Below are 72,089 nucleotides of genomic sequence, written 5' to 3' on the forward strand. Positions count from 1 at the left end.
GCCTCCTTTACAGAAATTCTAGGATCTCTGTGGCCTAGCAGAGTAACGATATACACAGTAGTTTATTTTTACTTTAAAAAATTTTTTTAAGTTTATTTATTTTAATATTTTTATTTATTTTTGAGAGAGAGAGGGAGAGAGTGAGCGGGGGAGGAGCAGAGAGAGGGAGACACAGAATCCAAAGCAGGCTCCAGGCTCTGAGCTGTCAGCACAGAGCCCGATACAGGGCTCCCACCCACAAATTGTGAGCTCATGACCTGAGCTGAATTCCGACGCTTAACTGTGAGCTCATGACCTGAACTGAAGTCCGATGCTTAACTGATGCCCCTATTTATTTATTTATTTTAGAGAGAGAGTATAAGCGGGGGAGGGGTAGAGAGAGAAGGGGACAGAAGATTCAAAGTAAGCTCTGTGTGGACATTACAGAGCCCAGTGCGGGGCTCGAACTCACGAACCATGAGATCATGACCTAAGCCTAAGTTGGACACTTAACCAACTGAGCCACACAGGTGCCCCTACACAGTAATTTAAATATATGTGTGAAATCAAATTAGGTTTCACTGGTTCTCCCATCTCATTTCTTTGTCATCTGTCATTTATTTCTAGTATGCAGTGAGAGTTGCTAGGCACTCAGAAAAAATCTGTCCCAATGCCCATAATATAGCAGCTTCTGTTTCTCTGACTTGATATTCACAGGAATGTCAGAACAGGAAACGCATCTTTAACTGAGTCCCAATAATTAAGGACTTAGCGAGCTCTTTATGTTTTACCAACTCTTAAGTCACAGTCTACTACTCATTCATCAGCACATTTTCTATGGGGTGTTAATTGCTGCTCTTCCCACAGTTACGTTTTTCTAGGAAAAAAAAAGTTCAATATCGGATAACTTTAATCAGGCAAAGAATACCTCACTCCCTTAACCCTATTTACTCCAAGGAAAGCTGCAAATTAGCAGAACAATAATGTTATTGTATAAAAATTAAGCCAATTATACCATCCCCCCCTCCCACCACCAAAAGGAATAGTATCCCATCATATATAGAGGCATTAGTGGGTAGTGATTAAGGTCCTGGAGTCAGACGGATCTGGGTAGGGCACCCTGCTTTGAACCAGTAACTACTCATGGGAACTTGACCAAGTGACTTGACTCCTCCACAGGGCATTGTACAACATACGTTGAATAAGACAACATGGCACAGTGTTTATATGAGACATAGTGCTCAGTCACTTAAAACAAAGTTATTTTGATGGTCATGATTACAGCTAACACTGATATGGGCAGCCAAGCTGCAGATATTTACAGGCTAACAGGGATTCACACAGCTACACTTTAAGAATTTCTGCTGTAGGGAAAGATAAAAATATTAGCTCCCATCACAAAAGACCATATATTGTATGATTCCATTTATATGAACTGTCCAGAACATAGAGACAGAAAGTAGATTAGTGGTTGCCTAGGGCTGGGTAGTGCGTAATGGGGGGTTATAGGGGGTGACGGCTAACAGATACAGAGTTTCTTTTAGAGTGATAAAAATTTTCTAAAATTAATTGTGGTGATGAATATACTAAAACCCACTGATTGTAGAATTGAAGTGGGTGAATTGTATAGGATGTGAATTATATCTCAATAAACATGCTATAAAAATATATTAACTCTCGTTGTTCAGTTAATCCTTATAATAGCCCATGGTTTTTAGTTCCCACAGTCAAGAAAAATGGGATTAAGATAATGGTAATGGTAAGCAACATCTGGCTTATACAATGCATGCGATGGGCCCAGGATTTCCTCTTTTTTGATTGATTGATGAGATCTTAGGTTCACATAATTGGATTAATCATAATCATTGGTTCATTATCCCCACTTGTCCCTTGAAGGCCATCTTTTAATTTACCTTATTTATGTATTATGCACACTAAATAATATAATAAACACTTCTGGACCGACTGCCCAAACCAAGGCTAGAATATTACCAATAACATATAGTTCCTATTCTGTTTCCTCCCAGAGACAAGCACTACCCTGAACATTGTGCTTAGCATTTCCTTATTTCCTTGCCTCTTTTTAAAAGTTTCTTTCTTTCTTTCTTTCTTTCTTTCTTTTCTTTCTTTCTTCTCTTTCTTCTCTTTCTTTCTTCTCTTTCTTTCTTTCTTTCTTTCTTCTTTCTTTCTTCCTCTTTCTTTCTTTTCACAGCAGTATATGTGCCTAAATGGTATATTATTTAGCTTGGCTTAGTTTCATTTTAATTTTGAATAGTTTTCAAACTTTGTAACAGTCTGTTATGTTGGATGTGATCTTCTGGGACTTGCATTTTTTTGATTCAACATGATGCTGGAAAGAGTACCCCTGCGGCTTGTTGGTTTTCAGGCTGCAGAACATTCCATTTTATAAGTATACCACAATTTATCTATGCACTCTCCTTTCAAGGAGTATTTAGGTTGTTTCCAGTTTTTTGCTATTTTGATAAGTTCAACTGTGGTAATTTTTATATACGTGTCTCGTGGTGTACATGAGCCGAATTGTCTCGAGTATATACTTATAGAAATTGGATACATACGTAATAGATTTGCTGGTATGCAAGCATCCAACTTCACAAGATAACGCTAAATGGTTTTCTGATTTCCCTCCCACCAGCAATGTGTATGAAACCCTGTTGATATCCAACACTTGGTATTGTTAGACTTCTTAGATTTGTTAATCAAATGGGTGTAAACTGGCATTTCATGGTAATGAATTGTAATCCACCTCTTCCTGAAGATTGATGAGGTAACTCTGTATTACTTTACATGCTTCTTTAAAAAAAATATGAGACTCCACTTTTGCTTAAAATTTGAAGCAAATCAAAATATTCCTTTATTTTAGGGGCGCCTGGGTGGCGCAGTCGGTTAAGCGTCCGACTTCAGCCAGGTCACGATCTCGCGGTCCGTGAGTTCGAGCCCCGCGTCAGGCTCTGGGCTGATGGCTCGGAGCCTGGAGCCTGTTTCCGATTCTGTGTCTCCCTCTCTCTCTGCCCCTCCCCCGTTCATGCTCTGTCTCTCTCTCTCTGTCCCAAAAATAAATAAAAAACGTTGAAAAAAAAAAATTAAAAAAAAAAAAAATATTCCTTTATTTTAATCTCATTAAGTCCTCCATAGACACAGCCTGCACTGACTGGTTCCATATATGTTTCTTACTTTGTGAAATCCTTCCTTGTGGTTTTTGCCCATTTTTAAATTGAGTTGAGTTTTTTCTTACTTGTAGGAGTGAAAATAATCTTTCGTTGGCTTTGTGTATCTCCAATATTGTCTTCACATTTGTAGCTTATATTTTGAGCTATTGGAGACTTTGTCTGCAAACAGAAATTCTTAGTTTTAATATAGTCATGTTTAAGTATCTTGTCGTTCATAATTAGCAATGTTTGTGTCCAGTTGAAGAAATCAGTACCTATCCCAAAGTCATAAAGATATTCGTTTATGAATGTCTTCTGAAAATTTTCCAGTTTTGCTTTGACATTTGTATTCTTAATCCATTTGGTGTTGATTTATAATGGTGTGAGACAGGGATCCATTTTCAATTATTTCCAAGTAAAAGCACCACCTTTTTCTAGTGAGGGGAGGATAATTGAAACCTAGATCTATCCAACTTGAAAGCCTGTGCTTTCAATTACTATTGTTGCTTGCTGTTTTAAGGAAATAATAGCATGGCATTGGGCTGCTTAATAAACACATGCTAGGGGCACCTGGCAGTTGGTTGAATGTTCAAACTTTGGCTCAGGTCGTGATCTCATGGTTTGTGAGTTCAAGCCCCGCATGGGCTCTATGCAGACAGCACAGAGCTTTCTTGGGATTCTCTCTCTGTACCTCCCCCACTTATGCTCCTTCTATCAAAATAAATAAACTTAAAAAAATCTTACTAACGAACACACTAGAAACCGAGTGAGAAGAGGAATATGGCAGTTTCTAGCCTCTGTCTACTGCACATTATTGGGAACTGAGGGCCGTATTGGGTCCTTGTTTTCAAACGATCTCTTCCCCTTCTAAGTTTCGTGATAATATATTCTGGTTTCTCTTTTGCTATTGGCAGGTCCACAAAGGGGTCCCCATGATGAGCTCTGGGTTCTACTTCTTTATTGCAGGTTTCTTTCATTTCCTGGAGTTTATAGTGACATTGTACAGAAGAATATAGGCTTAGAGCCAGACAGATCTGGTATTAGGCCTCTGTTCTACCATATAGCAACCTTGGGGAAATTAAACCCTTCCCAAACCTCACTTTCTTCCCTCTGTGTCCCCACTCAAAATGCAGGTCCTCAGTAGAAAAGGGACTTAGTAGCTCACTCATTCATTCCTATTAGAAGTCGGGGCACAGGAGACTATGGTGGCCAGCCCTACCAGGACCACTGGCGTTGTGGAAGGGTAGCTCCCCAAAGAGCTGACAAAAATGACAGATGTCCTCTACAGCCTCCTAGGATATGATACTGTCTTGTCTTCTTTTCCCCTCTACTTGGCTGGAGGATTCTTGTCACTTTAGCTGGCCTGTGAGCTCCTGGTGGGCAGCTGTCGTGCCTCAACAGCGCTGTGTACAAAGCAGAACCTTAATCGGTGATTTTTGAATGACTGGGTGAGAGAAAGAGTCCCTGTTCTCAGGGTCTTGTACTTAAGAACTAGCCTTTTGGTTTTGTTTGAATTTGGTTTCCCAGTAAAAACAAAAACAAAAACCAAAAGCCAGCCATCAAAACAGAGAGGAGAGAAAGGCCTTTCTCCACATGCTTTCCCAGGTGCCTAGAGCTGGCTTTGAGAAGCTTGGGTGTGACAGACAAACTCCCACTCCGTCCCTAATTGATCACCACCACCTGGCGGGAATGTTTACTGCTTGAGCCTCTTATCCCTGGGCAGAAGGGTTCTCTAGGTCAGCAAACACAGCAGGAGGAAAAGGGAAAAACTACCTTCACAGCACACAGCACCACCTTTAACTCTACAACCGATGCAACTCTATATATAGCCTCATAATTAATCAACAAACGAGGAGGTATAAGAACATCCCTGGGTCCTGTAGCTGCCCAGGGCACTTTGTATTGTCACCGCGTACATTTTTCATCCAAGCTAAATAGAGCACTGGGCGGGGTGCTGTTTCTTGCACTATTTACAGGCCCCTGGGATTTTTCCTTATCCCAAAGGACTGAAGGGAACAGGCTGACTTCAGCAATTTCTGTGGTGAGGTCATAGGTGCTAGCAGGGTTACTGGAGCCTGGGAGGCTGCACCCAAGGCCACTGAGCTTTAAAGACAGGGCTGGGGTTAGAGAGAAAGAGAGGCAGGAAGGGGGAATTTGTTTCGACAAATTCTAGAAGTCATTAAAAAATGTTTTTGCTAAGTTTCCAATGATGTTTCTCAACAGAGCACATTTTTACAGTCTTCCAAATGTTGGAAAGACGCAACAAATGAAAACCATCAGGTGACATCTACAGTCAAAAACAAGCCGAAATTGATCTTAATTATTGAACTACCTCAGGCTAACGAGTTTGAATGATCTGCATATGCTAGAATCTAAATCAACCTTCCTCTCTCTTTCATAGAAAAGTCCAGAACTTGACGATCGGGGAACCGTGCTAACATCCCAGATGCACCACCTGCTATTTATGTGGTCCTGGGCCAGTAGCTTAAGCTGTCAGTGCCTGACTGTGGTCATCTGTAAAATGGGGGCCACCAGGCCTGGCTCTCTCACAGGTTTGTGCAGAGATTCAAAATGAGTTCATGTGAATTAGTGCTCCCTGAGAAGCAGGGATGGCCCTGGACATTCACACCTCACAGTGGGGTCCAGGGGACTCCAATGCACACAACCATTCACATCTTTACTCTTCCAGTCCTTTATTTTTACTCCTTCTTCAAATGTCTTGCTCTTCACTTCTCACCATGTGTGTCTTTTTCAGATTCCTTTCTCTCATTCTCGACCTTGATGAGGATTTCCCAAAGATGTTTCATGGACCACTAGTTCCCCAAAAGGCCCACAACCGAAGGAGGTTCTAAGGACCTTTTGATTTCTCATAATCAACTTGAGAAATAATGAACACTAAAACCTCCTTTCAGAAAGTCACAAATTCTCACTAGAACTTTGACAAGTCTTGCAGGAAGGGAGCTTGTCTGCCTTTGCTGTCTAATTAGTTAGCGATTTCCTAATCAGCTTGACCACAAACCCATTTTTCAACTGCCGATTAATAACCTGCTCCCCCACAAATGCAGCGTGGGAAACGCCCTGGATGATTCTGATGCTATAATGATGATGCCCATGGATTGAATGCGTACTACATGTCAGGCTTGGTAGTCGTTGTCTATAAATTCTTAACTCCCAAACGCTCCAATGAGATGGGTGCCTTACACATAGCTAGAAAGTGAGACTGACCAAAACATCAACCTGCCTATTTCTGTTTTACAAATAAGAACAAGACTCACAAGGAGGGTGAGTGTCTTACCCAAAGATGTAGAGCTAGTAAGTGGTGGAGTTGGCCATGACCTAGGCCTTACACCCAGATCTAACTTGAAAGGCCCTACCTAATCACTGCACGTGTGGGCCTGTGGTCTGTGGGCCTGACCTGATGTAGGGAATTTGGACCAGAGAGGCTACTGAGGCATGGCCTCTGATCCAGAGTCCACGTGGCAGAAGATGGAATTGGGTCAGTGGGCAGCCAACCCAGTGGATGGCCCATAGCAACCCTGGAACCCATGAAATGGGACAGCCACACCCTCTCACTGGACAGATAGGAAACCTCGACTCAAGAGGTAGAGTGGCTTTGACCAGTGTGGTTTGGCCAGATGGCAGCCATGTTGAAGCCTGGAATGCTCCAGAATCTGTCCTTGAGACAGGTCTAACCTCACCCTCCTCTCTCTGGAGCTGTCCTCCATATTCATGGTACTCAGAGCTGCTTAGGTTGCCTGGCTGCTTCTCGCTAATTGAAACCTCAGGGTGCTGTTGTGGTGCCTGTTGCTATAAACACTTTGCTAATTTGCATAAGTATGTGACATTATAAAAGTTCCTCAAAGATCTTATCCACATTGCTGGTGTGCAGCCCAAATGAAAAGTCAGGTAGAAAGACAATGTGTGTGTTATTTAAAAAAAAAAAAAAAAAAAAAAAGGAAAGATGTTTTCTTGTTTTTTGTTCCCTGTGCAGAAGGGCAAGAAATGGAAAGTGTATCCAATCCAGAGGCAGTGCCTGTAGCTTGCTTTGTTTTGTTTTGAAATTGGTTGAGAAGTATTTTTCTTGTACCTCCTAAATGGCCTGTCAAATTTGAAAAGCCAGAATGGGACTGTTAAGATTATATAAATGAATTTATGTTTTGGAACACCAGGTTCTTCGCAGGGAGGAAAGGAACGTCAGAGATCGCCAGGTCAAGCCGTGTTATTTCACAGGGCCCGGGACCTGGACAAGATAGTCCCCGGCCAGCAGCCCACGGAGCCCCGCACCCCTGACTTCCACCCCAGGGTTCCCTCACCTTCCCAAAACACTCCAGAGTGGACCTCCAAAGGCTCACCCTCGTTTTCAACAGAATGAAACTGGATTAGATGCAACAAGACAGCATCCGTCCCAAGCTTCAGAGCCTAGACTGAGCGAGCTCCCCTCAGCCCTAAAGACCTCTGTGACCTCTCCCACTGATAGTGCCAGCCAGTCCTGAGGCACCAGCCCCCCCGCCAGGAGGGTTCCTCACTGTACGATCTCTGAACCTCTAGGACTCCTCTCTCAGATGGGCACTGTTACCCTGCTTTTCAGCTGTGGGAATGAAGGCTGAGATTTTAATGTCCCTCAGCCACACAGCTAGGAAGTGAGACTGATGAATGCGTGAGCTGGCCAACCGGGCCCTCCAAGTTTCCTGGGCTTCGTGGAGTTGCTGGGAAGATTAAGCGGGACAACATAAACAAAGGGCTCATACGGCACCTTGCACACAGTGGGTGCTTCCAAAATGTTACATCCCATCCCTACTGTCTTTTCGAGCCCCTTTTCACCTTCATTTACATCCAGTAGAAACAGAGTCTATAGTACGCAGCTTTAACTCCTAATTCACCTCAAATGGCCTTTTCTTCAGAGGGACTTTATAACCCAATTAATTTACTTCAGTAGCCACCAAACACTCGCTTCCAGATGTGCTCAAACTCACACTTGAGGGGTTGGAAGATGGTGCTTTGCCACCAAGAGGCCACGAAGCTGTGTTAAATCATCTGAACATTTAAAATTTCCAGGAAGGAATGTTCACCTTATCCCATCTCTTAGCCAGGAATGAAAATGTGCATCTTATCTCTCCATCTCAGGCAACCTCACTTGAACAAAGTGCTCGTTATAGCTGCCTGGCTCCCACCAACTGGGCTCCCTAGACATACTTTCAGAGGCCTCTTATTGAGCAGTTAAGCAGCGCAACTCAGAGTGTAAGGCTGGCTGAACACAGCGGGGTGGAGAGGGAGCAAGGAACGAAGAGACGGAACAGGCCAAGGGCTTGGGCCAGGAAGAGGTTGCTCCACGAGAGGGGGGGCCTGTGTCTCTCCACTGGTTCTGATGGGCTTCCGACATCTCACGCCAAGCAGGAGAGCAGATTTGTTCTGCTGCTCATGGTGCTAACGTCACCAGAGCCAAATGACAATGGTGCCAATCTATCAGGAAAACCAGATTCCTGCTCCTCCATCCTGAGGTCCGCCCCACAGTCACCTCCAGGGCAGGACACCACAGTCTGGAAGACCGGTGTCCAGAGGTGAAGGGGAGGACACCCGGCGGGGATGGGGAACAGTTGCAGCCATAGGACCACAGAGGTGGTGTCAAGGCTCCTGGAAGGAAGGAGACAGGGAGGGGAGGAAACCAGTGTTTATTGAACACATACTATGTGCCAAGAACTTGACACATACAATCTTATTTAATCCCCACAGAAATCCTGTAGGGTAGGAATTATTATCTGCTTTGTACCAGTGAGGAAGCAGAGGATCAGCAAGGTTAGGTAACTTGCCTGGGGTCACATGACTACTGGGGTGGAGCCAGAATTTGAATGCACGTCCTTTGGATTCTAAACCCTATGTTCTTTCCACTAGCGCTAGCACCCTACGCGATCAGTTGCAAAGTGTTGACTCTGCCATTTGTCAATGTTACCTTGTGAACTTGAGCAGCTCCTTCATTTCTCAGCCTGCTGACCTGCCAAACGGGGATAAGTCCAGTACCTACCTCACAGAGTGGTTGTAAGGATGAAGTGAGGTCTGTATATAAAGTGCTTAGAACAACGCTCGGCGTGTCATTAGAGCTCTATTCAAGTCAGTCAGCCATTGCATTTACTTTTGCTACCGATACTGCTGTTCCTACTATCTTGGCAAAGTCACCCTTCCACTCTGTGCCTCGGTTTTCTCATCTGTGAAATGAGTCGGTTGGACTGGATGATGCCTCATCTTTCCAATAAAAATAAATGAAAATTTATTTCCAGCAATAAAATTCCATTACTGTGCTTGCCATTTAGTTTTCCCCGTTGGCTAGTCCAAGTTGATCTACCCAACCCACCTCCCTGTCGGAAGTCCCTGGTGGGTGCTCAGTTCTCACCACCATGCTGGCGCCCCGCTTGTTTTTGTCGCTGCCAAACTCCTCCGAGCCTTCACCCCTACCCTTCACCCCTCCTTGATCACCCTTGTGTTTCCTCTGCCAATTTAAATTCTATCCTTCTTTCAAGGCCCAGATTAAAACTCATCTCTTCCATGAAACCATCTCTGGCAAACCGCACCCTGTGATGACTTTCCCTTCACTTAAAATTCCCTCAGCTATTATGTCCATAATCTGAGTCACACTGATCCCAAATGGTTTATATTGTCTCATTTAAGTCTGTTTGATTTACCCAATTCCCTCAAAGTAAACTCCCCTAGGGCAAGTTTGCTTTCTACTTTGGTGTAGCCTCAGTCGTGCTGGCACAGTCCTGGGTGCGTGGTTGGTGAAGGAAGGGGCCCACTGATGTGTGGGTCATTCCTTCCTCCACCAGTGGGTGAGCTCCGCTGCGGGAGAGGGGAGTTCTGCAGGACCCTCAGGACTGGAGGCAGGGAGGTAGCCCCTCTACCTGTAGAGGAAGGGGAGGCTTCTGAAGGAGAGGAGCTCCTGGATGAGCGAGAGTTCCCCAAGAGAGCAAGAAGGCCTAGTATCCTCTGGTTTGTTCAGATGGATTAAAGGGCATATTTCAGAGGAGAGAAACAGATCGGGGACAGTGGTAGGAACTGAAGTTGGAAATGTAGTTTTCAGTTATCCTGCGGCATCAGATATTTATTCCCAAGTGCTAAGGACCATGTCAAAACAAGGATATGAAAAGCTATATAAAGAGGTTTTTTTTATTTGGTACTAAAATACCTTCTTTTGGGTGGCTCAGTCAGTTAAGCGTCCAACTTCGGCTCAGGTCATGAGCTAACAGCCTGTGAGTTGGAACCCCGTGTTGGGCTCTGTGCTGACAGCTCAGAGCCTGGAGCCTGCTTTGGATTCTCTGCCCCTTCCCTGCTCGCACTGTGTGTGTGTCTTTCTAAAAAATAAATAAACATTAAAAAAAAAATACCTTCTTTTAAGGGGCACCTGCGTGGCTTAGTCAGTTAAGCGTCCGACTTCAGCTCAGGTCGTGATCTCATGGTTTGTGGGTTCAGGCCCCTCATCAGATCCTCTGTCCCCTTCTCTCTCTGCCCCTCCTCCGCTTGTTTTCTCTCTTTCTCTCTCAAATTAAAAAAATCAAAATCAAAAAAATCAAAAACTTAAAGTACCTTTCAAAAAAAGAAATTCTAGTGATGATAATTGCTTGTTTTTCATTTCCTTTAGTTTTGTGTTAGCATCTTTACTTGGCAAAATAAAGATTTGCCAATACTATGCCAGAAGGAAAGCTTTCCAGTCCAAATTCTTGGACCTACTGCTGGAGAATCGTTGACACATACGGACTCAAAGAGCAAGTACAATGTTGACGTAACTCAGGAGGACAAGCAACGATCTAGAACTTTTAAATGATTTCTGCCAATGACTAGCAGATATGGCCTATGCTTACAATGCAGACGCTAGGGAAGAAGAAGAGGAGAGGAGTTTGATTTGTTTTGATGGCTTTAATCCCTGTTCCCTTTTGTCAGAGGTGTGAACTCTTGGAAAGGCCTCCTCTGTGTCTCCTCTTTGTGCTTCTTCCTACTGCGGGCAGTTTACATCTGCTGCCCCTCCCTGCCAGGGAGGGAATGGAATGTGTCCTTTCTCTGCGTGCAACTCTGACTTTATCACCAATCTTCCTGTCTTTCAAAGCCACAGCTGTCAACTGTGATTTCTCATCTCCAGGTGCGAAGGAAATTGCCCCTTGTAAGTGTTTGCACGTCTCAGTCCCCCACCCCCCCAGGGTTACCTCCAGTGCCTGTCAGGTGAATTTGCACTAATGAGATTAAAGTAGGTGTGTTGGAACTTTCAAACGTTTTTTGCCCAGATCACTCCAAAATTCCTGAGGTAAGAACTTGCCCAAATCGACGGTAGTAATTTCAAATCTTGAACTGTCCCTTGCAGGGTAGTTCAGTCACAGTGTGGCAATAGGAGCGCAGTTGAGGGGGTCCTAGGAGCAAAGGGGTGTGGAGAGGGTGGGGCTGTGGCTGGGGCTGGTCTCTCAGGTGGAAAAGGTATTTCAACTCCTCTATGGCAACTTCCAGTTTGTTCAATAGGTGCTTATTCTAGTTGGGATTTACTCCACAGATGGTTTGCCCCAGGACCCACGGCTGTTTGGGTTGAAAAAATAAGCGATTGTAACAGAAGGAAGAGGGGTTTCCAGAGGGCAAGGGAGAAGGCCTAACCAGGAGACAGGGGGAGTGATCAGGAATGATGACAGAGGAGAGGGCCTCAAGGCTGCTTCAGGAGATGTGGGCAGGGGTACTGAGTGGGCCTAGAGCCTGGGAAGGATGGGGAGAATGAGAATTCACTGTTGCTGAAGCCATCATCACAACTTAGAAGAAGAAACTAAGGCTTGGGGAACCAGCGGAGACCTGAATTCGTGTCTTTGCTCCACTGTGTGACTTTGGGCAAGTTATGCCACACTCCTGGGCCTCAGTTTCCTCAGAGTAAAGGGAGCGCATGGCACCATGGAGGTTCCTTCCAGCTCTGAGGTCTTATTCTGAGACTCTAAGCAAAAATGCTTTCCATGTTTGCTCCTTCCTGTGATGTGGGCTCCCTGGCCTGGGCTTGAGGTAGGGAAAGGTGGCAGGAGGACTGAGTCCCCTGGAGGCAGCAGTGACCCTGCTGTAAACACATTGATGATGGCCCACCAGAAAACTAAGCACAGCCCGAGGTGACAGATGACATTCTGCAAACCAGTGCTTTAGAACACGGGTGCTACCTACCCAGAGGTAGCCCCACATGCTTGACATTTGAGCAGGTGGAATTCAGGCAGCTGAGTTAGCTAGACAAGGGTCTTTCCCATCATACACATATATATGCACACCAGCTTTATGCCCACCTCTGGGTCTTTGTTCTAGTCTCCTATTTATGGACTCCTTCCATTTCTCCTTCAACCTTTCCCAATTACACTCATAGACAAAGGCTCTAACTCCTCCAGGATCCAGTTTCTTGTGTTGATTGCCATTGCTAATGGAGCAGAGATAAATTGTAGGCCTCCCTATATCGTTTCCTGTGCCACAGAATGACCTTGTTTAGGTAAATGACCATTCATTGTCTTCTAGAGTGGCAAGACATTGGGTAAAAATCAGAAGGAAATTCTGACACATGCTACCATATGGATAAAACTTGAAGACATTAAGCTAAGTGAAATAAGCCAGTCAGAAAAAGACAAATATTGTATGATTTCCCTCATATTAAGTACCTATAGTAGTCAATTCATAGAGACAGAAAGTATAATTGAGCTTTCTAGAACCTGGGGTGGGGGGGCGGATGGGGCGTTCGTGTTCCATGGGTACAAAATATCAGTTTGGGAAGATGAAAAATTTCTGGAGATGGATGATGGTGGTAGTTGCAAACAATGTGAATATATTTAATGCCACAGAACTGTAGGCTTTAAAATGTTTACAATGGTGATTTTTTTCATATGTGTATTTCACCCCCCCCCCCCCCCCCCACACACATACACGCACACACAAAAGTAGAGGACTAAATCCCTGCTCAATGGAACCTGGTTTTGTCCTCCACTGGGCTTCTTCAGCCAGGCTCTCAAGTTCTAGAAGCCTACTAACCTTTTGTTTATTGAAGTATCACCAGGTCTGGTGAGTTTCTATTTGCATAGTTAATAGGATATGTTGACACTTGACTTGATTTTGAATTTTTGATTCTTTTTTGTATGTTGGCCATCACTCAGTTCTTGATATCTATCATCCCACACCACAGTGCCTTGCTCATCAGCATATAAAGGAGGTAAGTGACTCAGTGATTAAGAAACTCAAATTAAGAGCAGGTGGATCCGGAGGGTGAAGGAAGAGGACAGAGATAGTTGGAGTTGATAGGAATGCAAAGCTGTGCTCTAATGGCTACGAAAGGGAAAGAGAATGGTGGGGGAAATGATACAATAATAGGAGTTCAGTTTTCCTATGTCAGTGGGGGAGCACAGCTCGTCAGAGGCTGTCCGTTCTAAATATGAATGCCTCATATGAGCCATCCACAACACTGAAATTCTGTCAAAACCAAAGTTCACCGAGACCCCTGGAAAATGAAGTTATCTTATCTCTTCTACTCCCTGTCTCTGGTTTCTGTCAATCTCTGTCACTTCTCCTCATCCCTTTCCACTGGCACCAGAAGCTTGAGTGCCAGGGGCACCCTGCTAATTAGTTACCCTTGGCCTGTGAGCACAGGTGTGTCTTTGTCAAGATTTCCATGCCTGGGGGAAAAAATCAGTTTTTGGCTCTGATGACATCCCTGTTGGTTCAGGTTCCAAAAGTCTCTCTACCTCGGACTTTTCTGGAGCATCACAAAATGCTGCCACTATTTCGTTTAACATTTATTAGACACCTACCTTGGAGCAAGAAGTGACCTTGGAAGTCATCTAATCCAGTGCTTCCTCAAACGTCCAAGTGCATGTGAACCATAAGGTGATCATGTTAAGAGGAAGCTTCTGACTCAGTAGGTCTTTGGCCAGGCGGGGTCCCGATTCTGAATTTCTAACATATTTTCTCGGGTGATGCTGATGCTGCAAATCCCTGAGCCATATTTGAAGTAACAAGAATCTGGTCCACTGATTCTCGGCCCTTACTATACATTAGTATCACCTGTGAGCTTTTGAAAACTATGACAGCCTGGTCTTCATTCCCAGATATTATCATTTAATATTGGTCTGAGGACAGCCAGTCTTTATTTGTCTAGAAAGGAGAATCACGTGAAGAATAGCAACTACTGAAAACTATAGCTCTTTTCAAATACCTTGATTTTATATCTTTCCTATGGAAACTATCGGCAACAAATCCCACCTTCACTGCCCTACCCATCCCTCCGGTTGACCTGGGATTTAATTTCCTGTTGTGAGATTATTAACTGTTATAATATAACAATGAAAAATAACATTGAATATGTACTATATGATACACATCATTGTAAGTACTTTATATTTAAATTACACAATACCCTATGAGGTAGATACTATCATTATCACCCTCATCTTTTTTATAAAGGCGAAAGAAAACGAAGCACAGAGAGGTAAAGCAACTTGCTATAAGCCACAGGGCCAGTGAGTGATACAGCCAGAGTTGGAACTCTGGTTCCAATTGGAAGTCTGTTTCCAGAGCCAACTCTCTTAACCGTCACATCATTTAGCCTCCCCCTGCAATGCCATGGATAGGAGCAATGCTGGGCAAAGGTGAAGGAAATATGCTGTTTTTGATTAAAAACTTTTTTTACATTTATTTATTTACTTTTGAGAGAGAGAGAGAGAGAGACAGAGCACAAGTGGGGGATGGGCAGAGAGAGAAGACACAGAATCTGAAGAAGGTTCCAGGCTCTGAGCTGTCAGCACAGAGCCGAAAGCAGGGCTCAAACTCACAAGCCGCGAGATCGTGACCTGAGCCAAAGCCGGACGCACAACCGACTGAGCCACCCAGGCACCCCTGATTAAAAACTTTTTTATTGATATGCTGTTTTTTTCAGTCTGAGTTTTTGTTGCTTTTATGGATCAAGTTCATGTCACTTTGAAAAATCAACGGTGAGGGGCACCTGGATGGCTCCGTTAGTTAAGAATCCAACTCTTGATTTTAGCTCAGGTCATGATCTCACGGTTTGTGAGATGGAGCCCCGCGTGGGGATCTGTGCTGACAGGGCAGAGCCTGCTGGGGATTCTCTCTCTCTCTCTCTCTCTCTCTCTCTCTCTCTCTCTCTCTCTCCCCCTGCCCCTCCCCCACCCACCTTCTCCCTCTCAAAATAAATAAATAAATAAACATTTAAAAAAATCAATATGATACAAAGCTGTATGTGTATCTTTCCTATTTTCCATGCCGTCTCTCCACTCAGCAGCCCTTTGCACGGGGCGCAGTAGGAATATTTACTCTTCACGAATGGGGCCTGACCCAGGTGCAGGATGACATTCTGACAAGAATTTCAAGCTGCATCTTCCCCTCTTATGGGGTTTGAAGAATCCCACAGGTTTCGATCTAACAAGGCTTATTTCTTGAGTGGTCGCCAACATAATCAGGCTCATTCACGCCAATGATCCTTTAGCATATACCTCTCCAAACAGAGACATTCCCCTTTGATTATAAAACAGCCCAGCACAGACCCATCTCAGATTCAGAGTTGGATGGTTTAGTTGCTAGAAATGCCAGAAGGTCTTGCTATTAATGGATAGTCTGCTCTTGTAACACCATTACACAATGTGGGATCCAATAGAGTAAGAAAAATCTCCAAACTATTTTTAGTCTAAACAAAGCATCATGAGATGCCCCCAAATCCAACATACTGTAAGATCAAACCCAATCAGTTTGGCAACTTGCTATTGGTTAGGATGTTATGTATTATTATGGTTCTCCTTTGGTGCAAATGACCAAGAACTGACTGGACTAGTCTCAAGCCAATGAGATCTAACTGGCCAGAGAGAGGAATAGTGGCAGATTTACAGGGTTCAAGCCAAATAGTTTCAGAGAATTCAGAGTTAGAAGTTTTGTGAGACCTTATCAGGCCCTCTTTCAAATGTCTGACCGGTCTTTAGATCATCCCCCTATAAACAGGTGTCCAAACTCTGCTTAAGCACCTCTGGTGTCAGAGAACTCATTACCTTACAAGGTGGTCAATTCTGTTGTCAGAGAGTTCATATTGTTAAAGTTCTTCCTTAGAATAAGTTCAAACCATGTCAATGTGACTTCTGCAAATGGGTCCTAGTTCTGCTCTTCAGAGTCACACAAACACACAAAAGCTGGTTCATCTTCTATTTAACAGCTTTGCTCTAAGCAATTTCAAAGTTATTACATCCTCCTCTACCTTCTTTTCCTCCAAGTGAAGTATTATTTCTTAAGGTCCCCATGACCATGACAAGCCTTTCACCACGTGGCCTCTCTCCTCTGAGCACCCACCATGCTGCTGAGGTCAGTTAAAAGCCCAGTTCCCTCCATTGTGGCATGTGATGGACTGCTACCTCATTTTCCCTGGACACCCACTTTCTATTCATGATATATATCCAAGAGCATGCAAACCAAGGACACTGAGCTTGTGGTCAGCCCTAGCAACCCAAGCCCACAGCTTCCTTCTGGGCCTCCTGACATTCCCAAGCAGAGAAGGGAAGGGGACAAACTGGTGTGTATTCATTTAAAAAAAAAATTTTTTTTTAATGTTTATTTCTGAGACAGAAAGAGACAGAGCATGAGTGGGGGAGGGGCAGAGAGAGAGGGAGACAGAGAATCAGAAGCAGGCTTCAGGCTCTGAGCTGTCAGCCCAGAGCCCGATGCGGGTCTCAAGCTCACAAACTGCGAGATCATGACCTGAGCCGAAGTTGGTCGCTCAACCGACTGAGCCACCCAGGCGCCCCTATTCTTTACCTCCTCCCATAGCTGGTCTTGGCTGGGATGCAACACTGACGGATGACATCCGATAGACTTGGTGACTGGCACTTTTTCTGTGTAGCCTCATCATGGGGCTCTGAGTCAGTAGCTGGACCTCTTTACCAGCAGAGCCCTCAGGAGACCCAGCAAATGTCCAGGCATTCAGAAGCCTCTTTGCTCTGCTCCCTGACACCGATGAGACAGAATCGGTTCTCTGGTCCACCCCTTTCTCTTTTTCCAACAAAGCCCAGGTCAGACAGACTAATGGCTCCTGCCAGAATCTCCCAGGGGGCCACCTTTTTGTTACTTATTTGTCTTCATCAAAATTTCAAAGATCTGTGTGGTTCTATATGTTATCTGTCTCATACTTAAGGAGACAGGCAGATTCCTTTGGAAGCATCTGAGCAAATAGCTGGGCTCAGAATGAGCCATAGCTTCTTTCAAAATCTTTCTACCACCTTCCATGCTGGGTCTTCTTGCTGTGCTATGGCTACCAGGACCTGTTCCGGGCATATCATACTATATCTCTGTGCTCAGGGTGGCTAATTGCACAAGAGGGGCAGTGGGCATTGGTCACTGGGCTTGGATGCCCATGCCTCAAGGCAAGAGTGGCCCGTCAACTACTCTGAGTTGCTCACGGCTCTTCATTGCCCCAAAGCCCTTGAATTAAGTGAAGGGGATAGATAATAAATACATGAAAAAAAATGTCCAGTATCATTAGGTATTAGGGAAATGTAAATCATAACCAAAATGATATACCACTTCACACCCACTGGTATGACTATTGGTGATGACAAATGTTAGAATGTGGAGGAATTGGAGCTCCCATGCATTGCTGAGAACGTAAAAATAGTGAATGTAAAATAATGCAGCTACTTTGGAAAACAGTCTGGCAGGTATAGGTTGTCTATGTTAGGTATAGAGTTGCCATATGGCCCAGCAAGTCAATCCTAAGTGTATACCCAAGAAAAAGGAAGATATATGTCTACACAAAAACATGTGCAAAAATACTCATAGCAATATTATTCAGAATAGCTGCAAGTGAAAACAACCCAAACATCCAAACGTTTGGAAAAGTAAAAAGTGCTATATCTATACAATGGAATAGTATTGGGCAATAAAAAGGAATGAGGTAAAGAAAGACATCTCATCTTTGTAGATCGGAAGACTAATATTATCAGGTGGCAATAATCCCCTAAGTGGTCTGTAAATTCAACAAAATCCCTATCAAAATTCCAGCTGGTGCATTTATAGAAATTGGAGTATTAATTAGCCATAAAAAAGAATGAACTCTTGCTGCTTGCAGTGACATGGGTGGAGGTAGGGAGTATAATGCTAAGTGAAATAAACCAGTCAGAGAAAGATAAATACCATATGATCTCACTCATTTGTGAAATTTGTGAAATTTAAGAGACAAAACAAATAAGCAAAGGAGAAAAGAGAGAGATGAATCAAGAAACAGACTCTTTTTTTTTTATTTAAAAATTTTTTTTTAACCTTTATTTATTTTTGAGACAGAGAGAGATAGAGCATGAACGGGGTGGGTCAGAGAGAGAGGGAGACACAGAATCTGAAACAGGCTCCAGGCTCTGAGCTGTCAGCACAGAGCCCGATGCGGGGCTCAAACCCATGAACTGCGAGATCGTGACCTGAGCTGAAGTCGGACGCTTAGCCGACTGAGCCACCCAGGCGCCCCAAGAAACAGACTCTTAACTATAAAGAATGAACTGATGGTTACTGAGGGGGATGAGGGAAATAGGGGATGGGAGTTAAAGAGTACATTTCTCATGATGAATAAAATAAAATAAAATGATTTTTAAAAGGAAAGAAATGATGCTGGTTATTCATATGCAAAAGAAGGAAGTTGGGCGTCTACCTCTTTGTGACCTTGGATTAGTCAATGCTTCCTTAGATCTGACACCAAAAGCACAAGCAACAAAAGAAAAAAAATAGACAAACTGGGCTTCACCAAAATTAAAAGCTTTTGTGCTTCAGAGAATACCATCAAGAAAGTGAAAAGACAACCCACACAATGGGAGGAAATATTTATATATCATATATCTCATAAGGGACTTCTATATGGATTATATAAAGAATTCATACATATCAGTCATAGACAACCAAATTTAAAATTGGGCAAAGGATCTGAGCAGGCATTTCTCCAAGACAAATATACAAATAAGCACATGAAAAGATGTTCCACATTAAGGAAATGGAAACCAAAACTATAAGGAGATACCGTTTCACACTCACAAGGATGGCTAAAATTAAAAAAGCAAATGATAGCAAGTGTTGGAGAGAATGTGGAGAAATTAAACCCTTATACATTGTTAGTGGAAATGTAAAGGGATACAGCTGCTTTGGAAAACAATCTGGCAGTTGTTCAAAATGTGAAACAGAGTTACCATCTGATCTAGTAATTCCACTCTTAGGCATACACCCAAGGAAATAAAAATGCCTGTTTGCACAAACATGTGTACGTGAAAGTTTACAGCAGCATCATTCATAATAGCCAAAAGGTGGGAACAACCCAAATGTTCATAGATTAATGAGTCGATGAGTAAAACGCAGTATGATCATCCAATGGAATATTATTTGTGCATAAAAGGGATGAAGTACTGATACATGGCTCTCAACATGGATGAACCTTAAGAACATTCTGTGAGGTGAACACACCCAGTCACAAAAGACAACAGATTAAACGATTACATTCCCATGAAATGTCCAGAATAGGAAAATCTACAGAGACAGAAAGTAGGTTTGTGGTTGCTTGCAGCTGGAGGGTATGAGACAAATAGGGAGGTGACAGAGAAAGGGTTCGGGGCTTTCTTTTTGAGATGACTGATGCCTGTGTCTGTGACTCTATCAAAAGGCATTGACTTGTATCCTATCAGAGGAGGGATTATGTGGTATGTGACATAGATCACACATATATCAATAAAGCTGTTCAAAACAAAACATATAACAAATTATTATAAGACTTAAAACGAGTAAATAATCATTGAGGTAACAATTTGCTGGCTCTGCTTGAGGCTGGCTTTGTGACACTGAGCTGGATGACTTCTGCTCCCTTTCATTCCTCTGCCTCCAGTCTCTCTTCCCTTGGCTGTTCTAACTTGCACACATGTTCACTGACGTTTTCCTAAGGCATGAGTCTGATCATACCACTTCCGTGTCTCAAACCATCAGTGGCTCCCTGCTACCGAATAAAAGACAACATCTGCTCCTACCTTTTGTCCCCATGCAACCCCCCTGTTGGGCTCACCGTCTTCCTAGCAGCCACTTTCCAGAGGACAAACGAGGCTACTCACCTTTCTCCACACCGAAGGACAGCATCCCTGCCTCCAGGTCTGATCTCACATGGGTCTCAGGGACTGTCAGAATCTACCCACCCTCCACAGTCCTGCTGGGTGCCCAGGACCAGCACTTAGCCTCTCTGGTCTTGCTTCCCTTTGCCAGTAAAATCATGGGATTGAACTATCCACATTTTCCGAGGAAACAGAATTCCTTGGGATGCTCATCAGGGTTTTTCAAAAGAGGATGGCATGGTCAAGTGAGTTCAGGAAACCCTGGATTGAACAGACTTCCTTCCCGCAGGACTTTTCAGAGCCTTTAATTTGCTAATGGGCATTGTGGATCACCAAAAGTGGGATATGATTTGCAACCTTTCCCAGGATTTTAAAACTATGCACATACACACATATACTCCCTACACACATACACACACACACACACAAACACACCCATCCACCCACCCACCCACACACACCCATCCACACACACACACACACACACACACACACCCATTCACCCCCCCCACACACACACACTTTAAAGGAATATCTTGCCCTATACAGAGCACCCAGGAAATGCTGAACTAGTCTTTCAGGCTCCTTCTGGATCCAAAAAATAAGAATGAAACAAAAGTTACTATCTAAAAATTGCCACCTCACATGAGACCTTTCCTAACCCCTCTGCTTTAAAGCCATCTGACCCTGCTCTGTATTCCCATGACACCTTACATATCTCTAATGGAATACTCACCTCATTATACTTATGAAGTGAAAAAAATCCCTTTGGATCTGTGGTCAGCATGCTGTAGTGAAATAAAAATACAGGCCATGAAACTACACAAAGAAAGTAGGTTTCTGCCTGCTACAGCTTTGGGCAAGTTAAAACCTCAGTTTCCTCATCCTAAATATGGGACTACTAATACCTTACCTGGAGAGTTGGGGGGCAGGAGGGAAGCCAAAAGACACAAAACCCTCAGCACCTGGCACCTGGGGGACATGCACTAACTGGAAACTGTCATCATTATTATTACCTTTGAGTGGATTTGTTTTCTGACTCATATGACTCCTTGAGGGGCTCCGCACCCCAGGCACCTGTGTCCCCTCCCAGTGTCTATGCATTTCCTAACACAGAGTGTGATTTTTAGGAACATTGAATGAAATTAATTTTATTGAAGTGAATTAACTGTGGGCTTCTTCACGAAGAAAAGCAGAATTTCTGCCTTCCACCCAGGCTGCTGGATTTAGGGTCCTGGTGCTTTTCTGTTGAGTAATCTCATGCAGGCCTGTGCAGCACCCACATTTGCTTTTTATTGGGGGTTAGAATTCCTTCTAGGCCTATGCTCTGCAGCTCAAAGAGAGGATACAAAGGTAGGACACAAGGCAAAGGAATGAAGGCAGCAAAATTTATAGAAAGATACCTTTTCTTTTTTCCCTAGGAGTTTCCTAAGTTCTACTTTTGGTGCCAGTCAGCGAGAATAAGGGAACGGACACGTCAGCTAGGGTGGGGACGGTGGAGAGGCTGCGGTGACAGGTTCCCTGCAGACATGGCTCACATGGGTTGTTCAAACTAGCCAGTGTTCTCTGATAATTTCTCACGGACTAACAGTTACGAAGGACACGGCGAAATCACATGCAGTATTGGTCTTGAAGCATACGCGGTTTATAGAGGACAAGGCTTAAATTCACAAAATGACGATAGAATAGGAAAATTCATAATCGGGCTGGCTTTCCTTGATTCCTTTGGTTCAGGTAACTTCCTTTGTTCCCTGCACCCAAGGCGTCTTTACCTCCCCCGTCATACTTGCAATTCTTTGTTTAATTTATCTTCCACCTTCCCCCCCACCCGCCCCATGAGGTAGGAGTTACATTCCCCCCATCACCAGAAGGGAGAACTTCAGAGAGGGGCTGAGTTGGTGTAGAAGAAAGGAGAAGGTGTTCCAGGGGGAGCACAGCAGGAGCAAATAAATGTGCAGAGGAAGGAGTGGATGAGGTCTGTCACTGCCTAGGATGGGGGCCCTGGCTTAATGTGTGCCTACTGGGGTCAATGATGGAGGCATTTCATCAACATTATTAGGAGGAGGAGGAGAGGGAGGAGCAGGGAAATAGCAAATGGGTGGAGGGTGTTCCATTCAGACTCCTCTTTGTCTTTTTTCCTTTAAAAAATTTGAAAAAAATTTTAATGTTTATTTATTTTTAAGAAAGAGAGTGAGAGAGAGGGAGAGAGAGACAGAGCACATGTGGGAGAGGGGCAGAGAGAGAGACACATGTGGAATCCAAAGCAGGCTTCAGGCTCTGAGCTGCCAGCACAGAGCCCATCGTGGGCCTCGAACCCACTAACTCTGAGTTCATGACCTGAGTCAAAGTCAGAAGCTTAACCTACTGAGCCACCCAGGCACCCCTGTCTCGTCTTTTTCTATCACACCCCATTTCTCCACCTCTAGGCCACTATGGGGTCCCACTGTGGCCCAACACCAAGAGTCCAGCTCAATGTGTGGCTCTTGCTCATGGGACTTCAGTCTGAGACTGGCCTGGTGCGGTGGAGGAAGCCACAGCAGACTGTCTGGCGGGCTTGGCATCTTCATACTGCCGGCATGTGGAGGACTGGTAGAGTAATTGGTCTTGCGACAGGAGAACCTCATGGCAAGAAAATGGGAAAGGCCATCCGCTTGGCTAGTGGGGACTCACACCCCACAGAGGAAGCTCCCATTTCTGTAGACTTCCTCCATCTGTGACTCAGCGTTCTGGCCTACAACTGAGAAGCTCACCTGTGCTTTGTCCAAAATAGCCATTGCTGCCTCGCTGCAATGGGTGTGGGGCACCCTGGGCAAAGGCAGCAGTTCTCCTAACCGCCATCACTGGCCAGGTGCCTGCCCTTGGGAAAATTATAGACTTCGGTCCTGTGCCTGGAGCAGTGAAGCACTCAATAAATGTGACTATTATTAATAATAATCTCATTATTATTGGTGCAGACAAGTCTAGAAAAAAAAAGATATTACAGGTTTAGGGAAGATAACTTTTGTTCAGTTTTTATTTCCTGATGCAAGATCTCTGGACAAGAGTCTTTAATTCACTCCCAGAGCATCTCAGTAACACCTGTTGCCCATGTCCCAGTTTCCCCATGGGACAATGCATGGGCTCCAGGTGTTTCCCTGCTTGTGCAGTGAGGTTTATACCACAGCACAGGAAGCTCAAAATTATGTGCCTCAGCTCATATGAGGAATTTGGAAAAGGAGAGGAGGAGAGAGAAAGGAAGGGGCGAAGAGGTGGGGGGCGGGGGGAAGGGGAGGAGAAGAGTGAGCCCTTTGCTCTGGAATATAAACAAGTTCTCTCTGGGAGAAGGGAAGGTATCTAGGCCCATTCCCCCTAAAATGTAAGAAGCGGTTCCGGAGGAGATAAGCCCTTAAATGTCCCCAGAACAATTCACTAAGGCATGTTTGGCCATTCAATCATCCATCAACCCAGGGTACTAGTAGTCTTTGCTCAGAAAGCATGGCCTATGCAGAAACATGAAGACGTTCACGGAGGATTGTCTCTCAGCCACTTTCTCTGAGCCACTAGCAGCATGAATTTTGAATTCCTACTCCCTAACACCCACATGTGTATGGCTGTGTGCACATATCTGTGCACAAGTGTGTAGTTTGTGTGCAAATACATGCTGGTCTTTGCGCCTGTGGGTGTATATATTTTGTGGGGAACTTGTTTATGTGCAATGCCTGGAGAGGTGTCAAGTTTTCTCTATAGAAAAGGGGTAAGTTGAGCATATGAAATACAGGCTGTGAAAAGCATTAGGAGCACAGAGGCTGGGAGGGAGGTTTTGCTGGAGGAGGATTCCAGAAACCTACCTTCAACACAACGAATTGCATGACTTTGTGTAGCCCCTTCTCTGTACATCAGTCCCCATCTCTCTGAAATGTGGTTGATTGTATCTACCCTGCCTGTCCCACACAGGTTCATGAAATTCAAGTAAGATGAGACATGGGAAAACACCTTGAACAGTATGAAAACCATACAATCAAACTCAAGTTTTGCCAACAAACTCTGGTAAAAATGTACATAAAGTGCACAGCACAGGATCTGACACATAGTAGTTGCTCCATAAATATCACTTCTTCTGTCACCCTCTGCACATAGTAGATACCAATGATATTGGATGGATGGATGGATGGATGGACAGATAGATGGATGGACAGATGGATGGATGGATCAATGGATCGATGGGTGGGTGGATGGAGGCCTTTGTCAGTGCTCCTCCCTCAAAATTACGTTCAAGAAGCTTTGCACAGAGCATTTGGCTGCTATAGCTGTGGGAAGGGGGGGAAATCCACGCCCCCCCCCCAGCTCAGTTTTTTGAACTACTGCATAATCTACCATCTCACAGAGGGACACCAGAGTACCAAGAGACAGCATGATGGGGCAGTTAGGGTGGATTTTCCTTCCAAAATAATAATAGTAATTAGAGGATAAAAGAACAGTATAAGTTGTTTGAGTTGAAAGTCACCCAAGGGTTGTTTCTTGCGTGTACTAGGCCTGGGATACAGACACTCTCTGCAGTCCAGAGGTTAAGTCTAGTGAGGAAGACAGACATTAAACAAGGGACCCCAGCGAAGGTTGGCAGGATAACTCAATGAGGTTTTATTTCAGCCTGGTATCCCTTACTCCTGGGGAAGTTTCTGTTGCTGAGTCAAAAGCAGACCGTTTCCACTCCCTGTCTACTATTTTCCAAAAGGTGAAGGAAATCCTTGGGTGACTCAGATGGAACATGGGGAGAGGATCAGAGTATGAGATGGGGAGGGGTCACCAAACTGGGAAGCTGATAGAATTCTGTGAGAACGGCAAGTAGAGGAAAGCTGGGAAGTAGGAGAGCCTTAGAAGCAAATGGCTTCAGGATATACTAGGGAGGTTCAGGGACTCACAGCCTCCACATTCATGGGTTCAGTCATGGTGCGGAAGCTACAGGACTATCTGTCGTCAAAGACCGTGTGAACTTATATAAAGAAGACATCAGCAGTGGCAGTGTTGGGCAGGCAGAATGACATCCTTCCCCCAAAGATATCCATGTTCTAATCCCCAGAACTGTAACTATGTTACTTTACATGGCAAAAGGGACTTTGCAGACAAGTTTCAATTAAGGACTTTGAGATAGGGAGATTTTCATGGATTATCCAGGTGAGCCCAAGATAACCAGGGTCCTTAAAACTAAAAGACCCAGGCAGCTGAGTTATAGAGACAGAGAGAGTTGAAGATGCTGTGCTGCTGACTTTGAAGATGGAGGACAGGACCCTCCCCGGGCTGAGGAATGTAGGTGCTGACAAAGCATAGACATTGATTTCACCCTAGAGTTTCCAGAAAGAATGAAGCATGCAGACACCTTGATTTTAGCCTAGTGAGACCCATTTTAGATGACTGACTTCCAGAACTGGAAAATAATCCATTTGTGTCCTAAGTCACTACACTGTGGTAATTTGCCACAGCACTCCTGGGGGGGGGGGGGTGTCATAGTGTGAGAACTTCCCTCTTGACCTCTGACCCTGAGTCATAATTGCTTATGAATCGACAATTACTGAGAACTTTCTATGTACCAGGCAGAACATAGTTTTTAAATTTTTTTAATGTTTATTTATTTTTGAGAGAGAAAGAGAGAGACAGAGTATGAGTGGGACAGAGGCAGAGAGAGCGGGAGACAGAATCTGAAGTAGACTCCAGGCTCCTAACTGTCAGCACAGAGCCCCACACAGGGCTGGAACTCACAGACCGTGAGATCATGACTTGAGCCAAAGTTAGTCACTTAACTAACTGAACCATGCTGGTGCCCCATATAGTTTTTTAAAAATGCTGTCTTGACCCAGTTTTGAGGCCCTGATTAGAAGCTAGCCAGTTCCCCTTCTTGAGGAGTCAACTGAGTCTACACCTGCAACCACCTCTTCTATTAGGCTCTCACACTCCAGACCACCCTACAGCTACCCTAATTGCCCAGGGCCATGTACTAGGGGAACTCTTATGCCTCAGAGCCCAGTGAAATTATTCGAACCACCCAATCTTAAGCCTGCTTGCCCTGCCCTGCCTGTTCTTTTCCTCAGAAGCTGCAATTTATTATTATTCTATTATTCTAAGGGACCTGCCCATAGTTCCCACCTCTCTGTCTCAGGACCCACCCTGGTGCTTCCCTGAGTGGCCCTGCATGGTGTGCTGTGTTCTCGACAGAGAGCTGCAAGTCCAACACTTTAAACTTTAAAATTCTTTCCAATTTCTCTGTCTTGGTCTGTATCTGGCCTCACCCTACCTTACGCCAGGTATTGTGGTAAAAACACCAGGCAGTGTCCCAAAGCCCTCTACAAACATTTACTCATTTAATCTTCCCCACAAGCCTACAAAGAAGATATTTGTCATGCAAAGTGGGGATAATTATAGTAAATAGGTAATAATGAGAAGCAACGTGCCCAAGATTACATAGCTTGAAAGTGGCAGAGCTGGAATTGAAACCCAAATAACCAGGCTTCAGAAACTAGGCTTGTCACCACACACTGTGCTGCCCACAGTGACAGAGATGGCATTTGCCACCATCCTAACAGGACAGGGTGCTCAAAACTGAGCTGACCAATAAGTGCTCAAGGGTTGGGGCTGGAGGTACCAATCCGGCAGGATGTCCACTTTGAGACAGGTCAATTCGCCAACGTTTAGCCTTGGGAGGAGGGAGCAGAGAATATTCTGAAGACACTTTGTTTCTGCTACGCTGCAGCAGGAGTTAGAGCAGGTCCCCTCCCCCGCAGCAGTGATGACCTCAGGGGAAACATAGCTAGTCCTGTCTTAAGTCTGGGCCACCCCCCAAGCAGAGCCTGAAACCAAAGCTAGCTTGCAAGTACTTGGGAATGTGATTCCAGTAAGCATTGGTCTATTTGTGCATTTGTCCATTGTCTGTCTCTAATTAGGTCAATCTTCAACACACTGGTTCTCTCTTGAACTGTGTTTAATCTGATTTTTGAACAATTGATGTCATAATTTCAATGATTGTATTTTCAGTTTTAGGATTCTATTTGAGATTTTTTTTTCTATTTGATATTTTTAAAGATTCTGTTTCTCTGGTAAGATTTTTTGTTTTGTCATCTATTTTCTTGGATATGGTCATAGGTATTTAAACATCTATGCCAGATAATTCCTATCTGGATCGCCTATGCATACGTTTCCATTTTCTGGTTTTTCCATTGGTTCTATTTCTTCATATGCCTGGTAAGCATTTATTGAATATTATATATTATCCATATAATATTGTAGAGGTTCTGAATATGTTTCCTCACTCTGGAGAAGATTCACTTTATCTTCTGGAAGACAACTGGGAATCAGATCTCCTCAATCTAACATGAATCAAGTTGACTTGAGACACATTTGCAGTCTTTGTAAGACTCTATCTCCAGCTGGTTTGTTCTCACTCCTCGAGTGTAGACCTCCAGAGGTCCCCACTGAGAAGACAAGGTGTTTTCTAGGACCTCCCCACCCCCATCCTTGAGGGGATACTGAACTCCAATTTTTGTCCCATATACTGAGACACCTGTAAAAGCTTTGCCATGCATGTTGTCCTCTTCCACTTGACTTCTTAGTCTCTTGCTTTGCACAGATTAATTAGTAAAGGCCTCAGATATCAGTGTGGGGTGTCAGACTCACTTCTCTCCAGGGTCTTAGGCCTCAAGTCCTGGCCACCTTGGAGACACTTCCATTTGTATCTATTCAGTTTGTGAGGTTGCCTCAAGATCTTCTGATTCTGTACCTCTTAGCAGTATCCCCTCTACCCAGCTTCTTCACCTCCTGTTCCACACCAATAATTGACAAAGGCCCAGTGTGTAGAAAGTTGGGTTTAACTCAATAAGCTTCCCCCCTTTATAGGATGTGGCCCCTCAATTCCTAGCTGCTTGCCAGATCCTAGTGTCTTCAAGGAGAAAATCTGCAAGGAGAGAGAGAGGGACAGAGAGAGAGAATCTGCATTTTGCCTGGCTTTTACAGTTGTTATTAGCAGGTGTGGTGGCCTGCTACAAGCTACTCCATCATAGTTGGAAATGAATGTGCTGACTCTTAAAGATTTCTAAAACTACTTTACTGAGTTGGTCTCAATGGCCTTCAGGGTCTTTCCAGGTCTCATCACTCTGAATTCAAACATGTTGTCCTCCCATTTCAGGCCCTTCTTAGCCTCTCTGGAACCACCCTCCTCAGTCTTCGGGAGCAGCATGCCTGGTTGTTGGGCTCCTCCAGGAAACCTCTGAATCATCACTCAGAACTCTGTGTGGCCTCTTACTCTGCCCACCCAACTTTTCTCCCACCCTCACTGACACCATATTCCTTGCCATTTCCAGTGTCATGCCCTTAACACTTATGCATGATAGTCACGTCCCCACAGGGATCATCATGGCCCCTTTACCCACCCAGTGTTCCCCCTTTAGCATCAACCCTCACCTCAAGCTCAAATGTAGACATTGCTGACATCTTCTATTCTTTTTTAGATATTTGGGGACAAGGAGACAGCTTCCATTTCCCTATTACCATCAGCACGAGCTTTCAGGCTTTCCTGGGGATTCCTGGGTTACTCAAATCTCACTGCTGTTCCTCTTGTCAGTCTCCCCGCCAGGTAACCTACCTATCAACATCCCTTCATTTGGCTTTCCACTTCAATCTCACCCTTCTACCTTGTAACATGTTGTCCTGGAAAAGTATGATTTTAGAGACAGACCAAGTAGAATTTGAATCATATCTGCACCATTTACTTGGGAACTCACCCAGTGTGTTTTTGAGTTCACCATCACAGATGATAAAATGAAGGTAGCAGATTCTTTTTTTTATGGTTGTTTATTTATTTTGAGAGAGAGAGACAGACAGACAGACAGAACATGAGCAGGGAATGGGCAGAGAGGGAGAGAGAGAATCCCAAGCAGGCTCCACACTCTCCATTCAGGCGCAGGGCTCGAACCCACAAACCGTGAGATCATGACCTGAGCCTGAATCAAGAGTTGGATGCTCAACTGACTGAGCCACCCAGGTGCTTCCATTTATGTGAGGTGCCTCACATAAATGTTGTAGGGACTAAATGTTATCGTCTTCCAAAGCACCAAGCCAGAGCCTGATTATTTTCTTCCCTCTACATATGCTAAAACCCCGTTCATTTTGCCAGGACCCCCTCCCTCCTTCACCTCCTTCTTCTCTTCTGTTGTTCCTTTATTCCTACTACCCATTAGGGTTTATTGGAAAGGACCCAGGTTCTAGCCTCTTCTTTGCCACTAACCTAATAACAGAACCTTGAGCAAATCACTTGCTCTTTCTGAGCTTCAGTTTCTTCATCTATAAAAGAAGGCCCTGCAGGAGATGACCTCTAGGCTCCTGTTCTCCTGAGACATGCTGTGATGTAAAGCGGTTCTGAAATTCCATCTCTTTCACAGAGACTTTTCAACTGTTGAGAATAGTGGCAATTCTTTCTCCTTTACTCACATTCCACTGCCTTGTTTGAACATGTCCCTTCTGTTTTATTTTTGGTCTTTACACTAAAAACATTTATCTGTAAGGATTTATGTCAGAATGGCTGGGGGCAGGGTGATGAAATTATTTCTGCATGTTGATAGGGAGAGTCTTAACTCTGCAAGAACAAAAATGTTGCCCTCAAGGGGGAAAAGCTATCTTCTGTGGAGGTTGTGTTCTCTTCATTCCCACCCTCAAAAGAGCCTGATGGAAATGCTTGGCTGAGTTCATGACAAGTAAGCAACAATCAGTCAATCTTCCTCTCTCCCTCCCTTCCTCCCTTCTTCCCTTCCTTCCTTCCTTCCTTCCTTCCTTTTCTTCCTTCCTTCCTTCCTTCCTTCCTTCCTTCCTTCCTTTCTTCTTTTCTCAGTGTAGGCACACAAGAAATACACAAAAGCATTTTACCCAAATTCAATCTGTACATTCAAGTCAATCTATTTACATGCTCATGCATTCTTTCTTTTACTTAACAAACTGTTTTTGAACATGTATTATGTGTGAGACACTGTGCTAGTTTTAAGATTGTAAACATGAACAAGACATAATTCCTGCCTTCCAGGAACTCACTGTCTATTTAACTAACTCATTTAACAAATATCTTATTACAGTGTGTCACTCTGGGTTCTCTGGAAGCAGTCAGTAAGACAGAGTTTGGAGTGTGAGACGCTTGTTAAGGATGGAAATCGGTTAAAGGGGGCAGGAGGAAAGCACAATTGGGCAGAAGCAAAAGTTGAACATGACACAGGCCTGACAGAGCCTCAGGACCCAAATGTAAACTCTGGAACAGTCACACCACAATGGCCCAAATGCAAGTCTTTATGCCCCTGTGTACAGTTTCCTAAAACAAAGCACAACAATAGAAATTTATTCCGTCGCAGTTCTGGAGGCCTGAAATCTGACATCAAGGTGTCTGCAAGGCAGGCCCCCTCCAAAGGTGCTAGGGGAAGATTCCTTCCTTGTCTCTTCCAGCTCCTGGTGACTCCAGGTGCTCCTTGACTTGTGACTGCACCATCCAATCTCTTTATCTGTCTCCACAGGACCTCTCCTCCATGTGTCCAAGTCTCGAATCTCCTTCTGCCTTTTTCTTATATGGACATCTGTCACTGGATTTGGGGTGCACTCTAAATCCAAAATGACCTCATCGAGATCCTTAATTAAATTCACAAAGACTTTTTTTTCCAGCTAAGTTCTCACTGACAAGTTCAGGGGTTTAGGACATGGACGCATCTTTTGGGGTCCACCATTCAATCCTCTACACCCTACCTCACTCAGTCATCTAATACAGACTGCCCCCTAAAGGATTCAGCCTTCAGAGATGCTGCTCTTGGTAACTGAGACAGACCCTAAAGTTGCTGACAGCTGGAGGCTATCTGTTGGCTGTATTCTCCACAGATGGGCAGCAAAGTCTTCCTTGAAGGAGGTCTGTGTGGTACATCTTGTCTACTACACGTAGCCAAGCCCCATGCTAGAATCAAGATGAAGTGGCGATAACATCAGAGTTCCTGTCCTTACTACACTTGCAGTGTGGCAAGGGAAGACAAATATTAATCACACAACCCCACAACTCCAGGCGAAAGCACTTCAGTGGCCAGCGCTGCCAAGAAGAGGTACATGTTACCATAAGAAAATGTGGAGGGGAGACCCTATAGGGCATGATGTGAGAGTGGAGAACAATGTTTAGGACAGAGACAAAAGCTTGAACAAAGATTGGGTCATGTGCCTTCAAGGAAGTGAAGGGAAGCCAGTGAAGCTAGAGACAGAGAGTGAAGACCGACAAGGTGTGGCATGAGATTGGGGAGGGGGATGCTGTGGGGAATGTGACCTCTAGCCTTAGAACAACACAACTCTATTGAAGAGTTTCAAGAAAGAGTATGATGGCAAGGCAGGAACTAGGAAGCGACCAGACTAACTTGCATTTGAAGGCGAGATACATAATGCCATGACAGCAGTGCAGAGAACAGATTCCAGAAGAGAGGCAGTCATTGTAGCAAACCAGCCAGGAGTTTATGGGACCTCAGCTAATGGATGATGATAGCGGTGATGGAAAGAAACCAATGGATTCCAGAGCAATTTAATCAATATTTAACTGGATTTGGTGATGGACTGGGCATAGAAGTGAGGGAGGGAAAGATGTTCAGGATGAATTCCAGGTTTCTGCAAGTGGATAAAGAGTGTTGATCCTCACTGAAAGAGGGAGTGTTAGAAAGACCAGGTGCGAACAAGCATGGAATGTTCAAGAAGCTGGGAAGAGTTGTTCCATGTGTGGTGTAAGGGGAGACCAAGTGTTCAGAGATAGGCTAAGCTCTCTCTCCTCCCTCCCCCTACCCCATTGCTGAGTGCAAACTGTTGCCTCACCATCTTCATGTACAAATCTTCCCTTTTGAGATTTTTCTTCTTGAGTATGCAATATTATTGCCCTGTCTTATCATTGACAGGTACTGAATCACCTCTTGGACCCTACCCACATTTGGTGAGGATTTTGGCTTGTGGCCCAGACTTTCTATTTCATGTTATGCTGTCATTCTTGGTAACTTCTGTTATTTATGTAGATATTGGGATATCACTGACTCTACTTTGCCTCAGTCACTCACCCCTACTCACCTTGTCCTTCTCAGCCCCCAAACTGTACCATATCAGATCTTACACATCATATCCCACTGTCTGAATACAATCTTCTATCCTTCCAGCTTGCTTGAAATTTTCCTCCTATAACTGTTGTTCTTTGTCCCTTCATCTTTTCCTGGTCAGCCATCCCTGGCCTCACTTTCTTCCTTTCCAGCTTACATCGAGTAGGGTATCTCCATATTGCACTGCCTTCTCTGAGCATAACCTTGAATTTTGTGTCTTAGTCTCCACATTCACTGGAAATTTCAATTCCCTTCCAGGTTTCTCCTTCTTTATGTTAGGCAAAGCCCAAACCAGGATTAATCCTAACTGTGCCTCCTTCCTCCTCGGCTTCTTCCAGGCTACTCACACTGCTGAAGAAAGTTATCAGGCTTTCTCCAGCTAGTCTCCAACCTCAGCTTAGCGCTCAGACCCCTAGACTATTCTTTGGAGTAGTCTGGGTGTGGGTCACCAGCAAATATGGTAGTTGTGACACGTACATGGGTGAGGCTGCCCAAGGAAAATGGGAAACAGGATGGAAGAAACTAGACTACAGCAGTTTGAGGCATGAATGAGTAATGAAGTGGAGACCTTAAGCAGGAATGCTTATTCAAAAATTTGATAGAAAAGGGAAGGACATGGGGTGCCTGGGTGGCTCAGTCAGTTGAGTGTCTGACTTCGGCTCAGGTCATGATCTCACTGCTCCTGATTTCGAGCCCTGCGTCAGGCTCTGAGCTGATAGCTCAGAGCCTGGAGCCTGCTTCGGATTCTGTGTCTCCCTCTCTCTGTGCCCCTCCCCCACTCATACTCTGTCTGTCTGTCTCTCTCTCAAAAACAAATAAACATTAAAAAAAATTAAAAGCAAAAAGAAAAGGGAAGGACAAAAAAAGGAAGGTAGGTTTGGTACTTTGTAGGATAGGAGAGATGAGAGTGTATGTATATGTTCAGAAGAAAGAGGTAATTAAGGGGGAGAGGTTGAGGTTATAGGAGAGGGGATGATTTCAAATGTCCAAGAAGAAAGGAGTCATGAAGCAAACAATGGACCTCAACTTAGCGGAATATTTTATACATACAGAAAGGAGACACACAAAACTGTTATGCTGTATGATCACAACTACGTAAACAGTGTGTCCATTGGCATAAGGTTTGGACAGGAATAAAGAAAAATAAAGAGCACTTATATCAATGGAGCAGATTTATTTATTTATTTATTTATTTATTTATTTATTTAATTAATTTATTTTTTTTAACGTTTTATTTATTTTTGAGACACAGAGAGACAGAGCATGAACGGGGGAGGGGCAGAGAGAGAGGGAGACACAGAATCGGAAGCAGGCTCCAGGCTCCGAGCCATCAGCCCAGAGCCTGATGCGCGGCTGGAACTCACGGACCGCGAGATCATGACCTGAGTTGAAGTCGGCCACTCAACCGACTGAGCCACCCAGGCGCCCCTATTTATTTATTAATGATGGATTTATTTATTTATTTATTTATTTATTCATTCATTCATTCATTTATTTTCTTTTTAAATTCAGATTATTATTAGTGCAAAAAATTTAATAATAAGAAATGCCTTTTGGAAAAGATGAATAGGTCCATTCTGCATCATTTCACATAGGGCCAGAAATTCCAACCGTATAATGTGGACACAGATGAATCTGGGTTCAGGGCTTGCTTTGCGACTTGCTTTGTTAGTCATTTAAAACATCTAAGCCTTGGTTTTCTTAAATATGTAAAATGAGGATAATAATAATTCTTCTTTCATAATTGTGGGGATTAAATGAGATAAAACATATTCTTATGGTCTGTGGCATATAGTAAGTGCTTAGTAAATGTTACTGATGATTATCATTGTCGTTAGCTCCACCAATGCTGAGTCAGATGCTCTGTCTTCAGATGTCTTCACAGCAATCACAGCACAGCATAGTGGAATGAGGAAAGGTGTTGGAACTGGACATACCTTCCAGTTTTGTCTCTGATTTAGCTTAATAAATTTAAATAAGTTAGTTAACTTCTGAGATTTGATTTCCACATCTTTTAAAAAAGAATATCTACCTTTTAAAACCAAAATCAAAATTCTTAATCTATTTTACAAGATCTGGGCAATGCTTGTCTCTCCAGCCTCACCTTTTCTCTCGTCCCTGTACCGTTACAACCCAAACTGACTCCTCCCATTCACCTTTCGGATCTGTTTCCTCATTTCCTGCCATCTGTGAGGTTACTTCCGGTTTCTTTGTTTTCTCCCTGTCACTCTACTGATTTGTAAATTATATGCTCTAATTCTATTAGTGTTTTATGTAGATATAATGTTTTAGCTACCATCAGTACCTTTTCATATTATATTGGTCATTGTTGCCCAGTATTTTAGTTTCACTGCTTTAATACCCCACTTAATGAACTATCATTATTTTTCCTGTTTAGCAGTCAATGCATGTATTTACCTACAGGCTTATCAATTTCTTTGCTCAATATTTCTTCTGATATATATTTTTTTACCTTCTGATACCTTTTTGATTTAGTTTCTTCATATATATATATATACACACACACACACATATATGTATATATATATATATATATATAGTTTATGTATTTTTAATTTAATTTATATAATTATATTTATATAATTTAATAGTTCATCCAGCAAGTTTCTGTTTATGATAAAATCTCAGTTTTCAGTTATCCAAAATGTCTTAATTTCACTGCCATTACTATGTGATACTTTAACTGGGTATTGGATTTTAGGTTTATGATGTTAATCCCTTATCACTTTTAAGATAGTATTCCATTGCCAGTGGTTAGTATTGTAAGTCACCTGTCAGTCTACATGCCATTTCTCTGATGGTATCTTATCTTTCTCTATGTTTAAAAACATTTGTCTATGTTTTTCTCTCTGGTTAAAAAAATTTTTCTCCATCTTAAAAATATTCTTTGTCTTTGTAGTTTAATTACATTGTACAATTGTACAATTACAAAAGTACAATTGTAGTTTAATTACATTTTCTTTATCATGCCAAGTACTCAGTATGCTCCCTATATCTGAGGATTCATTTCTTTATTGATTCTAGGAAATTGTCTTTGAACATTCTTTCTTCCCTATTTTCTCAATTCTTTCATTTTAAAACCATAATAGATATAACTTCACATTCTCAGTCTATTCTCTGTTAGTCTCATTTCCCATTTTCCATTTTTTATCTTTCTGAACTTCATTTTCTTTTCTTTAATTTTTTGACCTTATCTTCCAGTTTATTAATTCTCTCTTCAGCAGCCTCTAATTTAATTTGTTTTAATCTGAATGACTATATTTTTTTCTAAAAATTTTATTTAGTTTTTTCTCACAATTATATATTTATTAAAGCAATTTTGTCCCATTTTTTCAATCCTCATTTTGTGTCTTTAATAATTTTAAACATATTTATCTTGTGGGCTTTTTCAACTCATTCCATTACTGATGTTCTTAAAGGTCTAATTTTGTTAGGTATTATTTGTTTTTTTTAATGCTCCTGATAACTTGCTTTTACTGTGTTTGGTAATGTTAAATTGTGGGCTTATCTTGATAATGATTTATTTGTGGCTTTATTTGTGGAAATTTGTGGAAGCGTGAATTATATCTATATTTATGTAGATGTGAAAGGAAGGATCTGTGTCCCTCCAGGGAATTTTTGCTTTTGCCTAAGACATCAGCATAGGACCATCTTTAATATTACTTTCTCCCCAAAGTCATGTATATTTAAACCCCAAATTCTTTGAAGTTCTGTAATTATGAAGTTTCAGGGGGTACTTACTCCCTGCCACCAGAACCCAGACTAAGACAAATAAATGTTCTCATCTCCCTTTACCTGCTGGCAGATTTTTTTAAACTATCATTTTTTACTAATACTGTGAGTGTCCTGGATTACATGATGGTTGCAGTTTTAACGACTCACCTTTGGGGAAGTCCTAAAGGTCTTTCTTCTTGAACTAGTGTATTTCAATCTAAGCTCCACGGTTACTGAGATAACGGTGTTCTTTATAACCCCTGTACCCTACTCACATCACATGCCCCAGACACTGTCAGTTTATACTTTCCAACCTTTTTTTTTACTTTATTTTTTGCTTTGAGGAGCTGGGAATTTTTATCTAATTCTATACAAGCTCAACTATATATTTAAAAGGATTTTTACTATATTTTGTCAGTAGTTCTCTTTAATAACCCTAACTCTATTGTAGTTAATCAATTAATTAATAATTTAATTTTTATTTTGTGTTTCTGCTCCTCACTGGATCCGAAACTCTTTAAGAGCAAAGATTATATATATTTTGCCTAATAGTAAACCTTGAGGGCCCCACACAGTGCTTGACACATAGTACGTCACAAATAAATATGTGTAGAATGGATGGAGGTGTTGTGAGATTTAAATGAGAGATTGTGTGGAATCAGCATATAATATTAGGTGCACAGTTACTAGAAGGTATTTGTTCATTGTGTCTTTTACTTTCTTCTTCATTTACATGGATTATCACTTCTGGAAAAGTAAAAAAGCTTCAGTGAAGCCACCTTATCTTATTGTGAGCCAGCAATTTCCCTACCACTCTCATAAGCCAGTTTAATGTGGAGCAGCCCCAGATATGGAGGCTTAAATCCTACTCCTCACACTTGGGTGCACTTATATTTTTTGAAATGCATTGTGGGGAAGGTGTGGATGAAAGACAGAGATGCGTATTTGATCCTACTGAGCTAGTCCCTTATCCTTATGCCAACATTTTCTTCTGGTCTTTCTCTTCACCGATCTGCTGCATTCTCCAGCACCCACGTGGGCTCTTATTGGACTAACACAGAACTAAGCACAAAAAGACCAAAGATCCAAGTTCTGTCACTGACAGGCTATGTGGTCTTAGGCAGTTCACTTAACATTCTTATAATTTGTTCCTAACAAAGAAAATTAAAAATTTGGGCTTCACTGAAAAATCTTCCTTGATATGAATATGACTTACTATAAAATTGCTTGCTTGTCAGACTATCTTCCACCTTCCGTCATTAGCAAAGCAGTATGCTTTCTTTCTCTAAGTTGCTTGTCTACCTTCTGTTCCTCGCTATGCCAGTTTCCTTCCTCCTTCCAATCCATACCTTCACCACTGGTTTATCCCCAGTTATAACAGATAAGCTACTTGAGGGTGGAGTAATATCTGTCTAGAATCTACAGATTAATAAACGATTATCATTATTATCATAATAATTACACTTTATTTTCACCCTGATCCTTTGAGCTCAAGTTAATCCTGCCCTGCCCTCTTAAATTGACAACTAAAAAAATTGCTTGGAATCCCGTAATAGAGGGATTTGTATTTTCCAAGTGTCTCACTCCCTGTGACACCTTGTCAATATCCTCCCTAGTTTACCAAGGAGATGTCAGGGGCACAGATGAGGGAGGAAGATCTTCAAGAGCCTTGTAGGGATGCAGTGACTCCCTGCTTCCTCTCTGATTATGATAGCAATGAATGGCCTGGAAGGAGAATTTAACTGAGTTTTGGTAGTTCTAGGATTAGTTTTACTGGAATATCTTGGTGTCCTTAGGCAGATTGCTTCGCCTCTCAAAGTTTCATTGTCTTCATCTGTTATAAGAAGGGATTACCAAGGGATTGGTAAGCATGGACCTTAGAGTCACATAGATCCCAATTTACATCTGGGCTCTGCTACTTTAGTGGCTATATAACTTTGGGGCCATTAAATTCTCTGAGGCACAATCTCCTCCATTTCCTAATTGTCTAGCCTAGGTTAGCTCTTAGGCTAAGTATTTCTATCTTAAGTCACTCTACTTCATTTCCTGTTCCAACTAACTCAGTTATCTCCCATCCTCATTCATTATTCTTCTTTTCACTTTTTTCTCCCTCCCAAGGCAGCTCTCATTCTTCACATTGACTGGCCCTCACATAGTCTCCTACCCCTTAGAATCGTACAGACTTAGGCTTAAAGCTCTCCAGGGCTTTCCATCTTTCCTCATATGCCTAAGATCAGCACCAAGGAAGCACATACCCAATTAATAGTCTCCTTGGGAATGCCTGGGTGGCTCAGTTGGTTAAGCATCCGAATTGGACAGCTCAGGTCATGATCTCATGGTTAGTGAGTTCTGGCGCTGCATTGGGCTCTCTGCTGTCAGCACAGAACCCGCTTTGGATTTTCTGTCTCTCTCTCTGCCCCTCCCCTACTGATGTGCACATGCTCTCTCCCTCTCTCAAAAATAAATAAACATAAAAAATAGTTTCCCCATTTCCACCACCACTACCAGCATACATCCCTCGCTTGTGACCCTTCAGTGATAAGGATCATACACCGGCTGACTCAGCTTTCACCATTTTAGTTCACCTATCTCTCCATCTCACCTATTCCTCTTAGCAGACTAAGAGACTCAGCAGACTTCACAGACTGCTTTTGCTATGTGCTGAGAAATATGGTCCCTTACTTTTTTATCTTACAGCTTCACTCACAAGAGTGAACATGCTTTAATCATATGGATCTCAAAGCTAATAACCTTTAAGAAGAAGGGATTTATTAGCCTATCTCAGGTCAGATGAAAAACATGACAACTATAATAGCCACGTAAACGGGGCAAGGATGTAGTTGCCAGGAGAAAAGGGACACGATTACCAGTTAGAGTGGAGTTATATTTTACAGAGGCATTCATTCTAAAATCGTACAAAAAGCAAAAATTAAATATAGCATAGACCACCCTTAAAAATGGCTTAGGGATGCACTGTATTAGAGACTGAAATCCAGTGTCTCAGTAAGTCCAAAGTCACCAGTGTCTCTTCCAGTGTCAGAACACATTGTTGCTTCCTCACTAGATGATGCCTGTGGATTGTGTTTAGTGGCCATGTGGTGCAAAACAAAGCAAACACAAACAAACAAAACTTTTGAACAGACATTCATGTGAATTCCCCTCACTAAGATTTACTATGTGTGCTGTTTGGGGCTGAGTGGAAATCAGTCAGGATTGCTTGAGTACTTTTGAGATAATAGTCACTTACTCCCTGCCTCATTCTTTCTCTCTTTTTAATATAGTTATACAGTTGAGTTCATGCAAATTAAAACCATGGAGAAGTTCTTTCCACCCTATTTCTACAAGCCCCTTTAAAGATCTTACAGCTTAATCGGGAAGACAGACTGGTAATGGGCAAAGGGGATAATTGTCACAATAGAGCAAGGAAAAGGTCATGGGAGTCCATTGCAGAATTACCTAATCCAGTATAAGAGGAGTCAGGAAAGGTGCCCACAAGACAGGACAACAGACCCAAAATGTGACGGACAGATAAGAGTTAGCCAGAGTGAGGAAAAGAATGATCCAGACAGAATGTACCAAGTTTAGGAGGTGAGTTAGAGCCTATTATACTAGTTAAGGATAAGTCTTGAATACTGTGGCTATGTTACAGGGGCCTGATGACCAAAGAGAGCCTTGAATACTGTGCTAGTGAGTTTGGAAATTATTCTGAAAGCAGTAGGGAACCACTGAAGCAAAAGAGAGGCATGATCAAGTTGTATAGTGCAAAGAAAATTCTGGTTGTGATTTGCAAGTAAGAGTGAAGAACAAAAAATGTGTTGTACTAAGAGATCAATTAAGAACATTCCAGTAGTGGAGGCAAAAGATCATAGGGGCCTAGATTATTGGCTGTGGAGGTAGAGGAGACAAAAGAAAGGAATCAGTGATGGTCTCCCAAGTGTCTGACATGAACAACTAGGTGAATGTTGGTGCCATTTGCCTAGGTAAGAATAATGAGAATAGCTTCCCATTTTCCAATTGGCTTTAAATTACTCTTCATATTTCCTTCCCAGTCATCTCTTTTCTTCCTCCCTCTTCCCACTTCCAGAGAATGAAGACCAGGATAGCAAAGGCTTTTTCCACCTTCACTGTGTGAGAGTCTAGATAACAAGACCTCAGGAAGAACCTTCTAACTTCAAGACCTCTGATTTCTTAGTCCTTAAAATGGTGACTGGATGGCAACAGAGAGAAGGCAGAGCATAATGGGATACAGAGAAAGATCTACTCATGGGGTAAAGAGTGATTTGGATGGCAGTTGAGACACAATTGTAGACCTCCCATTTCCCTTGGTAACTCAAGTTCTGACATGCCAATTTCCCCTGCAGTTTCCAATCTTTCCACGTCAAAGCTTTCCTGGTGACGGCTAATGTTGGCCATGGTTGCCTCATCTTACACAGAGCCTAGAAGGTCTATTTCATCTCACAGGAGATTGCCACACAAAGAGCCATAGAGAAAAGGAAATCTAATAGGTGGATTTCTCCTGACCCTTCCCTTTTTGGTTATAGGCCAAAGGGCACACATGAATCCCAGTTCTTAGGATTAAGAGATTACCTTTAGAAAAAAAAAATAGATAGTGTTAATTAATTTTTATTTGAGGCCTCCACCCTTTTCCTGCTCTCTATTCCTCTTTTGTCTGTTCCCAGGGAAAAACCTGTGGGAGAGGTTCAGCCTGTCAGCAGAGCTGGCTCTTCCTCAGCAGGGGACTAACTGTGGCCACTGTGAGCCACCCTGCCCCAGCCACTCCTCTTCCCCTTCCAGCTCTTACACAACAACCAAGCAGGCAGATGGAGAGTCCAGTCTGTGCTTTTCTTTCTGGGCTCCCAGGCTTTTCAAAGAATCCCTTTGTTAGTTAATGTCAACCTCTCCCCAAAGGCCCAAAGAGGGAGCCAAGGAGGCTGAGCCCAGATGAAGTGGAAGCTTCTGTGAGGGGTGCCTGAAGGACGGGACTTTTGGTTGCCTCTGGGGTAACCTTGCCATCAGCGTGTTTTCCAGGATGAGAGTGGTCTAGCACTTTCAAAGTCTTTTATAAGACTCACCCACTAAAGGAAGCCCTCCTAATTATCCCCATTCCTGCTACACCTGTGTCTTCATTGGGCATTCTCTTAGGCTGGTATGCATGTAATGCCTCTTCCTGCAGTATTTTATAGACCACTGAATACATACACACAAAAAGGTACCTGCTTGGATCAGAGACAAATTCAAAGCCAAGACTCAAACAAAGTTCTGTGCTCTTTCTACCTAACTTCTCTAGTCCATTCAATACTCTAGAATCAATTATGTTAGTTTCAGGTGCCCAGTGGAGAGGTTGAGTCCTCTTATAGGACTTATACTACTCCATTGTGGTCCTTGGTGCTCACTTATGGCCTGAGGTTGCTCAAATACAGTGGACTCTGTCTTTCTGGAAGCCTGGGCATTTAAGGAGTGTTTAAATGGAGGCCCTCAGTGCTCTAGCACTCCCCTTTTCCAAGCAGGCCCTCTCAAGAACTCCTGACATGGTGACATTCAGGTTAGGGCACAAAACAACCAGCACCAAGAAAGACAGTGGGACCAGAAACGTACACAGCTTGTATTATATTCTCCATCTATTATGAGTTCTCGCTGACAGAAGTAAAGAAAGAGGCATCTAATGTTGGAGAGGCTGCACAAAGGAGCATTTCAAGCATGAACTTGGAACCAGATGGCCCATGTGGGTCCAAGTGCTGGTGCTATTCATTTGTTGGATAGTCTTAGAAAAATTTACTTACCTCTCTCTAAACTTTATTTCCTCCTCCTTAAAATGGGATTTATCATACCTGCCTAAGTAAGCTATCATGAGGATTAAATGCAATAATGTAATTAGAAAGTACTTAGCACATGGTACTTCTTCAATAAGTGGTAGGCGGTATAATGAAAGAATTCTGTACTGACCAGTCCAGGGTTAAATCTGAATTTTGTCTCTTTTGGTTCTCTGACCTTGAGCAAGTCACTCAACCTCTTTGGGACTCAGTATCCTCTCCTTTAGTGAAAGATTGGACTGATGACCTCCAAGTTCCCTCCCAGCTATAAAATCTTTTAATTTTGTGTGTCTACCTGCCTCATCTCCATGTCTGACTCCCAACTCACTTGTAAGCCTCTTCATGGCAGGAAGCATTTCACTTTCAACCCTAGAGCCAAGAATAAAAGCAAGACTTAGTGGATATTTTTTTTTTTTTCTAGTAGGAAAAACCCTAGTGTTGGGAGCTGGGATCATCTTTCTTGGTGCCTTAGGGACCCACAGTGTAAGCTTGGATCAGCTGAGGGAGGCTTGTCAGCTGCCCTGAGCTTAGGGGCCACAGAGACATCCATCCCGTCAAGGCCAAATCATCAAACATGCTGAAAAAAGACTAAGGGCTGGCGACTTGGTGTCTGGCAGGCCCAATGTCATCTTCATTCCAGCTGGAACGAAGGAACACAACAAACCCATGTTATGCTGGGAGCATGACGACCTGCCCCCTCCTCCCCTAACTTTCCAGACCTAAGCATGACAGAACTTTGACCAAGGTTACTCTGCCATATGGGTGGCCCAAAATAGCTAAATGCTCATCCCATGCCCTTACCTCAGTTCATTTTTAAAACAAACGAATAAACAAAAAAGAGAAGCGCTTCCAAAGTCAGAACTATTGGGGTTATAATACTTCCCTCTTTCTAACGTTTTCAGACCTTGGTATTTCAGTGAGACTAGACTATCTCTGTTGTCTTGAAAAGAAAAGATTTATCTTCGGTTTGATTCTTGAGTACGTCTCCTTTGGGAAGATGGGTTTGCAGATGTGGAATCAGTGGATTACAGCAGAAGCCAGCAAGGCGGCTTGATTCTGGAAATGAGGCCAACTTAAGACTAAAAGGGGAAAAGAAGCGATGACTCAAGAAGCCTAAAAGCCTGATGTGCTGACATTCATGACCACTAACCACAGAACACACTTCATGTGTGTGCACTGTCGACACTTCATGTATGTGCACTATAGACACAGCCTAGAGATCTTCAGCCTTGTCTGTATAATAGGAGCATCTGATTGGTCACTAAGCCTTGTGAATTCCACCTTTAGAATACTTCATGATTCCATTCCCCACTTTCCATTCTTCACTGCTGCTCCCCCAGTGAGCTGCCCCAAGGTTTCCCAGGTCTGTGAATGCAAGTGGGAACACATGAGCATACACACTGCTCTTCTCAGATCTGAACGCTTATCTGCTGCAAGAAAGCCCAGCCCTTCCCAGCGTCTCCCCAGGTGTCTGGGATTCTTCAGGTTTGTCATGGGTGCTCATAACCAATGCAGTCTTCTCATCAATACCTACACACACACCACCACCCACCAGCAGCAGCTCTGTTACTAATACTTCCCATAGGATGCCCATGTTTGACCTGGGCTGGGGTTGATGTCAAATCTGGGAGAAGTCCCTCTGCCACTGTGCTGCACTTGGTCAAGGTTGTACCTGGAGTCCCACAAAGACCCTTGTGGAAAAGACTCCTTTATTGTTTAGCTCTCCTACTTTCTCCCCAGAGTCTCTAAACCAGTCTAACAAGCAGCTGTCAGGGCATTCAACCATTCTCCTCAACACTCCCCTTTCTTTCCCCAAACCTCTGGAAGATTTTTCCTGAGGGGGAAAGAGTCCTATGCACATTGGCACATTCAGTCAAGAACTTGGGGGTAGGCAGGTGCGGCCTAATTTCATTTCTCAGAAGCATCCACGTCCACACTGGCCAAGCAAAGACATCCTGTTAGAACAGCTGAACCACCATTATCTTCTGCTTGAATTATTGATTACACGTCTCCTGCTTATCAGTCTCTCCTTCTTCCAGTACACCGTCCACACTGTTTCCAGAATGATTTGCTTCTAATCTAGCAACAATTGGCTGTTGTTTACAGAGCAAAGAGCATGTTTTTCAAGGGCCTGCCAAATGTAATTATTGGCCTTAATCCCCAATACGACCTCCTTTGCACCCCAGAATCTGGCCACTCGGTTCTCTTTCCAATTCCCTAAATAAGCCAGGTGTTGTTGTGTCTTGATCTTTTGTTGACACTGACTGTCCCAGCTGACTGTCCACTTACTCTCTAGTTGACTACATCTTACTGAAATTTCAAAAACCGCTTATATAGCATCTATGCGAAGAACTTCCAGCTTCCTCTTTCCCCTCCTGCTCCAGAATTCTTAGAAAAGGCTAGGGTTTAGGACTAGAGAATTCCATGTTTGCATCCCGGTTCTTCTGTTTACTAGCTATGTAAAATATTTAGCAAGTAGTTATAACCTCTATAAGCTTCACTTTCTCATCTGCAAAATGAAAATAATAACCCTTTCCTCCTGGGATTATTTTATTTTATTATTCTTTCTCATGGGATTACTTTAAAGATTAAATGCAATAATGTATGTGAGGTGCCTGGCACATATTCTTATCGACTACTATTTAGAGACTTATTTTCTCTGAGTTTCAGTTACTCATCAATAAAAGTACAAGTAAAATACCAAATGTGAACATATTTTTAAAAATGATTTATAAAGTGTTGAATGTATATTCACTAATTGCAGTATTTTTGACTTACAGCTATAGGTGGTTTATCCTCACCTGCCTGGATTTTTGTGGTTTGTTAGATGACGTACACTTAGTTCTGCAGTTAAGTGTTGTCCCTGGGTTTTTTTTTTTAATTTTTTTTTTTTTAACATTTATTCATTTTTGAGACAGAGAGAGACAGAGCATGAACGGGGGAAGGTCAGAGAGAGAGGGAGACACAGAATCCGAAACAGGCTCCAGGCTCTGAGCTGTCAGCACAGAGCCCGATGCGGGGCTCGAACTCACAGACCGCAAGATCATGACCTGAGCCGAAGTCGGACGTCCAACTGACTGAGCCCCCCAGGCACCCCGTCCCTGGGTTTTTAATCTATGTTCTATAGCTTTGTCTACTTTGGGGGGGGGCGATTAGAAGGTATCTAAACTGTGTCACCACTGCCACCTTCCCCATATCCTCTGACAGTTCATATTTTGAGCTTTATTAAGGTATAATTGACAAATAAAAGTGTAAGAATTTTTTTAAGAGGGAGGGAGAGAGAGAGAATGAATGAGCAGGGGAGGGGAAGAGAGAGAGAGGAAGACATAGAATCCCAAGCAGGCTCCACGCCCAGTGCAGAGCCCCATGTGGGGCTTGATCTCACAACCTTGAGATCATGACCTGAGCCAAAATCAAGAGTCGGACACTTAACTGACTGAGCCACCCAGCTTCCCCAAATTGTAAGACGTTTAAAACGTACATCATGGTGATACGATATGCATATACATCATGCAAGAATTTCAACCATCCCATATCCATCACCTCACATATTTATCTTTTGTCTTTTTTTTTTGTGAGAACATTTTCGTGTTCTACTTTCTCAGAAATTTTAATTAAATAATACAGTGTTACTAACTACAGCCAACATCGTGTACATTAGATCCTCAGGCCTTATTTATCTTATCACTGAAAGTTTGTACCCTCCCTTTTACTAACCTCTCCCTACTGCCCCACCTTTCAGCCCCTGTAAACTTTTCTACTCTGTTTCACAAGTTTGACTTTTTTTTAATTCCACATTTAAGTGATACCATGCCATATTTGTCTTTCTCTCACTCAGCATAATGCCCTGAAGTTCCATCCATGTTGTCACAAATGGGAATATTTCCTTTTTTCTCATGTCTGAATAATATTCTGTTGTATATATATCCCACTTTATTTATCCATTTATCCACTGATAGATACTTAGCTAATGTAAAAATGCTGTAGTAAACATGGGGAATGTAACTATCTCTTTGATATCCTATTTTAATTTCTTTCAGATGTGTACTCAGAAATGGGATTCCTGGATCATATGGTAGTTCTATTTTTAATGTTTTCAGGAACTGTTGTACTGTTTTCCATAGTGGCTGCCCCAGTTTACATTTCCACCAACAGTACACAAGTGTTCCCTTTTCTCCACATCCTTGACAACACTTGTTAGCTCTTGTCTTTTTGATGACAGCCATTCTAACAGGTGTGAGGTGATATCTCATTGTGGTTTTGATTTGCATTTCCCTGATGTTTAGTGATATCAAGCACCTTTTTGTATAGCTGTTGGCCATCTGTATATCTTTGAGAAAATGTCTGTTCAGATCCTCTGCCTGTTTTTAACAGATTGTTTGTCTGCTTGCTATTGAGTTGTAGGAGTTCTTTATATATTTTAGATGCTAACCCCCTATCAGATATATGATTTGCAAATATCTTCTCCCATTTAGTAAGTTGCCTATTCATTTTGTTGATGTTGACTTACTACTAATATCGTACTTCATAGTGAAATGTTGAACACTTTGCCCTTAAGATCAAACAAGGGGAGGATGTCCACTTTCATCACTTCTATTTGACATTGTACTGGAAAGCCTAACCAAGGTAGTAATAAGAGAAAAAATAAGCATAAGATTAGAAAATAAGAAATAGAATCATCTCTATTTGCAAATCATAATTGTTTACATAGAAAATTCTAACAAATCTAGCAAAAAAAAAAAAAACCCTACTAGAAACAGTAAGTGAATTTCCTAAAATTGCAGGATACAAGAAAAACATACAAAAAGCGGTTGTGTTTTTATATATTACTAGCAAAAACTAGAGCAATTAATTTTTTAAAATACCATTTATAATAATGTAAAAATCATAAATATTTAAGAATAGATTTAAACAAAGGGTATTCAAACCAATTAATGAAAATTATATAGTGCTGATGAGAGAAATGTTAAAAGGCCCATATAAATGGAGAGATATACCATGTTTACAAACTGGAAGACTCAGTATTGTTGAAATAACAATTCTCGGGGTGCCTGAGTGACTCAGTTGGTTGAGCACCCGACTTCTGCTCAGGTCATGATCTCACCGTTCGTGGGTTCAAGCCTGCGTCAGGCTCTGTGCTGACAGCTCAGAGCCTGGAGTCTGCTTCAGATTCTGTGTCTCCCTCTCTCTCTGCTCCTCCCCTGCTCACGGTCTGTCTCTCTCCCTCTCTCTCTCAAAAATAAAATAAACATTAAAAAATTTTAAAAAAGAAATATCAATTCTCTCTAGATTAATCTGTAGTTTCAATGCAATCTCAGCCAAAATAGATGCAGACTTGTGTATAAACTGAAAAGCCACTTCTAAAATTAATGTGATAATGCAGTAGACCGAGAATATCCAAAAGAATCCTATAAAAGGATGACCCTAGAAAAACAAAAATGTGCTCACACCATAACCTTTACTGTTCTAGCAGCTATATTTATAATTTTCCCCAAATGTTTGTTCTTTAATGAATGAATGGATAAACAAACTGCAATGTATCTGTAAGATGGAATATTGCTTGACAAATAAAAGGAATGTTATTGATACATGCAACAACTTGGTTGAATTTCAAAGGCATTTTACTGAGTGAAAAGAGCCAGTCTCAAACATGTACACATACTGTATGATTCCATTTATATGATATTTTCTAAAAGACAAAGCTATAATGACAAAGAACAGATTAGTGATCGCCAGGGTTTAGGAGCAGGGAAATGGTGCCAGGGTTCTGTATTCTAAGTGTGATGATGGTTACATAAATTTATTTATGTGTTCAAATTAATGGAACTATACAGTTTCAAAAATTGGCTTTTACTATGTGTTCATGTTAAAATCAAATTTTATTTGTTTTTGTTGTTGTTTATTTATTTTTGAGGGAGCACAAGCTAGGGAGGGGTGGAGAGAAAGGGGTACAGAGGATCTGAGGCCGGCTTCGTAGCCCGATGTGGAGCTAGAACTCACAAACCACAAGATCATGACCTGAGCCAAAGTCTGATATTCAACCGACTTGAGACACCTGCCCCTAAAAATAAAATTTAAAAAGACGAACAAAGTTAAAAGACAAAATATCTGACTTCAGAACATATGATAAGTTATAGTAATCAAGATAATGTGCTACTGGCATGAGGATAAACAAATAGCTCGATAAACTTATATCGAGAATGTTGCTGGAACCTGTATTTATATGGCAATTTGATTCTCAAAAAGATGCTAAATCAAGCCAATGAGAAAGGAAAGTCTTTTCAATAAATGATACTCAAACAGCTGCTTATCCATATGGGAAATAATGAACTCCTGCTGTATTTCATACACAGTGATTAATTCAAAATGAATTAGAGTTCTAAACATAAAAAGCTCAAACTATAGGGGCACTTGGGTGGCTCAGTCGGTTGAGGGTCCGACTTCAGCACAGGTCATGATCTTGTGGTTCATGGGTTTGAGTCCTGCATCGGGATCTGTGCTGACAGCTCAGAGCCTGGAACCTACTTCAGATTCTGTCTCCCTCTCTCTCTGCCCCTCCCCCACTTACACGCTCTCTCAAAGTAAATAAACACTTTTTTTTTTAAAGCTCCAACTATAAAGCTACTAGAAGAAAACTTAAGAGAATATTTTTACGACCAAAGGTAGGCGAGGATTTTTTCAGCAAGGTTCACAAAGAATAACCATCAAAGAAATACTTGATAAATTAGACTTCACCAAAATTTAAAAATTCCCTCAACAAATGACACCATAGTAGAAAATGAATAATCAAGCCACAGGATAGGAGAAGATGTTAGTAAAGCACATGTATCTAAAAAATTATACCCACAGGGGTGCCTGTGGGTTATTCAATGGGTTATTTGTCTGATTCTCCATCTTAGCTCAGGTCTTGACCTCAGGGTTGTGAGTGCAAGCCCTGCATTGGGCATGGAGCCTACTTTAAACAAACAAACAAATAAATAAATAAATAAATAAATAAAATTAGCAAGACATTAGTAGGATAATAAAAAATGTTGGCTCCCAGGATAATCTTCTCTACACCCACCAAACAGATGAGTTAAATGTTAAATGGGGGACATGGATAGGAATCACTCCACCTGCATCTTCTAAGTCTTTAAAGTTACACAAATCCCTGTAATTTCCTTGGGCTTGTAGAATTGCTTGTAGGATTTCTAACTGTGAGGACTGGGAATTTAGTGAGCACCCATGATGCTCTGTTGTAGTTACTAGAGACACATCTCTGTTCACCAGACCTAGGATTTTTTTTTTTCTCTTTTCTAGAGTTCAAATAAAACACTAATGGACTGACCATCTGTTTCAGTCCTTGAGCACCTATGAGCAGTTAGTAATGCTAATGATCAGTCTAGTTACCACTTTAGCCCTGCTAAATCACGATAGTTATTACAGTGGCCATCCATTTCACCCTCATCCTTGCACGACAGAGGCAGGAAAACTGAAAGTCACCTTTCTTGGACCTTTGCAGCTATGACTCTGGATGTGAGTTAGGCTCCACCAACCTGATGTTTTTCCATAAGATCTGGAAGGTAGAAATCATGTTTTTGCTGCTTCTGTTGATTTGCCCAGTAAGCGTAGTTATGGCTGTATTGAGTTTTTCTTTGTCAGGTTGGCTGGATTCCCAGTATCCAATCCTTACATTTATGGTCGTTACGAGGCAGGATTGGGGGAGCATTTATGTTTTGCTAGTATGAATCTAGCAGGCATCATCTGACTTTTTTTTTTATGTTTATTTATGTATTTTAAGAGAGAGAGCGTGCACACACAAGCAGGGGAGGGGGAGAGAGAGAGGGAGACAGAAAGAATCCCAGGCAGTCTCTGCACCATCAGCACAGAGCCCAATGCGGGGCTCAAATCCAGGAACCATGAGATCATGACCTGAGTCGAAACCAAGAGTCAGACGTTTAACTGACTGAGCCACACAGGGGCCCCTGCTTCATAGATTTTAAAGCCATGTTATTAGGTGCATGAACCTTGAGGATTGTCACAACCTCTGATAAAATGACTCCTTTATCACTATGAACATACTTTCTTTTTATTCTTTTTTTCTGACATCTGCTTTGTCTGATATTAAAATACCCACTGTAGCTTTTTTTAAACTAGTGTTAGAATGGTATATTTTTATCCACCTTTTTACTTTTAACCAGTTGTGTCTTTGTATTTGAAGTGGGTTTCTTGAAGTCAGCATCTAGTTGGATCTTGCTATTTTATCCAGTCTCACAATCTCTGCTTTCTTTTGTTTGTTTTATTTTTTTTCTTTAAATCCAAGTTAGTTAACATATAGTGTAATCACGGCTTCAGGAGTAGAATTTAGTGATTCATCACGTACATACAATACCCAGCACTCATCCCAACAAGTGACCTTCTTAATGCTCATCACCCATTTGGCCCATTCTCCTGCCGGCCATCCAGGAACTCTCAGTTTGTTCTCTATATTTAAGAGTCTCTTATGGTTTGCCTATCTCTGTTTTTATCTTATTTTTCCTTCCCTGCTCTTATGTTCATCTGTTTTATTTCTTAAATTCTACATATGAGTGAAATCAGGTTATTTATCTTTCTCTGATTGACTTATTCCACTCAGCATAATACATTCTAGTTCCATCCATGTTGTGGCAAATGGCAAGATTTCATTCTTTTTGATTGTCAAGTAATATTCCGATATATATATATATATATATATATATATATATATATATATATACCACATCTTTATCCATTCATCAGTGGATGGACATTTGGGCTCTTTCCATACTTTGGCTATTGTTGATAGTACTGCTAGAAACATTGGGGTGCATGTGCCCCTTTGAAATAGCACTCCTGTATCCTTTGGATAAATACCTAGTAGTGTAATTGCTGAGTCATAGGGTAGTTCTATTTTTAATTTTTTGAGGAACCTCCATACTGTTTTTCAGAGTGGCTGCACCAGTTTGCATTCCTACCAGCAGTGCAAAAGAGTTCCCCTTTCTCTGCATCATCACCAACATCTGTTGTTGTCTGAGTTGTTAATTTTAGCCATTTTGACAGGTGTGAGGCGGTAGCTCATTGTGGTTTTGATTTGTCTTCCCCTGATGATGAATGATGTTGAACTTTTCATGTGTCTGTTAGCCATTTGGATGTCTTCTTTAGAAAAGTGTCTGTTCATGTCTTTTGCCCATTTCTTCACTGGATTATTTGTTCTTTGGGTGTTGAGTTTGATAAGTTCTTTATAGATTTTGGATACTAACCCTTTATTAGATATGACATTTGCAAATATCTTCTCCCATTCCGTCGTTTGCCTTATAGTTTTGTTGATTGTTTCCTTCACCATGTAGAAGCTTTTTATCTTGATGAGATGCAAATAGTTCATTTTTGCTTTTGTTTCCCTTGCCTTAGGAGACATGTCTAGTAAGAAATTGCTGTGGCCAAGGTCAAAGAGGTTGTTGCCTATTTTCTCCTCTAGGATTTTGATAGTTTCCTATTTTACATTTAAGTCTTTCATCCATTTTGAATTTATTTTTGTGTATGGTGTAAGAAAGCGGTCCAGATTCTTTTGCACGTCGCTGTCCAATTTCCCCAACATCATTTGTTGAAGAGACTGTCTTTTTTCCATTAGATATTCTTTCCTGCTTTGTCAAAGATTAGTTGGGTCCATATATGGGTCCATTTCTGGGTTCTCTTTTCTGTTCCATTGATCTATGTGTCTGTTCTTGTGCCAGTACCATACTGTCTTGATGATTACAGCTTTGTAACACAGCTTGAAGTCCGGAATTGTGATGCCTCCAGCTTTGGTTCTCTTTTTCAACATTACTTTGGCTACTTGGGGTCTTTTCTGGTTCCATACAAATTTTAGAATTGTTTGTTCTAGCTTTGTGAAGAATGCTGATGTTATTTTGATAGGGATTGCATTGAATATGTAGATTGCTTTGGGTAGTATCGACATTTTAACAATATTTTTTCTTCCAATTCATGAGTATGAAATATTTTTCCATTTCTTTGTATCTTCTTCAATTTCATTCATAAACTTTCTATAGTTTTCAGTGTACACATCTTTTACTTCTTTGGTTAGTTTTATTCCTAGGTATTTTATGGTTTTTGGTGCAATTGTAAGTGGCATCAATTCCTTGATTTCTCTTTTTGTTGTTCATTATTGGTGTATAGAAATGCAACTGATTTTATACATTGATTTTATATCCTGCAATTTTTGCTAAATTCATGTGTCAGTTCTGACAGTATTTTGGTGGAGTCTTTCAGGTTTTCCACATATCATGTTGTCTATGAAGAGTGAAAGTTTGACTTCTTCCTTGCGAACAATCTCTGCTTTCTTAAAAAAATTTTTTTTTAACATTTATTCATTTTTGAGAGAGAGAGAGACAGAGCACAAGAAGGGGAGGGGCAGAGAGAGAGGGAGACAAGACAAAGAATCTGAAGCAGCGTCCAGGCTCTGAGCTGTCAGTACAGAGCCTGACATGGGGCTCGAACCCACGAACTGCCAGATCATGACCTGAGCCAAAGTCAGATGCTTAACTGACTGAGCCACCCAGGCGCCCCAATCTCTGCTTTCTAATTGGAATGCTGAGACCATTTACATTTAATTGAGTCTTTTATCCTGCTATATGTTTTCTATTTGTTCCACTTGTTCTTTGTTTCATTTTTCCTCTTTTGATGCCAATTTTAGATTCAGTATCTTTATAATTTCATTTGAGAGTCATCTCATAGTGATTAAAAAGGTCAGTTCATCAGAGGACATGACAATCCCATATGTTCACGTACCTAGTAACATAGCTGGTCTCTCTCTCTCTCTCCCTCAATCTCTCTCTCTCTCTCTCTCTCTCTATCTATATTTATATCTATCTATAGATATATATATGTAATTCTTTAATGTACACAACATGTAGATAGATATAGATATCTAGATAGATATATGTGTGTGTGTATATATATAACTCATATATGTACATATAAAACAATTGTTATGTACAACAATTTATTAACATTTTAAAGGTTGCTTTAAGGCTTATAGTATACATCTTTAAGTTATCACAATCTATCTTCAAATAATATTACAGTACTTTACGTGAAGTATAGCAGCCTTACTATAATATACTTCTTTTTCTTTCCTCTTGGCCTTTGTACTATTGTTGTCATATACTTTCCCTCTACATATGTTGTAAATTCCACAATGCACTGTTATTATTTTTGTTTAATCGGTTACTTTTAAAAAGGTTTTTACAAAGAGAAATCAGGTCTTTTATATTTACCCACCTAGTTACCATTTTCAGTCCTCTTTAATCATTTGTATAGATTCAATTTTTCACCCATATTTTTATTTATACACATATTTTAAGCTCCATAGTACACTGTTATTCATTTTGTGTGCACTGTCAATGATCTTTTCAGGAGGTTTAAATAATAGACAAAAATATTTGTTATTGATCCGTATAGTTGCCATTTCCGGTGTCCTTCATTCTTTTGTGTAGGTCCTAATTTCCAACAAGTTTCATGTTCCTTTTGCCTATAGGAGTTTCTTTAACATTTATTGCAAGATAGGTCTCCTGGTGATAAATTCTTTCAGCTTTTGAATGTCTGAAAAAGTCTCTTTCACTTTCATTTGTGGAAAACTGCTGACTATAGATTTCTAGGTTGAATTTTTCCCCCTTTCGGTATTTCAATGATGTTACTCCACTGTCTTTGGCTTGTGTTGTTTACAACAAGAAATTTGCAGGCATTGTTATTTTTGTTCTTCGGTACATGATTTTTTTTTTCTGGTTACTTTTAAGACTTTCCCTTTATCACATATTTTAAGCAAGTGATTATGATATGCCTTGGTGTAGTTTCCTTCATGTATTTTGTGTTTAAGATTTATTGAACTTGTGGGATCTGTGAACGTAAAGTTTTCATCAAATTTGGAGAATGTCCAGTCATTATTTCTTCAAATATTTTTTCTGCCACCCACTCCTTCTTTCCTTCTGGGGCTCTAATTACATGTATATTGCACTGCTTGAAATTTCTCTACAGCTCACTGATGCTCAATGGGTTTGTTTAATCTTTTTCTTCCAAATGTTTCATTTTGGAAATGAAATTTTGTTTCTAGTCTAAGAATTCACTAATATTTTCTTCTGTAATATCTAATCTGCTGTTAATCTGGTCCAGCAAATTTTTCATCTCAGACATCATAACTGTTAGGACAACTGTTTTGATAACTTTGTTTCCTAATTCCATCATCTGTGTCATTTCTGAGTCAGTTTCATTTCATTAGTTTTGCTTCCCTCATTACAAGTTATATTTTCCTGCTTCTCTGCATGTTTGATAAGTTTTGATTGGATGCTAGCCACTGTATATTTTACTATGTTTGGTTGCTAAATATTTTATAGTTCTTTTTTTTTTTAAAAGTAAGTTCCATGCCCAACATGGAGTACAACGTGGGGTTTGAACTCATGACCCTGAGATCAAGACCTGAGCTGAGAGTGAGAGTCAGATATTTAACCGAGTCATGCAGGTACCCCTGAAAATTTTATATTTCTATTAAGTAGTTGGTAGCTTTGTTTTTCAATCCAGTTCAATCGCTTGGAAATACTCTGATCCTCTCACATCTTGTGTTTATGTTTAGTGTGTTGGTGTTAGAACAGCATTAAGGACTAATACTTTCCCACTACTCAAGACTCTATCTGATGCTTCATGAATTATGAAGTTTTGTACTCTTGACAGGTGAGAACAGGAACTATTCTCAGCCCTGTGTGAATTCTAAACATTCTTCATCCTAATTCTTTAATGTGGTTCTTTCCTGGCCTTGGGGAGTTTCCTCACATGCGTTCGTTAATCTTTACTCATATTTAGACTCAAGAGGGATCTTCTGCAGCTCTGCAGAGCTCTCTCTCTATTCAAGTGTTTCCTCTTGGTCCTTCGTTCTGCAAATGCTAATCATTTTTGTTCTTTCTACACTCCCAGGTTTGTCTCCTCAATTCAGGGACAGTACCAAATTCTGCCTGGGTCTCCTTCCCTGTGCACCAAAGGAGAGTTATCAAGAAACTGTCTCCAGAATGTAAATTGATGCTATCATAGGAGTTCTTTTATTGGTTTCTCACTTCTCAGAAATAATTTCCCTTATCTGATTTTTAATTTTTTAAACCATTGTTTTTTATATTTTCTGTCTCTCTCTCTCTTTTTTTTTTTTTTTTTTTTTTTGGATATTTCACGTGGAAGGGAAAATCTGGTTCTGGCTCTTTTATCTGGGCCAGCAACCAAAGTCCTTGTCATCTACCATTGAACCTTGACTAATACATACATCAACCTTGCCTTGCCTCTCATTGGATAAATCCTGCTACCTCTGCTACCTTACTACTCCATAATCCTCATTCAAAGAGATGATTTCAACAGAAACATCTTCCATATGTATCCCCAGCCTGCAGAAAACAGTATCTACAATACACCAATCCATTGGTGCTCTCTTCACTAATGTTATATTTCAGGGTCTTAGAGAATGAATTGTCTTCTGGGAACTTTCAAGGACATAGTTGAGTGTTAGTGAGTGGGTCACATGATAAATCCACTCTAACATTCTTTTTCTTTCTGAAGTCTTGGGATTTCTTTCTTCCTATATTTCCCCTAATGATGTCTAGCATCTCAAGTTTTATTTGGCATCGATCCTCACTGAGACTAAATTTTAACCAGCCAAATGAGAAACCATTAAAATTACTCTCAATTATTTGAGCTAACATATTCAGTTCAAAATCTCCACTAAGTGAACCCATATTAATCAGCTTGGCCTTATCTAAAATTATATTTCTACTCCTATCCCACGCAGCCTCTTATCATTTATTACCAAGTATATTTCCCAGTTTTTAACCATATAAATTAGCAAAATCTTGTCATTATTTTTGTCACTTCCACGGATTGAGTTTGTAATTGCCTCCCTGCCATACCCAAGGATTTGACTTTAATTACAGATCTGAAGACAATACAAGGCGGTTAGTATAGCCCATGAAGACAAAACGTTACCTCTAAGGTAACATCATGCAGGAACAGACTCAATGAAGAAGGGAAAAAGTCCCTCCTGCTGCTGAAACTTTGGGAATTGAGATGCTCTCAAATGTCCCCATACCAATTCATGCCTCACTCTTTCCCAGTCAGTGTCCTAACTTCCACATAAGAATCCGCTTAAAGCAATGAATTCAACCTATTTTAGAATTCGGTGTTCCATTGTGAATTTTATTTTCAGCTACTTCAACGCTGTGGCTGCAAGAGATAGCATAGAAACTGATTACAGGATAGTCTCATATGCTAAAACTTTTCACTTTTGACTTAACACTTTCTTTGTTTAAAACATCCAACAGAGTTAGAAGCATCAGGCTCAGTCCACAGTACTTACATTTCTCAGGCCCTCCAACATGAAGGCCACCAAAGCCTTGGGTTGGTAGGTTATGGGACAGTTTACATAATTGTTTCATCACTGTTCTTCCTAGGCTACCAGAATCCCCTCCTCTAACACCAACTAAACAATCATTGCCTTGCATTCAAATCCAACCACTTCAGATAACCAACCGTCAAGTCCCCATTTCCTTGAACGTTTATTGCTGGTAACCATTCCAAGTACCAATCAGTGCATCTGTCAGGGTCTTTATTTTTTTTTTATTTTTTATTTTTTCAATATATGAAGTTTATTGTCAAATTGGTTTCCATACAACACCCAGTGCTCATCCCAAAACGTGCCCTCCTCAATACCCATCACCCACCCTCCCCTCCCTCCCACCCCCCATCAACCCTCAGTTTGTTCTCAGTTTTTAAGAGTCTCTTATGCTTTGGCTCTCTTCCACTCTAACCTCTTTTTTTTTTTTTTTTCCTTCCCCTCCCCCATGGGTTTCTGTTACGTTTCTCAGGATCCACATAAGAGTGAAACCATATGGTATCTGTCTTTGTATGGCTTATTTCACCTAGCATAACACTCTCCAGTTCCATCCGTGTTGCTACAAACGGCCATATTTCATTCTTTCTCATTGCCATGTAGTACTCCATTGTGTATAGAAACCACAATTTCTTTATCCATTCATCAGTTGATGGACATTTAGGCTCTTTCCATAATTTGGCTATTGTTGAGAGTACTGCTATAAACATTGGGGTATAAGTGCCCCTATGCATCAGTATTCCTGTATCCCTTGGGTAAATTCCTAGCAGTGCTATTGCTGGGTCATAGGGTAGGTCTATTTTTAATTTTCTGAGGAAACTCCACACTGTTTTCCAGAGTGGCTGCACCAATTTGCATTCCCACCAACAGTGCAAGAGGGTTCCCGTTTCTCCACATCCTCTCCAGCATCTATAGTCTCCTGATTTGTTCGTTTGGCCACTCTGACTGGCGTGAGGTGATATCTGAGTGTGGTTTTGATTTGTAGTTCCCTGATGAGGAGCGACGCTGAGCATCTTTTCATGTGCCTGTTGGCCATCTGGATGTCTTCTTTAGAGAAGTGTCTATTCATGTTTTCTGCCCATTTCTTCACTGGGTTGTTTTTCGGGTGTGGAGTTTGGTGAGCTCTTTATAGATTTTGGATACTAGCCCTTTCTGTCAGCGTCTTTAAATGCAAACAGTAGAAGTAATTCTGGAACTTTAAGCTAAAAAAAAGAAAGTTTTAAGAATACCAGGTAGCTCATCAAATCTCCTGGAGGTCAAGAGATCTAGATCCTGAAGGTGAGCAGCCAAAACAATGTTCATCTGCTTAGTCTCCCAACGGTTTACAGCCAGAAATTCCACGATTGCCACTCTGAAGATCTGGAGACTTCTGCTATCATGCCTGCTTGAGGATTGATCACTCATGTATAGCTCTCTCCTCATATTTGTTACTTCTGAATCAAAGTCTTATGAGGGTGTGTCTGATTGCCAGAATCTAGACCATATGATTGCACCATAGCTGGGTGAGGTCTGCAGTTGTGAATTTTCTAGCTTCTACCTTGGGGAGAGAGGATTCAGAATACAGTAAGTTACCAAAATGTAAGAAGCAATTGAGAGTTATAGGATGACCACAAATAATTAATGTTCACTACACAAGATTGTAATTCATAGCCATTTATATCCAGAGTGCACAATTATGAGTTAATGCACACAGATACACAATTTCAGTTGCCCAGAGATCTCTGAGATTTAGGGATCAGTAAAAACCTCAATCTAGATCTTGTATCCATATAGGACTTTCTGCCACTAAAATGGAAGTTCGCGTGATCTAGAAAGAAGCAAAATTAGCCCACAATGCAATCTTGCCTAAGACAAGAAGGCTAGATCTAGTGCCAAGAATGCCCCTCCCTCCTGGAAATTCCAACACTCTATCACCGTGAAACATGCTTCAGTGACCCTTGCTGCAATCTTGCATACTGGTCCCTCTATTTATAAAGTAGAATTTCTGGGTAGAAGAGCCTTGGCGAATGTCAGGTTCCCTCTGTGCCAGGATAGGATTAGGGTTCTCTGCATCTTGGTCACACCAATCACTCCCAGAAGAGACATAGGCAGGCTGTGGCTAAAATTAAGTGTTCAGCCCCACCTGACCCCCAGTAGACAGCCCATCATGCCCACTTTTGGAATAGCTAATGTTCCCTGCCTCTTCTGGGGATCAGGTGGCTGAGGACTGCAGCCAAGGTTCTTCTGTATGGTGATGTGGACTCCACGGTTCGCAGCGGAAGCGATATCACCTGGGATTAAAGGATTGCCGCCTCTTTAAATCTGATCTCTCTCAGAATTATTAGTAGGCTGTTCTCTGGCCCCATTTCTCTGTCGTTCATTCAGGACAATAATTTGATCCAGAGGAATAGATGTCTGGGTTCAGGGGGATCTTTCCAAGCCAGGAGAGCTATGTGGGAAGATCATCATTAAGTAGACACATTCATCAAAAACCTGATTACCAGCTGCTCTGCCTGGATTCTGCCGAAAAAGGGGACACATCCCCTGCTTCGAGGGCATATAACTCAGCACAGACATGGGGGCTCAGATGGGTCTGTAAAGGACAGACACATGGCAAAAAGAGCAAGGAGCAGCTGACTCACAGCCAGACCACAAAATATGGTGCTGACATCAAACCCACTGCTGTCTACCTCCATGCAGGTCCTCATTACCTCACCCTGGAGCTATGTGAGCAGCCTCCTCCCTGCTCTCTCTGCCTTCCAAGGCTCCCTTCCTCCACCCACTCTGAGCACCTGTAACTCTTCTCAAAAACCTCCAGGGGCTCCCCTTGTTCCCACAAGCCCTTCTCAATCTTTTTGTAAAAAAAAAAAAATTTACAGCTTTCTACAACATGGAAGTCATACTGTGTGATCTGCTTAAAATAGACAAAAGCTACTTATGTAATAGTCAGGAAATCTTGTGTATTAAGTTATATTTTAGTAATCCAAACAGCATCCACATCGATTCAAAATAAAGGTGAGACATTATTTTTTCTGCCCAAAGACAATGATTACTGCATATTAGGATTTCAGTAATTCTCCTTGTCCTGCTCCGTGCTTCCTTGAAAGTTCTACTGTTTTCAGTAGAAGGTTCAAGTTTGTCACAATGTAGCCACCACCTATCTTTCTGAGCAGAAAACCCATTACTCCATTTTATGGCCCATTTATCCCATTTCATCCACCTGTCATTCCAAACACTTGCTTCTCTACTTCCACACCGTTGCTCACACTTTTCTTGCCCTGAAGGCCGTTTCCTATCCCTCTCCTTCCATCATCATCTGCCCAAACCCTCTCAATTGTTTGAGGTATAATTTAAATGCCACCTACTATCAGAATAACCTGCAGGTCTTTTTTTCAAAAAACATGGATTCCCTGGGGCATCTGCATGGGTCAGTTTGTTAAGTATCTGACTTCAGTTCAGGTCACGATCTCACGATTCATGAGTCTGAGCCCCACATCGAGCTCACTGCTGTCAGCACAGAGCCCCTTCGGATCCTCTGTCCCCCTTTCTCTCTGCCCCTCACCTGCTCACACTCTCTCAAAAGTAAATAAAACATTTAAAAAATAATTTTAAAAAATGAAAACATGGATTCCCCAGGCCCTCATTTTCTAGTTCCTCAGTTCTGGGACAAAGCCCAGGAATCTATTTTTTATTGTCCCAAATGATCCTTACATCCCACAGATTTAGGGAACCACCCACTAGGGCTATGGATCCTAAACTCTTAGATTTCACAGACCAACAAGATTTGCACATGCATGTGTGCACGCACACACAAACGCAACAAAGGACTCAGACTAGGCTGCCGACTTTATATTTTGTTCGATAGGATATTATAAAACATCGGGAGAAAAGCACATCGCTTTTCATGTCTCCTGAATAAAGCCGTCAGCCCATAAGCATTACCTGGTGGGACCTGAGCATGGGCTCAGCCCTTGCCCAGGTACTTGGGGGTGTGGGAAATTATAGGATGGTCCCTACCTGAGGGGCCTATAGCCTGGGAGGGTTGCGGGGGGAGGAAGAGGGTAAGAGTCATCAAACTGAAGAACAATTCAAGTCCATTTCCATGAGTGCTAGAGAAGGTCGGAGCTGGAGCTGGCTCCGTGAAGCCAGGGCCACAGGGGAGGACTTCACAGCAAGGGTGGAACGCAGCCGAAGGAACCGAAGGGAGGAAGGAGAAGGATGTGATGGTGAGGCGGCAGCCTGCATGAGAACCTCCAGCCCAGAAGAATTTTGTCTCCTCAAGAGAGAACTTCACTAGCCTTGCCCCCCATCCAAATAAACCAATTAGAAGGGAAATGAAGGCAAACATCAGTGTGATCAGCTGAGCTTTAAAAAACTGGGCTCGATAACTCTGCTGCATCTATAATTTAGCAACCCATGTATAGTCTGCATAAGTGTAGCAGAGCAGAAAGAGCAGGGGCCTGGATTCACCTCCCAACTCTTCTTGCACAGATTACATGACTACACGGAGCCTCAGTTTTTTCATCTGAATGATGGGAATAACATCTGCCTGCCTGGGTGTTATTCTAATTAGGTAGGATGAGTGATTCAGCTCCACCATTATCCTTTCTATGAAACTTCTCCGTTCTCAGTCTCCTGATCCCATAGTTGGAAACAATCGCTTCATGTTTTATGCCCTATTGTGCTTTATAGAGATTTACAACACATTTTTCCCAAGCTTATATCCCTCTACCAGACTAAGAGCTCCTTGAGAAAAGAACTATATCTTACTCATGTTAAGTTCCAGTGCCTACTGCACTCTCAGCACAGCTAAAAACTCAATATATTTCTGAGAGAGTGAGAGAGCGTGCATGAGAGGGGGAGGGGCAGAGAGAGAGGGGGACAGAGGATCCCAAGTGGGCTCTTCACTGACAGCAGACAGCCTGATGCAGGGCTCGAACTCAGGAGCCATGAGATCATGACCTGAGCTGAAGTCGGACACTTAACCAACTGAGCCACCCCTGTGAACATATTAATTAATAATTATTAATTATGTGAATTAATTAATTAATTTGTTGCTGTGGTTATTAGTTGACTCTTAGTCTTCTCTGACCACAACGCTGGTAGAGACCTCCCAGAGAATCTAGTCCAACTTGTTCCCAACACGTAATTATCTCTGCTCTCAGATAGATGGTTATCTGCCACGGAGAAATGTCGGCGACAGCGTGCTCTCATTTCCAGATCGTTGTAATAATTATGAAAATTGTTCTTGATTTGGCAGATTCTAGCTAGATGTGCAGAAAACCCATTTCTTCCTCTTCCTGGGAACACAGCAAGACTATATATCCTGGGTTTCTTTCAATGCGATGAAGAACGTGACTAAGTTCTAGCCACTCTTGGCAGAAGCTTATATCCTACTTCTGGGTCTGGGCCACTGAAACCTCTATTCTGTTCTCTTCCCCTCTTCTGCCAGCTGGATGTAGAGGATGGAGAGAGGCATTAAGGGATGGGAGAGCCCTAGGAGACATGAGCATACACTTCTTCAAAGAAGACATCCAGAGGTCCAACAGACAGCTGGAAAGATGCTCAACATCACTCATCATCAGGGAGATACAAATCAAAACTATAGTCAGATAGCACCTCACACCTGTCAAAATAGCTAAAATCAACAACACAAGAAACAACAGGTGTTGGCCAGGATGTGGAGAAAAAGAAACCCTCATGCACTATTGGTGCGAATGCAAACTCGTGTAGCCACTACAGAAAATGGTTATGGAAGATTCTCAAAAAGTTAAAAATAGAAGTACCCCTAGGATTCAGTAATTGCACTACTGGGTATTTACCGCCAAAATATAAAAACACTAATTCAAAAGAATACATGGGGCGCCTGGGTGGCTCAGTCGGTTAAGCGTCCGACTTCGGCTCAGGTCATGATCTCACGGTTTGTGGGTTCGAGCCCCGCGTCGGGCTCTGTGCTGGCAGAGCCTGGAGCCTGTTTCAGATTCTGTGTCTCCTTCTCTCTCTGCCCCTCCCCAACTTGCACTCTGTCTCTCTCTGTCTCAAAAATAAATAAACATTAAAAAAAGAACTTAAAAAAAAGAATACATGCACCACTATGTTTATTGCAACATTATTTACAATAGCTAAATTATAGAAGCAGCCCAAGTGTCCACTGATAGATGAATGGATCAAAACGATGTGGTATATATACATAATGGAATATTACTCAGCCATAAAAAGAATGAAATCTTGCCACTTGCAACAACATGGATAGAGGTAGGGAGTATAATGCTAAGTGAAATAAGTCAGTCAATAAATAAGTCAGAGAAAGACAAATGCCATGATTTCACTTGTGTGGAATTTAAGAAACATAACAAAAGGGCAAAGGAAAAATAGAAACAAATCAAGAAATAGACTTGGAAGTATAGACAACAAACTGATGGTTACCAGAGCGGGGAGGGATGGGGGGATGGGTGAAATAGGTGATGGGGACTAAAGAATATGCTTATCATGATGAAAAGAAAATTTTTAAAAATCTATTTGGGGGCACCTGGGTGGCTCAGTCAGTTAAGCTTTTGATTTCAGCTCAGGTCATGATCTCGCGGTCCATGAGTTCGAGCCCTGTGTCAGGCTCTATGCTGACAGCTCAGAGCCTGGAGCTTGTTTCAGATTCTCTGTCTCACTCTCTCTCTGAACCTCCCCCGTTCAGCTCTGTCTCTCTCTGTCTCAAAAATAAACGTTAAAAAAAAAATAAAAAAAAGATTAAAAAAAATCTGTTTGAATAAGACAATAAAACCAAGCAAAAATTTTTTAAAAAGAGAGGGAGAAATGGCAGAGCCCCTAAAATGAGGTCCCTGATGCTCAGTTTGGAGGAAAGCTTCCCAGGAGAAATACCTGACTAGGAATATGCACATTGGACCACTGTCAGAGCAAGAAGTGAATTTCACTGTGCTATGGAATAGAAATTTGGGGACTGCCTTGTAGAGCAACTAGCATAACTTAACTTGCATAAAACTTTGTACCTTGAAATAGAGTGCTGCCATTTCTTCCCCCCAAAAACCACTATGATATGTGACATTGGCTTAGCAGTGAGGTGACAAGAGAACTAGTAATAAAGGCTGGGAAAGGTATTTACAATGGCAAAATATTTGGTATAAACTGGCCTGTGCTAACTCAGAAAGCAGGCCTGTAGGTTCTAAGGGCACAGCTCCAGGGGTGATGGCCCAAAACAATCCATGCAAGCGTTAGTCTGCATTGGCTACTATGGGCTGCCTTCAATAAATATTGTAAGAAAGAGATAAGTTCAGGAAAGAAATGGACCTTTAGTAAAGGCGAGATTGAGGGCCATGGGGCTTCTCACCCAAGCCTATTAGCACAGCTAGCTTCAAAGAAACAAATAAACTTGGTGAGGATGTAAAGTAACTAATCAAGGTTGAGCATTAAGCTTGGGGAAGAAATTTAGGTACAGTTACTGGCACATAGCACTGACTAGAAGCAAATAGAAAGGAATCCCAATAACGTTTTAAGGCTATTGTATTACCAAAGAGGCCACAAAACATACTAAAAAATCTTTAACTGTATTCTGACTCAAAACAGTCCTTGAGCCTCAAAACTTACACAAGAATGAATGTACATGAAGGCTGTACAGCCCCAAGGAAGCATCCTCCAAAATATCCACTTCAGATGTACTTAAGCAGACACAGAAGAACCTTACCGGGGGTGGATTCAGAGGCTATAGAAAACAATGGACAAAAGAGACCCTCTCAAAGTAGATCAAGTCTAACCTAAGGAACATTTCTCCCTCTCCAAATCCCCTGCCTTAGTAGGGGGACTTCATAATGGCTCCCCAGCGTGCTTTTACCATTATTGTAGATCGGTGATTATTGTGTCTCCTACTCTCCCTTCTGTAAATAGGGTAACTTACTGAGACTACCCAGTCACCATTCCATCATAGTCTGTTAGGGATACATGGATGCTTGGAGACTGAGGGCAGGCAGACAACTCATCTATTTAGTTCATAGATGTCCACACCACAAGAAACCTCAACTGGATCTGCCAGAGAGATCTATGCAATATTTGGGAACAGTGGATTGGAGCAGAATGCAATAGCTGAGTTAGATTTGCGGTTGTTTTCTTTGAGGAGATAGGAGAAAATCTGTATATGGGAAGAAGAATGAAAGAGTATTTGGTGACTATAAGGGCAGTCCATGGCAGAGATGGGGTCAATAATGAACAAACATATTTCCTCTTATTACTGAACTAGACTGTATTCTGCCATCTTCCTTACAATCAGTTTTGGCCTTATGGTTAAGTTCTAGCCCATAAAATGTGGTTAGAACTGATACACGCCATTTTCAAGGCTGGTCCATTAAACTTGCAACCTCCCGCAGCTGTCCCTCTTCCTGGTTTTGCTGCCCAAGCACGGGGCGTGCAGGAGAGGGCTGTGGAGCCCTAAGGGATGCAGTCCACTTAGGAGCCTGGGTCCCTGCACCACCACTGGACGAGAGCTACAATGGTGGTCCAACCAGGAACACCCCATTGAATTGTTGCCATACCAAGAAATCACAGTTTTTATTTACAATTAAGCTATCAAAATTTAGGAGTTTGTTATATAAGTTGACCTACTTCTTTTTTTTTTTTAAGTTTATTTATTCTGACAGAGAGAGAGAGAGGAGAGAGAGAGCATGGGCAGGAGAGATGCAGAGAGGGGGGCAGAGAGAGAATCCCAGGCAAGCTCTGAACTGCCCCACGGAGCCCAATGTGGGGCTTGAACTCACAACTGCGAGATCATGACCTGAGCTGAAACCAAGAGTCGGACGCTTAACTGACCAAGCCATCCAGGTGCCCCTTGATTAACTCACTCCTATCATACTAGCATCCCTTTTCCTTCCATGCACCAAGCCTTACTGAGTTACACAGAATACAATAAATCTTCCAAGCTGGCAACTCACGGAAGACAACTGTCATAGCCCCACCCATTGACTTTCCTTTTCCAGGTTTAATATAAAATATTCTTTCATCTTTTTTTTTTTTTCATTCTTTGTGTTTTAAATATTCCTTCCCCTATGAATTTGAGAACAGATTATTTGGGTCCGGCTAGAATGTTTTTAAATGGCTCCATGAAATTTCGGTTACATAAAACCTCCTCTCAAAAGATCATTTTATGATTTTACCCTCTTTATTTCCATTTGGAAAAATACCTGTAGGTTAATTGCCATCCTCCTAGTCAAATTGAAACAAAAACTGAGACACTGTTTGGACAAAACAGCATACAAGCTTTGGACGAATAATATAATTATGTTAGCTCTCGAAGATGCCCTGAAGAAGCTTGGGTTGATTCTTTTGCAAGTACGTCACATCCCCCAACCAACAGATATGATTCTTAAGTTATTCAGTGCTCTGAGTAGTCAAGAAACTGTAGTATACACAGGTAAAGAGCAAAGCGGTTGGTAGCAGGAATATCGGAGGGTTAGCTGTCTTCCAAAATCTCTTTTCCACTTCTACCATAATTTAATACACTTTTAGTTGAGCACAAAGCTTATCAGACAGTGGCCACAGTTCCCAGCCTCCCTTACAGCTAGGAATGGCCATATGGCTACATTCCCACCAGTGAAAAATGCAAGTGAAGTGATGTCACCACTTCTATGTCACTTGAATAAAAGGAATTATTTGTCTTCTACTTATTTCCTTCCCTTTCCCCCTTTCCCGGGAATATATAAAATTTGAGTTCTGGGGCCCCTGAGTGGCTCAGTCAGTTAAGCGTCCAGCTCTTGATTTTGGTTCAGGTCAGGATCTGGCTGTTCATAACATCAAGCCCTGTGTCAGGCTCTGCCCTGAGAGTGCAGAGCCTCTTTGGATTCTCTCTCTCTTTCTTTCTCTGCCTCTACCCCGTTTGCATGTGCTCTCTCTCTCTCTCTCTCAAAATAAATAAACATTTTTCAAAAATAAATAAGTAAATAAAATTTGAGTTCTGTACAGTAGTTCCCCCTTTCCTGCAGGAGATATATTTCAAAACTTCCGGTGGCTTCCTGAAACCCCAAATAGAACCAAATCCGTTATACACTATGTTTTTTCTTATGTGTAATACCTATGGTAAATTTTAACTTATGAATTAGGCACAGAAAGAGATTAACAATAAGTAATAAAAATAATTCTAATATACTGAAATAAAAGTTATGTAATGGGTTTTCTTTCTTTCCCTCAAAATATCTTATTGTACTGTTGTTATATTATTTTCAAGCCACATCAAATCAAACACCCTCATGAGAGATAGCAAAATTAACCCCCTCAGTAATGGGTGAGTACAATTAGCTAATAAGAAATGGTGTTTGCCACAAAGTGATAGGATAGAGGTAATATATGAAATAAGAAGCATGAGGGGCACCTGGGTGGCTCAGTCGGTTGAGCATCCGACTTCGGCTCAGGTCATGATCTCGCGGTCCGTGAGTTCAAGCCTCGCGTCGGGCTCTGTGCTGACAGCTCAGAGCCTGGAGCCTGTTTCAGATTCTGTGTCTCCCTCTCTCTGACCCTCCCCCGTTCATGCTCTGTCTCTCTCTGTCTCAAAAATAAATAAACGTTAAAAAAAATTTTTTTTTAAATTAAAAAAAAAAGAAATAAGAAGCATGAGGGATAGAAAGGCTCCAGAATGCTCTCTGGGTTTCTGACCTGTATGACTGGTGGATGATAACGCCACTCACAGAGACACAGCATAATCTACCCTTTACTGTTTTTTTTTTGTTGTTTATTTTTTTGTTTGTTTGTTTTGGTTTTGGTTTTTCAAGAAGAAGGGAAGACCAAGTTTGGGAGAATCCCATGAGTTTAATTTTAATATGTTGAGTTTACAATGCATTTTTCAGCAACTAAGTGTAGATGTTAAGTAGACAACTGAATTATATTTGAAGTTATGGATTTTTATGAGATGGACTTTAGCCAGGACACAGGGTTGCCAGAGCACCTGGAGAGGGTGTCCCAGACAAGTTCCCGGGCTCACCACTGACAAAATCCAAAGGCAGAGAGAGGAGTGGTGGGGAAACAAGAAAGGAAGTTATGTCAGCGAGGTCAATACTGGGAAGACAGCAGACAGGTGTCTCAAAGACTGCCTCCAAAGTGCTGAGAATACTTCCAGGTTTATATAAGGAAAATGTGGGGCAAAGGTGGGTGGGCACGTGCATGTGGGCAGGAAAGGTCAGGTCGACCATTGTCTTGGGGTCAGTCACAGGAGGTCTTGCCATGTCAGGACAGTTGTCAGAGGAGGCGATTTTGGTTCCCATCAGGGGATGTTGTGCCCTCAGGATCTTCCACCTGAGCCAAGAGATCCCCTGGAAAGAAGAACCCAACTAGAAAGCTTAAGGTCAAAATGGAAGCAGCCAGAGTCTTCTCTTTAAGGATCAAGGAGGCAATACAGATTACAGAGAAAATAGGGGGTCTATGTAGAACCTAAAGATGCAAGAATGTAATGGCTTTGATAGATGAGGATGAGTCTAAAAGGAACTCATGAAAGGCATGTCAAAAGAGGGAGAGTGGGAGAGCATGGTGTCATCAAATTCCGAGAGAGAGGATCCAAGAATGAGGGAATGGTCAAATATGTGGAAAGGCCAAGTAAGATGAATGCTTAGAATTGTCCACTGGCTTTAGAAACATAAAGGTCTTAGCTATTCTTTTTTTTATGTTTATTTATTTATTGGGGGGGAGGGGCAGAGAGGGAGAGAGAGAATTCCAAGCAGTCAGCTCAGAGCCTGATGCAGGGCTCGAACTCACGAACCAACATTGAAGCTTAGCCAACTGAGCCACCAGGCACCCCAAGTCTTAGCTATTCTTAATTAAAAAACTGTTTGGGGCACCCAGCTGGTTCAGTAGATAGAGTGTGCGGTTCTTGATCTCTGGGCTGTGAGTTCGAGCCTCAAGTTGGGCATAGAGATTACTTAAATAAACTTAAAAAACAAACAAACAAACCCAAAAATGTCTTCAGTGAAGTGAGAGAACAGAAGCCGGATTGGAGTCAACTGAGTAGTGGGGGGCGGGGAGAGTAAGCACAGGAACTGTGGCTGGAAGAGGAAAAAGGTCAGGAGCTGGAGACAATGGTATATTGAAAAATGGAAACAACCCAATTCAAACGGGCAAAACGTTTACACAGACATTCCACAAAAGGAGATACACAGATCACAGATAAGCTCAGGAAAAGATGCACAGCATCATTAGTCATTAGTGAAATGCATATGAAAACCACCGTGAAAAACCACAACACATCTATCAGAGTCACTAAAAGTAGGGGGCACCTGGGTGGCTCAGTGGGTTAAGCATCCAACTCTTGATCTCGGCTCAGGTCTTGATCTCCTCAGGATCTTGAGTTCAAGCTCCACACTATGTGTGAAGTCTATTCAAAAAAGAAAAAAAAAAAAAAGAGAATCACTAGAATTAACAAGAATGAACAATTAAGAAAGAATTCTTGAGATGTCTTCAGTGCAAAAAGAGTGACTTTTTAAAGCACAGGGACAAGACTTGTGGGCAGCAAGAGCTGCACTGGGGTTACGAGGAGCGGTGGATTATATACTTTCAAAGCCGGGGGGGGGGGGGTAGGGATAGTGTAAGTCTCTAAAGAATTTGGAGGCAAGGTTTCCAGGACCTTGAGGGGCTAGCTGTTGTTGGGGAAAGGTCATCCACCACCGTCTGGTAAAACCTTAGTCACAAGATCCTTCAGATGTATATCAGTGATCCATACGCTTGGAGGATGATTGCTAACATGTATCTTGCCAAGGTAGAGATAAAGGAAGTTTCCAAAGGGATTTTTATGGGATCCTGGAGGTCAGGCTAATGTCAAGCTAAGGTTGCCTTTTGCCTCTAACATAGTATTAACATGGGGGCAGTTGAGCTCCTTGGAAGAAGGTCACCCTGCCTGTCCCAAGTCCTTGCCAATGGGCTAACTTATAAGGAAGTTTAATTTTTTTTTCTTTTGACTTTGTTCTCCACATCAGTGACCATCCTAAGTGTTGGTGAGGATGTGGAGGAATTGGAACTCTCACTCGTTGCTGGTGGGAATGTAAAATGGTACAACCACTTTGGAAAACAGTCTGACAGTTTCTTAAAAAATTAAACATAAGCCTTCCTTACGATCGAGCCTTTCCTAGGTACTTACTCATGAGAAAAGGGAGCAGACATCCACACAAAGACTTGTACATTAATGTTCTTTTCAGCTGTATTTATAACGGCCGAAACCTCAAAACAACCCAAATGTCTAGCAATTAGTGAACGGATAAACAAATTTTGGTTTTGAATCACATTGGAATACTGCTCGGCAATTAAAAAGAATGAATTATTTATATACGACATGAATGAATCGCAAAATAAGTATGCGGAATGAAAGCCAGACAAAAGCATCTGAGTATTTGTTGGTTGATACCATCTATATAAATCTTTAGAAAACACAGACTAATCTCAAGTGACACAAGGCAGATCAGTGGTTGCCTGGGGAAGTGGGGCAGGAGCAGAGGATTAGCAAGGGGCGTGTGGAAATCTTTTGGGTGGTGGATATGGTTACTATCTTGATTGTGCTAATGGTTTTACATGTATATGCATATGTCAAACTTGTCAAATTATACACTTTATGCGAAACTTATTATTTGTCAATTGTGCCTCAGTAAAACTATTTAATAATAGATGCACAGTTGGAAGAGCTGAGAATGAGAAGGTATAAGCCACAGGAAAAGTTTCCAGAAGTGTGAGGTGGGCATCCGAAACACAGGTCAAAGAAGTAATTGTGCATAAGGGTAGGGACACTTCTTCAGTAACAAGAGGAAGAAAGGAGAGGCTGGGGACAGAGACAGAGGTTTGTGCCTTTGGGAGCAGGGTGTTGAGGGAGTCCCATCTAATAGCCTTTTTAAAAAATTTTTTTACTGTTTATTTATTTTTGAGTGAGAGAGAGAGAGAGAGAGTGGAGGAGGGGCAGAGAGAGAGGGAGACCCAGAATCCGTAGCAGGCTCAAGGCTCTGAGCTGTCAGCACAGAGCCTGACATGGGGCTCGAACCCATGAACAGTGACATCATGACCTGAGATGAAGTCAGAGGCTTAACTGACTGAGCCACCCAGGCATCCCTAAATGGTTTCTTTTTTTAGTGGAAAGTTGCATCATTGCAGATGCAACACAGTGTGTCTAATAAAAAGGAGAATGGATTCTGGAAAGTGTTGAGAGCACTGCCGAGGTTGCTCAGCACAAGTGAATAGTAGCACCCCTCTTCCCTTCCACAGGATTTCTTCCTACAGCATCTGAGGCTCTCATGCAGACATCAGGGAAGTAGAGAGAGCTTAGTCACACGGGGTTGCAGATTTTGCTAAACAGTGATGATAAAAAGATAAGGGGGTTCAGGATATTCAGGAAATGCAGCACGAAACTTATGGTGAATAAGGAGTAAAAGGAGGAAAGAAGAAAGCTAATAGTTTGTGAGAAAATAAGCCTACAGAATGGAAGCCTGCTGGCATCTGAGAATAGTTGTAGGGGAAACAGTCGAAACAAGAATGGGAAGCATGGAAAGTCGTGACCAGAAAGTGCAGAGTAAAATGTTTGAATTAGTTACTTTCAAGGTAGGTAAGCTTGGGATGGTGACAAGGTTCATGATGTGACTGGATTTTTTTTTTTTAAGTTTTATTTATTTATTTTGAGAGACAGAAAAAAAGAGAGAGAGCAAGCATGGGATGGGCAGGAGATGGGCAGAAAGAGAGGGAGAGAGAGAATCCCAAGAAGGCTCCTCACAGAGCCAGAGGTGGGGCTTGAACTCATGAACTGTGAGATCCTGATGTGAGCCGAAATCAGGAGTCGAATGCTTAACCTACTGAGCCCCCCGGGTGCCCCACAATGTGACTGTTGAGGTAGGACAGTGAGGATGCTTGGTGGGGGGAGTTAAGAAAGTCCATTTGGATGTGTTATTGGGGAAATTTTCTGGATTTTGCTGATTGCCTTACTGGAGCATCATTTCTCTGTTCCTTGATTTCCTATAAATTAATGTTTTGAGGTAGGAGCTCGATCGGGTTCAGATTCGATTTTTTTTTTTTTTGTCTTTTGCAAGATTCCCTCGTAGATAGTGGCTTTTATCAGGATACACATAATATCTGCTTGTGTCTCATTCTGCAATACTAGCATACTTTGGTGAACTTCACCCAGATTCATTCATTCCAGGGGGTTCTGAATATGGTGAGTATGGTGACATTCAAAATCAGTCATTCCTTGTTTACTTACTATTTTCTCTAAAGAGAAACTTCCCTCACCAATTATTTCATTACCTAGAGGCACAGTTCATATAGGGTAAATGCTCGATGCTTTCCCTTTATTTACCAGTTTTTTTTTTTTAATTTTTTTTTAATGTTTTTTTTTTTTTTTAATTTATTTTTGAGACAGAGAGAGACAGAGCATGAGTGGGGGTGGGGCAGAAAGAGAGGGAGACACAGAATCCGAAGCAGGCTCCAGGCTCTGAGCTGTCAGCACAGAGCCCGACGTGGGGCTCGAACTCATGAACCGTGAGATCATGACCTGAGCCGAAGTCGGACGCTTAACCGACTGAGCCACCCAGGCGCCCCTATTTACCAGTTTTCAAAAGCATGAGTTGGTTTCCTGGCAGCCCTTCAAAGGTGATGAAGTGGTTTTATTTTTTAACTTCTGAACACATGGATTTATACATATCTGATGTACTTCAATCCCTTGCAGTTATTATTCTTACTGACACTCGCATGGCCCCACTTGGAGTCAGTGGAAGTCTCAAGTTAGCCCCCATATCCTTTTTCTTTTTTAATGTTTATTTATTTATTTAGAGAGAGAGCACGAGTACAAGTGGGAGAGGGGCAGA

Source organism: Panthera pardus, unplaced genomic scaffold (genome assembly GCF_024362965.1).
Source record: "Panthera pardus isolate Hobbes unplaced genomic scaffold, ASM2436296v1 HiC_scaffold_12, whole genome shotgun sequence".
NCBI classification, from domain to species: domain Eukaryota; kingdom Metazoa; phylum Chordata; class Mammalia; order Carnivora; family Felidae; genus Panthera; species Panthera pardus.